The sequence below is a fragment of the Callorhinus ursinus genome, unplaced genomic scaffold (genome assembly GCF_003265705.2).
Source record: "Callorhinus ursinus isolate GAN/ISIS: 27379988/994484 unplaced genomic scaffold, GSC_fseal_2.0 scaffold22, whole genome shotgun sequence".
Taxonomy (NCBI): Eukaryota; Metazoa; Chordata; class Mammalia; order Carnivora; family Otariidae; genus Callorhinus; species Callorhinus ursinus.
Window position 1 is genome coordinate 1,855,278 of NW_027397084.1, and position 65,092 is coordinate 1,920,369.

At 53.7% G+C, this 65,092-nt stretch overlaps 6 protein-coding genes across 19 annotated transcripts in view; 3 read left to right on the plus strand and 3 right to left on the minus strand.

Moving 5' to 3' along the window:
• The first annotated feature begins 350 nt into the window (after positions 1-350).
• Positions 351-22,370, plus strand: PPP2R5D (protein phosphatase 2 regulatory subunit B'delta). Of its 3 annotated transcripts, none has more exons than XM_025890369.2 (16): positions 351-509; positions 5,174-5,251; positions 16,811-17,015; positions 17,269-17,468; positions 17,557-17,667; positions 17,797-17,889; positions 18,321-18,451; positions 18,586-18,645; positions 18,752-18,860; positions 19,075-19,128; positions 19,442-19,612; positions 19,719-19,846; positions 20,502-20,603; positions 20,701-20,773; positions 20,913-21,029; positions 21,173-22,370. In XM_025890369.2, the coding sequence occupies exons 1-16, from the start codon at positions 483-485 to the stop codon at positions 21,308-21,310; spliced, it is 1,797 nt and encodes a 598-aa protein (XP_025746154.2). In that variant the 5' UTR covers positions 351-482; the 3' UTR covers positions 21,311-22,370. The 3 variants fall into 3 exon arrangements, with proteins under 3 accessions (XP_025746154.2, XP_073761094.1, XP_073761095.1); XM_073904993.1 differs by having other exon boundaries at positions 16,817-17,015; XM_073904994.1 differs by lacking the exon at positions 5,174-5,251 and having other exon boundaries at positions 352-521.
• On the minus strand, positions 22,252-24,026 carry MEA1 (male-enhanced antigen 1). 4 transcript variants are annotated; one of them, XM_025890374.2, is made up of 4 exons: positions 23,889-24,026; positions 23,141-23,421; positions 22,956-23,055; positions 22,252-22,649 (listed from the first exon to the last, which is right to left on the minus strand). In XM_025890374.2, exons 2-4 carry the CDS (start codon positions 23,408-23,410, stop codon positions 22,498-22,500), a joined length of 522 nt encoding a protein of 173 aa, XP_025746159.1. In that variant the 5' UTR covers positions 23,411-23,421; positions 23,889-24,026; the 3' UTR covers positions 22,252-22,497. The 4 variants fall into 4 exon arrangements, with proteins under 4 accessions (XP_025746159.1, XP_073761096.1, XP_025746158.1 ...); XM_073904995.1 differs by having other exon boundaries at positions 23,918-23,941; XM_025890373.2 differs by having other exon boundaries at positions 23,855-23,918.
• Positions 24,027-24,195: 169 nt separating this feature from the next.
• LOC112837771 (kelch domain-containing protein 3) lies at positions 24,196-35,578 on the plus strand. 2 transcript variants are annotated; one of them, XM_025890372.2, is made up of 15 exons: positions 24,196-24,351; positions 26,690-26,902; positions 27,080-27,256; positions 27,416-27,531; positions 27,714-27,785; positions 27,915-28,128; positions 28,206-28,292; positions 28,425-28,533; positions 28,660-28,733; positions 32,929-33,076; positions 33,698-33,764; positions 33,839-33,943; positions 34,300-34,374; positions 34,486-34,603; positions 35,047-35,578. In XM_025890372.2, the coding sequence occupies exons 2-15, from the start codon at positions 26,749-26,751 to the stop codon at positions 35,181-35,183; spliced, it is 1,653 nt and encodes a 550-aa protein (XP_025746157.1). In that variant the 5' UTR covers positions 24,196-24,351; positions 26,690-26,748; the 3' UTR covers positions 35,184-35,578. The 2 variants fall into 2 exon arrangements, with proteins under 2 accessions (XP_025746157.1, XP_025746155.1); XM_025890370.2 differs by lacking the exons at positions 32,929-33,076; positions 33,698-33,764; positions 33,839-33,943; ... (1 more) ...; positions 34,486-34,603; positions 35,047-35,578 and adding exons at positions 28,856-28,934; positions 30,222-30,853 and having other exon boundaries at positions 24,197-24,351.
• A 4,958-nt stretch (positions 35,579-40,536) lies between these two features.
• CUL7 (cullin 7) lies at positions 40,537-55,005 on the minus strand. 2 transcript variants are annotated; one of them, XM_025890554.2, is made up of 26 exons: positions 54,594-55,002; positions 53,475-54,062; positions 52,778-52,929; positions 52,134-52,634; positions 51,482-51,620; positions 51,186-51,382; positions 50,663-50,891; positions 49,705-49,942; positions 49,509-49,614; positions 48,319-48,546; positions 47,942-48,032; positions 47,669-47,840; positions 47,395-47,500; positions 47,005-47,100; positions 46,640-46,815; positions 46,203-46,336; positions 45,699-45,881; positions 45,326-45,432; positions 45,059-45,241; positions 43,370-43,530; positions 42,984-43,200; positions 42,605-42,881; positions 41,713-41,858; positions 41,439-41,565; positions 41,157-41,362; positions 40,537-40,914 (listed from the first exon to the last, which is right to left on the minus strand). In XM_025890554.2, exons 2-26 carry the CDS (start codon positions 54,052-54,054, stop codon positions 40,591-40,593), a joined length of 5,076 nt encoding a protein of 1,691 aa, XP_025746339.1. In that variant the 5' UTR covers positions 54,055-54,062; positions 54,594-55,002; the 3' UTR covers positions 40,537-40,590. The 2 variants fall into 2 exon arrangements, 1 of the variants encoding a protein (XP_025746339.1); XR_012381913.1 differs by having other exon boundaries at positions 40,777-40,914; positions 41,157-41,288; positions 54,594-55,005.
• A 304-nt stretch (positions 55,006-55,309) lies between these two features.
• On the minus strand, positions 55,310-60,549 carry MRPL2 (mitochondrial ribosomal protein L2). 3 transcript variants are annotated; one of them, XM_073904999.1, is made up of 7 exons: positions 60,428-60,549; positions 57,411-57,579; positions 56,708-56,849; positions 56,480-56,595; positions 56,293-56,403; positions 55,916-55,989; positions 55,310-55,559 (listed from the first exon to the last, which is right to left on the minus strand). In XM_073904999.1, exons 2-7 carry the CDS (start codon positions 57,505-57,507, stop codon positions 55,347-55,349), a joined length of 753 nt encoding a protein of 250 aa, XP_073761100.1. In that variant the 5' UTR covers positions 57,508-57,579; positions 60,428-60,549; the 3' UTR covers positions 55,310-55,346. The 3 variants fall into 3 exon arrangements, with proteins under 3 accessions (XP_073761100.1, XP_025746576.1, XP_073761101.1); XM_025890791.2 differs by lacking the exon at positions 60,428-60,549 and adding an exon at positions 59,446-59,692; XM_073905000.1 differs by lacking the exon at positions 60,428-60,549 and adding an exon at positions 59,446-59,693 and having other exon boundaries at positions 55,423-55,559; positions 55,916-56,018.
• The window catches only part of KLC4 (kinesin light chain 4), a 12,228-nt gene continuing 6,859 nt past the window's right edge, over positions 59,724-65,092 (plus strand). Inside the window, exons 1-5 of one of the 5 annotated variants that reach the window (XM_073904996.1) lie at positions 60,439-60,566; positions 60,707-60,767; positions 61,464-61,746; positions 62,958-63,188; positions 64,580-64,661. In XM_073904996.1, coding sequence (XP_073761097.1) covers positions 60,742-60,767; positions 61,464-61,746; positions 62,958-63,188; positions 64,580-64,661 — 622 coding nt within the window. In that variant the 5' untranslated portion in view covers positions 60,439-60,566; positions 60,707-60,741. The other 4 variants (XM_025890511.2, XM_073904998.1, XM_073904997.1 and 1 more) reach the window with 4 other exon arrangements.

Sequence of the window (65,092 nt, forward strand, 5' to 3'; positions counted from 1 at the left end):
TTCTTTCCTTCCATTCGGGCTGGGCCAAGGAGCAGAGCAGGGAAAAGTGTGAGCGCCACTTTAGGAGGGAACGGGTCTGCGAAGAATGGCCGAGGCCGACGCACACCAGACGCCGGAGTGCGGCAGTGGGTGCTAAACTGGGGCTTCCCCTTATCCCCGCCTCCTTTGTTAAGCTCGACCCACTTTAGGGCGGGACCTCCCACTTCAACCAATTCTGGGAGACGAACCCTGGCGGTTTGTACTCTTCCTTTCCAATGAGAAAAAAAGGAAGCGGCTTGGCTCCAATAACCAATCCGAGGAGGCGGCGCCTGGTTGTCAGGCAGGTTTGTAAGAGTTCGGGCCAATTGGAGGCGCAATCACCGCTCGACCCGGGCGCAGCGCGCAGGCGGTGGCGAGGAGACGCCGAGCGGGCCGAGTGCGGCCGAGCAAAGCCGGAGCCGGAGCGGGGCCGCAGGAGCCGGGCTGGGTCCGGACGGGCCGAGATGCCCTATAAACTGAAGAAGGAGAAGGTGAGTGTGGCCGTTTCCTCGCGCCTCCGCCTTGGGGCCTGCGCGGAGCTCTGGGAGAGGCCGAGCCAGGCCCGGGACAGCCCCAGACTGACCCTCCCGTCCGGCCCCCGCAGGACTCCCAGGGCCGGCCCTCCGCCCCCGCTGCTGGCCGCACCCCCAATCTGTGCCGCAGCTGGGAAGGCTTCCTCACCTTGCCCGGGATGGAGTCCCCCGCGTACACCTCCATCCTTTCCTCCCTTCATCTACCCCCGGCCCTGGGTAACCACCTCCGTCCAGATCTGCCCCACTCCCAGGTCATTCCCCTGCTTTTTCTCCACACCCCCCCCCTCCCCACCCGTTTACCCGTTTGGGACAGCGCCTCATCTGAGACTGCACCTCCCTCCAGCCCACATCCCCCCCCGCCCCCCATTGCGCGCAGCCCCTTCTCTTCTTACACGCCTGGGCCTGGGCCTGGGCCGGCCTTCTCCACCGTCCCCTACAGCCCCTTCTACCTCCCCGCCAAGCTCCTTGACCTAGAACTGCTCTGCTTTCTCTCTCCTCCACCGAATCTGGCCTAGGCCCCTCCCTCTAGTTCTTCCTACACACACAAACTTGTAAGCCAGGACTGAGCCCTTCCTTCTGTTGATGGAACCTCAGAACGTCAATGCTGGAAGGGACCTTTGAGCGCATTCAGTGCAATCCTTAGTGATACAGATGAGGAGACTGAGGTCCCGATAGGGGAAGGGACTTGGCCAAGGTCACACAGCCTGTTTGGAGGCCCAGCTGAAATATCAGGTCTCTTGATTTAAAGGCCTCCTTTGTACCAAAGCCTCCCTAATAGGCATCAACCGACTTGCAGGTTCATCCTAAATCAGTTACCTTTCCTAATCTGAGCAAGCTCCTCCCCTTATTCCAAATCTTAGGATAACCTTTGCATTTTTCCAATTTTGCACCAGTGCTGGATTTCTGCCTTTCTGGGCTACACTACCCTCAAATCGGGAATCTGCCCTTACTATCAGATTAGTTTTCCTTCTTACCCCAAAGGCCAGCCAGCCACCCCTGGACACCCTTGACTTTGTCATGGTATCCTGATACAGACTGTTTCTTGATGTTGCCTTCTTTACCTTCCTCTTCTACCTTCATACTGCCTTCCCCTGTTCTTCATCCCTGCTTTTCTCTACCTTCTATTTCCTGCTTTTGCTGAGGTCTGACTCAGAGGTGTGGTTCCTTTGAGGTACAGACTCACATAGAGGATGCTAGGATACCAGTTCCAGCCTCCCCCAGCTTCTCCCCTCCTGGGGTTGGCCCCTCGTGGTGGGTGCTGGTTCTGGCCTGGCGTTCTGCTCAGACACTTTATGACCCCAGAGGAGTCTTGCTTTCATTTGTCCGCTGATGGGCTGGGTTGCCGGGTTGCCGTCTCTGACCTTAGCGGTTCAACTCTTTACCTTGGGGCTTTCAGAGATCTGGCAGGCAGCTCTGATTCTGGGTTGTCCCCAAAAGCTCCCAGGGACAGAGGTTCTGAGTGGAGGGTTGGTGATGGTGTACTAGGCACTGAAGCTCCTGGGGTCCTGGGCTGGGCAGGTTGGTGTGCTCCATCCAGGTCCTGTGTCCTTGGGGAGTGGGCCTGCTGAGGTGGTTTGGGCAGCGTAGCTGTGAATGATGCACACACAAGTCAGCCACACCTGAGGCTAAGGGGTTCCTCCAAGGAGTGTGGAGGGGTGTGGAATTCAGGGGAAACTCATGAGGTCCCCGCCCATCTGTAGTTTTTAGTCTTGATGGAATAGATACTGTCCCATCTACAAAACACCTTCTTCTACTAGATGATTGAGAAGAAAAATTCTTAGACTTACCAGGACCATAGGTATTTGACCATAGTATTTGGCTGGGAAAGAGTATTGGAGGAATTGGGGTGCCCGGAGCCAGGCATCTTTGATTCCCTTTAAGGTTTAACTTGCTGCTTTTGATTTCCAGTTGCATTTGGCCTCCTTCAATGGTTAACGAGTTCTGAGGGGGAGGGGGGTGACAATGTGACTGAGGTTTGCCTGGATGGGGTGGGAGCGGAGAGGAGGGGTGGGTGGAGCATCTTTATTTTGCATCCATCACCTCTCCCTGTTCTTCATCTCTGTTGCTCCCAGTCTTGGCCATCCTTCACAGCCTTCTCCCCGAAGCCTCTCCTGAACCCTCAGCTAGGAGGGAGCTCTCTCTCCTCCCCTGGATTTGCAGAACACTTGATAGGTCACTTAAGGTCTTTTTGTGTTCCCTTGGACTAGAATTTATTGTGAACAAATCTTTTCTTCCCCCTTGAGATAATAACCAAGCTCCATTTTGGTTTGGCATCTTCCTTGCACACAGTAGGCACTCAGTAGAGGGGTACTGAATCAATCCCTTGGGGCAATTTGCTTCCCTCCTCCTCCCTCATGTTCTGATCTGGGACATATCTCTTAGGTTCCCAGGCGGTGTGCCCCTGCTCCTTTCCACCTTCTTGTTTTTAATAATAGTAATAATATTGGCTAATATTGGGATATTCACGTGCCGGACACTGAGCTAAAGGGAATTAGGTAATATGACTCTTGTCACTTAAAAGAAGTCTGAGGCTCAGAGAGCCTAGTTCACCTGCTTATGATTATAGAGCTAGTAAGAGTTGGGCCCGAAACAGAGTATGGGCTCCAAACCACTGTGCGGGCGGCACTTGACTGTGGGGCCGTGCTGGGGTGCGCTTTGGTGTGTGCACCCCACCTGTTCTGCCGGAGCCGGGGAGCTAGGGTGGTGGGCGTGGTTTCCCCATGCCCCCACACACGCCCATGCACGAAGGCAGCTGGGATCTCTCATAGGAGCACTCCCTGATAGAGAGGTTTGAGCAGTCGGGCTGGTGGAGGGGTGCTAAAAAGAGAAGGAGCTTGCGGTCGAGCAGAGGGATGAAACACGTACAAAGATGGGTCAGCTTTGTCCAAGAGGCCCACGTATGGGGAATGTGCGGTCGCCTCAGTGACTCCCTGCCTGCACCCCTCGTCCTGTTCCTCTACACCCCACACTCTTAAGCCATGCTCCTTGGCCCTTTGGTGAGGGGTCAGTGTGCCCAGCCTGGTCCGTGGGCAGTGGAGAGGGTGCTCAGCCCAAAAGAGGAGCGCCTTGTGGCATCTAGAGCCGCTCCACACCTGGGAAGGGCTCTCTTCCTCCCTGCCCCCTCCTCCAGCCCACACAGAGCTCTGTTCTTGCAGAAATCCCTGTGCCCCCATAGTCACTATGACTTAACATTTGTCACTGAAGGGGCTCAGGTGCCTTCGAGCGGCAGAATTTCCGAGCTGGAAGTGACTTCAAAGGTCCTCCGATCGAGGCTTCATTTAGGGCTGGAATCCCTTCTGTCCATGCTTTAGAGGAGTCAGGAATGCTCCTTTGCTTGAAGGCTCTCGGGATTGGGGAGCTTACAGCCCCATGAGGCAGCCAGTTTCTGTGCCGCTGCTCTAGGAGAAAATTCTTCCTCCTTTGGAGCCTCAGCCTGTCTTCCTGCTACTTTAGCCCATGGCTCTTGGGCCTCTGGATCCACACAGAACAAATTGCATCTTTAGTCCGCATGCAGCTCTTCATTTATTCGTACAACCCCTCTTGCTCACCCACCCCCGGGACTCCTCCCTTCCACTGTTAGCCATCCCAGCCTTGCAGCTGTCGCTCTCAGGACAGGCTTTTGAATCCACTCCCAGGATGGGTTGTATTTCGCCAGAAGAAAACCTAGGATTTGTCTTTGTCCCTCCCAAAGTCTGGTGCTCACGACTGAACCAGATCTTCCCAAATAGCCCCGTGAAGTGCCAAGGTCAGGGGCACTTCCCCTCCTCCCCGTGCCAAGCACTCTACACTTCGGCTGTTAATTGGATGGGAGGTCATGGGGTGCTGTGGCAGCCCCGGCACTTGGATGATTTGTGTTGAGCTTGCAGTCAGATCTAAATTCCCAAGTCTTTTTCACATTTTCCCTGTCCTGTCCCTGTGCAGTTGCTTTTTTTGGCCCGAAGCATAGGAAGAGACGCAGGGCTAGCCAGAGCTCTGAGCCAGTGGCCTGGTTCCCGAGGGAGACTTCAGACTAGTGCTTGTCTTCGTAGCAGTTCAGGGTTTTTTACCCCCATCCCTGTCTCTGTGCTTGTCCACTGGGGCGTTCTTGGGATGGTTCCTATACCTGATTAGGCCAGTAGCACCCTCTAGTCTGGGGGTGATTTGTAATTTCCCAGAAAGGCTTCCAGGTCTTGGCAGATGGCCGTGGGGGAGAGTGGCGACTCCCTCCCCTCCAGCGTGACAGCCTGGGCACCTCCTTGCCCACTCTAGCCAGAAGCCAGTCTGAGTAGCTTGTTCCATGGCGCTTCCCCTTAAAGCTCCTCACCCTGGTTCTTCCTGGACGGAGGCCCTCCCAGGCCCCAACTCATACACCGGCCATGTAAAGTGACAGAGCACTATCTTACCTAGTTGTCCTATCTTCATGATGTCTTCCTGACCAGATTCCAGACTGTGTGGAGGGACTGACTCTCCCTTTGTGTACCCCAAGCCCTCCTCCCCTGGGCTGCGTACAAGGTAGAATCTCAGTGATTCTGATTGATTGATTCGATTGGACAGAGGATAAGTACAACACAGACTTAAGGGGTCCAGATGAGGCCTCTCCCTCCCCTTGGCATCTGCTAACTACCTCCATCTTCCCCCTTCAGGAGCCCCCCAAGCTTGCCAAAGGCACAGCCAAGCCCAGCAGCTCGGGCAAGGATGGTGGAGGCGAGAGCGCCGACGAGGTAATGACCATGGGCACAGCCTTCGTTATGGTGCAGGCACCAGCTCCAAGTACTTGATGGCTGGTGGGTGAGGGATCCCAGGAGCCAGAATTACCCCGGCAGAAGGGACGGGGGTTTCCACAGCCTGGGAGAGGGGCTTGGTCAGCCCAGCCAGGTAGCTGCCCTCGGGCAGCCTTCCCCTTTGGCTGGTGTAGAGCAAAGAGACTCTGCAGGTCTTTAGACTCCCCAGTAATTCCTGTGAAAGTCATTTCTCTGTCTACCAACTTTGAGGGATGGGAATTCCTTTCTCCTTAGGGCAAAAACCTAGGGCTGTCAGCTGCTGGGGAGAAGGGAAAAAGTACACGGGTGCTCAGTGGGCCATGAGTAGCGTCAGCATGGCTTGGGGTAGGGCATAGGATGGGGAGCGGCTGGTGTCCCTGAGTCCGGGAGGCAGGGCTGTGCCACTGCCCTTGGTTCTGATCATAGGGGAGCTGCTAAAGGATAGTCATGAGCAGAGGTCAGCACAGCTTGGCAAGCTAGGGCTGTAAAGCAATAAATGGCAAGCCGAGAGAGCACTGGAGGGTGGAGAGACTTAAATCCAGAGTATGGCCAGGAAAGTTTGGGAGTGCGCTCAGTGGGATGCTCAAGATGGTGGCCAGTCCTGTGGACACCTTGAGCAAGCGCCTGTGTCACTCAGAAATTAATCCTTGGTTTCTCTGCTTCTTCGCTCCTGTTCTAAACTGTTCAGAGGGATGGAGGACAATAGGAAATAGCTCTCCAATTATGGGCAGAGCTTGTGGGTTTTTTGGGAAGAGGAGATCGATTAACAAGTGTTTGGGGTTAACCCTGGATTTAGATTTTTTCGAGGTGCTTCTGGTCTCTGTTACCTCTAAAGAGATCCAAGCACTTTTCACACCTCTGACCATCGTTTTAGGCCTCACTTGAGTAATCAGAAGAAGCAGGGTAGGTTTTCCCCATTTTACAAACACAGGAGGTGAGGACCACAAAAGATGAATTCTTCCTTCCTCTGCACTTATAGAGTAATCTGAATATGTCTCTAGGATAGACCTTATCACTTGGTGTTGTAACTATTTGTCCAACATGTGTTTCTCTCCCCCAGACTATGGACTCTGCAGGGAGGAGCTGGGTGTGCTGGAGCTGGTGCATTGCTTTTCCCCCACACCTGTATGCTCATGCACTTGGTTCTTTTTTGGAGGTGGGGGGGTATTTTTACTTATATTTATTAATTTTTTAAAAGTAATGTTTAGGGATGCCTGGGTGGCTCAGTCGGTTAAGTGTTTGCCTTCAGCTCAGGTCATGGTCCCAGGGTCTTGGGTTCGAGTCCCACGTCGGGCTCCTTGCTCAGCGGGAAGCCTGCTTCTCCCTCTGCCTTCCGCGCCCCCTGCTTGTACTCTCTCTCTTTCTCTCTGACAAATAAATAAAATCTTTAGGAAAAAAAAAGTGATCTCTACACCCAACATGGGGCTTGAACTCACGACCCCGAGATCAGGAGTCACATGCTTCTTTTTTTTTTTTAAGGATTTTATTTATTTATTTGACAGAGAGAGACATAGTGAGGGAGGGAACCCAAGCAGGGGGAGTGGGAGAGGGAGAAGCAGGCTTCCCTGCGGAGCAGGGAGCCCAATGTGGGGCTTGATCCCAGGACCCTGGGATCACGACCTGAGCTGAGGGCAGATGCTTAACGACTGAGCCACCCAGGCATCAGTCATTACTGATTACTTAGACATTACTTTTTTTTTTTTTTTAAGATTTTATTTTCCACCCAGGCGCCCCAGGAGTCACATGCTTCTACTGACTGACCCAGCCAGGTGCCCCTCATGCACTTGGTTCTTAATCATCAGTGAGTGCTCCTGGGAAACACTGCCTCTGGGCTCAGTCTCCCCTTTAGGAATGGTGACATCTGTGGGACCCACAAGGAAGGTGGCTGGGAACTGGCAACTCAGCATTCAAAGCAGCAAGAGGGACTTAGAAATAGGATTTAAAGGGACAGAAAGGAATAGTTAGGGGGCTGTTCTCATCTCTTGCCTAACTAACTCCTACTTGTTCAGTTACTAGATAGATTGGATGTCCTGTCCTAAAAGCAGTCTTCCTTGACCACCTCCCCTTCCCTCCCCGCCAGAACATGGTCAGGGCTCCTGCTGTTTGCCCTCCTGACACCCAGTACCACGCCACGGCAGCATTGAACCACAGCTGTAGTTAAACAGTTTGATGTGAATTTGTTGTTCGTCAGTTTTAACTCTTGTGTTAGCACGTGAGCTCTCTCAGGCTTCCCTTCCACGCTGAAGGGCCTGGCACACCAGAGGTACCAGTATTTGAATGCATTAGTGACCAATAAGCAAACCCATCAACTTCAAAAAAAGTGCTGGAGATAACTTTAGAGTCTAACCCTCTCCTTTCATGGGTAGGAAAATGAAAGCTCAAACAGGCTAAGAAAGATGCTGAGACCAGCTGCGGGGATTTCTCCATCGCCTTTCTGGACACGGGTTAAAGGCAGTGGGCTGATAATAAGGCCTTTTGAAAAAGGAGAGTGCCGAGTTCACCTTGGGCTCTGTTCTATGAAATGTTGCCCAAGGCTCACCTATATGAGGCAGTGGCAGGAATTGTGCATGATTTTCCAGGCATGTCCCCATGGGGCCCCAGGCAGAGGGATGGTGGAAAAGTTAGGGACCAGGCTCAGGTCATCCAAAGCCGTTTGGCACAGTCCTTCCCTTGCTTTTTCTAGTCCAGAATTTGGGGCTTTTTGAGCCAGATTTACCCTCTGCCGTGCATCGGCCAGAGCCTTTTCAACTGATCCTAGTGATGATCGTGGCCACCATTTATTTTATTGAGCAGTTACTTGTGTGTTAGGTTCCTAGGGCAGCCGTAACAAATGACCACAAACTAGGTGGCTTAAAATAACAGAGATTTGGGGCGCCTGGGTGGCTCAGTTGGTTAAGCGACTGCCTTTGGCTCAGGTCATGAGTCCCGGGATCGAGTCCCGCATCGGGCTCCCTGCTCAGCGGGGAGTCTGCCTCTCCCTCTGACCTCCTTTCCTCTCATGCTCTCTCTCTACCATTCTCTCTCAATAAATAAATAAATAAATAAATAAATAAATAAATAAATAAAATAAAAAAAATAACAGAGATTTATTCGCTCACAGTTCTGGAGGCCTGAAATCTGAAATCGACATGTCAGCAGGCCATGTCCCTCTGAGGTTCTAGGGAAGAAGAATCTCTCCCATGCCTCTCTCTCTCCCGCTAGCTTCTGATGGTTTTCAACAATTCTTGGTGTTCCTTGGCTTATGGATACATCATTCCAGTCTCCTCCTTCGTTCTTCATATGGGGTTCTCCCCTGTGTGTCTCCATGTCTGTGTTCACATTTCCTTCTTTTTTTTAAAAGATTTATTTATTCAGGGGCGCCTGGGTGGCTCGGATGGTTAAGCATCTGCCTTCGGCTCTGGTCATGATCTCCAGGTCCTGCGATCGAGCCCCTTGTCAGGCTCCCGGCTCAGCTGGGAGTCTGCTTCTCCCTTTCCCTCTGCTTGTGCTCTCTCTCTCTCTCTCTCAAAATGAATAAATAAAATCTTTAAAAGAAAGGTGTATTTATTCATTTGAGAGAGAGAGAGTGCGAGCAGGGGGAGGGGCGGAGGGAGGGGGAGATAAGCAGACTCCCTGTAGTCCAATTCGGGGCTCAGTCCCAGGACCCTGAGATCATGACCTGAACTGAAATCAAGAGTTGGACGCTCAACCGATTGAGCTGCGCAGGCGCCCCTGCATTTTCCTCTTCTTATGAGGACACTAGCTATATGGGAAGCAACTCCCAACTTGATTATGTCTGCAAAGACCCTGTTTCCAAATAAGGTCAGGTTCACAGGTGTTGGGTTGACTTGAATTTGAGGACAGACACTGTTCAATTTACCAGGCTCTGTCCTAAGACCTTTGCTTGCATTTAATCTTTTAATCTCATTTAATCTAGACAGCACTACCCTGAGGTCATTCCATTATCGTCATCATCCCATTTCACAGATGAAACTGAGGCTTAGTGACGTTAAATAGCTTTTACTTAGCCAGTAAACAGTTGAGCTGGAATGCAACCCAGTGCGGTGTGGCTCAGGAGCCAATTCTCCCCTGTTCTTAATGACATGATACACTGGCTCTAAGATTCTTGAAGAGTCTTAGAACGGAGAGGAGCCTTGAGAGATTAGGTCAGACTCACTGTTGACCCACTGCTGCAGGCAACGGTCCTTCCTGGTCTGGCTCAGGAGAAAGCAGCTCACTGCCCTGGACCCTTCTAGGTCCTGTGCCCTGTCCTGAGTTCTGGGAGTGGGGACAGAGGGAAGAAGACAGTATCCCAGTCACCCACTTTAGCCTGTCCTCCCAGTAGCCAGAGTTGTTACCCCAAAAACATTTTTTTGTTGTTGTTTTATCAGTCCTCTACTTCAAAAGCTCTGTTGGGGCGCCTGGGTGGCTCAGTCACTTAAGCGTCTGCCTTCGGCTCTGGTCATGATCCCAGGGTCCTGGGATCAAGTCCCTCATCAGGCTCCCTGCTCAGGGGGGGCCTGCTTTTCCCTCTGCCTGCCTCTCCCTCTGCTTGTGCGCTCTCTCTCTCTCTCTCTGTCAAATAAATAAATAATTAAAAAAAAAGCTCTCTTGGCATCTCATTGCTTACAGGCTACAATTCAAACTCACATCTGGACTCCTGTGAGCTGACCCTACCCCATTCTTCCAGCACCCCTCCTGGTTTCTCGCCCACCGGACTTCCCATCCTCCTCCGACACAAGCCCTTCATGACTCTGGGCCCTCACCGATGAGATTCTGGTGGTGTGGACTACTTTACTTTTCTGCTCTGTTTCTTTGCCTGCTGAACTCATGTTTGTCCTTTGAGAGCCACGTCAGAAGTCACCCCTTCAGGAGCGCCTTCACTAATAGTTCAGCCAGAGTTTGTGTTCCCAGATCCGCGGTGGCACGCTCTGCTTTGTCATTTCCCCGCTACCGAGAGCTGCCTGTGCCTTGGTCTCACCCACTGGACTGTGAGCTCTCGGAGGACAGGGGCCACCTTTTGATCTCTAAGGCTTAGCATGACGTTTAATCAATAAATGAAGGCAGCAAATAATGAAGCTCAGCTAGATAGAGCTCTGGATATCAGGATAGGACAGAATGCCTCTGTGGATCTTGGGGGTTTTAAACTAAAATCTTAATTTGACTAGTTAACTCATTAAGCAAAAGTGATGATGTTAATCTTTGCGTTTTTCTGTTTTTTCTTAAAAGTTTTTTTTAAGTAGTCTCTACACCCAACGTGGGGCTCGAACTCATGACCCTGAGATCAAGAGCCACATGCTCTTCAGATTGAGCCAGCCAGGTGCCCCAATCTTTGTGTGTTTCACTGTTAGTTTTACTTTTCATCTTTTTCTTACAATACTTTTTTTTTATATAGATTTTATTTATTTATTTGACAGAGAGAGAGACAGCGAGAGAGGGCACACAAGTAGGGGGAGTGGGAGAGGGAGAAGCAGGCTTCCCTCTGAGCAGGGAGCCCAATGTGGGGCTGAGCTACCCAGGCGTCCCCCCCCCCTTTTTTTTAAGTACACTCCATGCCTACCATGGGACTTGAACTCAGGACCTCAAGATCAAGAGTCACATGCTGTACCAACTGAGCCAGCCAAGCATCCCCTTAAAATATTTTTCTTTTAAGATTTTATTTTTTGAGAGAGAGAGAATGAGCAGGGGGATGGGCAAGGGAGAAGGAGAAGCAGACTCCCTGCTGAGCAGGAAGCCCGCCGTGGGGTTCGATCTCGGGAACCTGAGACCATGACCTGGACCAGAGGCAGGCACTTAACTGACTGAATCACCCAGGTGCCTCTTTAAAGATTTTGTTTTAAAGTAATCTTTACGCCCAGTGTGGGGCTCGAACTCACAACCCTGAGATCAAGAGTCACATGCTGCTGTACCTACTGAGCCAACCAGGCACCCCATAATCCTTTCTATAGTACTTAATTTCTTTTTTTTTTAAGACTTTATTTATTTATTTGAGAGAGAGAAAGAGAGAGCACATGAGAGGGGGGAGGGTCAGAGGGAGAAGCAGACTCCCCGCTGAGCAGGGAGCCTGATGCGGGCCTCGATCCCGGGACTCCAGGATCATGACCTGAGCCGAAGGCAGTCGCTTAACTAACTGAGCCACCCAGGCGCCCAAGTACTTAATTTCTATTTATGTGTCCTGCTTTAGGTTTAAATATTTGGGTTTGATTATTAATGGTGGCTGTGTTAGGATTGGTTTGGACTAGGATTGGTTCAGAGTGTGCAGGTTTAGTTGCAGTCTCTTGAATGTGAGCTTGGTGCATAAATTTGAAGTCCCACTTGATTGCTGGAGGCCTGAATCTGGGAAGGCTTCTTGGAGGTGGGAAGAGAAGGACCTCAGGCAGAGGAGATGGCCACTACAGAGTCTCAGCGGTGAGACGAGGCAGAACGTAGTAGGGGGTGGAGAGCAGGTTGGCTGGCTTGCCTTTGGTCAGTGTCCACTCATGCTGGGAGGGTTGCAGAATGTTCCCCAGGGGACTCACCTGCTTCCCGCCTCCAGCCCAGGTCAGTAGAGAAGTTAAAAGCTGAAGCTTTGGGGCACCCAGGCGGCTCAGTCAGTCAGACTCTTGATTTTGGCTCGGGTCGTGATCTTGGGGTCGTGGGATCAGACCCCACCTCAGGCTCTGCGCTCAGCACAGAGTCTGCTTGTCCCTTTCCCTCTGCGCCTCCCCCTCTAGTGTACTCTCTCTCTCTCTCTCTCTTTCTCTCTCTCTCAGACAAATAAACAAAACCTTAAGAAAAATTAAACTGAAGCTTTTACAGGGCGCCTGGCTGGTTCAGTCAGCAGAGCATGCAGCTCTTGATCTTGGGGTTGTAAGTTCAAGCTCCATGTTGGGTATAGAGATTACTAAAAAATAAAGTCTTTAAAAAAAAATGTTAAAAAAAAAAAGCTGAAGCTTTAGGAGAAACAGTTGAACATGAAGTGAGTCGCTGGCATAGCCCCATACCTCCCTTCTGACAAGCATGTTTCCCAGTGAAGAGTGAATAGACCAGGGAATGCCTCATTGAGGCTTGGCAGGCAGGCGCTTTGCTGGCTGGACCAGCTGTCTCTCAGATGCTTCTTGTGTCTGGGGCCTGGGAGCCAATGGTCCTTTTAATACCAGGGTGGCCCGGTGGGGTGGGGTAGGGCAGGCTGAACTCAGCTGCTCTCAGGCCACCCCCGCCTTCAGTGACGCAATTCTAGTGGGGAAGAGACCTTAGGCATCAACCTATTGTTTTGTTTTAAAGATTTTATTTATTTGACACAGAGAGACACAGTGAGACACAGCGAGAGAGGGAACACAAGCAGGGGGAGTGGGAGAGGGAGAAGCAGGCTTCCTGCGGAGCAGGGAGCTCGACGCGGGGCTCGATCCCAGGACCCTGGGACCATGACCTGAGCCAAAGGCAGACGCTTAACGACTGAGCCACCCAGGCGCCCCAACCTATTGGTTTTTAAACTTTGATTTTTAGCCATGCAACCCTCTATTCTCTTAACCTTACTTGGAGATTTGTCCATTTCTCTGTTAGCAGAGAAAATTGAGGCCTTGGTTCTCCCTTTCTGGGGTGAATGCCTTCTTTCCCTGGACCTCTCCTCAGTGTGAGGTTTGTGGAGGTGCTGGGCCTCTGTCTTATCTGGGAGGACAGAGAGAGATATGCTCTTAGGGTTTTGTTCCTCAGCCGCCTCTGAGCTCCTTGCCCTGGTATCACTAATGTTCCTCTCTCCGACTCTGCTCCTGACACTGCACAGTGCTGTGTTCTCATGGGTCCCAACTTGGGACAGGAAAGGCCTGGGCTTGGCCCCCTGTCAGTCAACCATCCAGACCTTCACTGAATGACTGTTAGGTGCCATTGCTGTGTGGGGACCCAGAGGGGTGCAAACCAGGGTCGTGGCTTTCATGGGACTTACCTAGTTGGACATGTGACTACTCCAAGCAAGAGACATCACTGGGGATGATCACAGAACCAGTAAAACAGACAAGTAGTGTCGAGAGGTCAGGGGCAGGGACTGGACACTGCAGGGTTGGAGTTGAGAAGGCTTTTTGGAAGAGGGTGGGGCTTAAATGGATCTTGAAAGATGAAATGCTTTCTTGGGTGCCCCCATTGTATTTATTTATTTATTTATTTTTTAGAGAGGGAGAGAGAAGGCAGGGAGGGGCAGAGAGAGAGAGAGAGAAACTTCAGCAGGCTCCAAGCCCAGCATGGAGCCCAACGCAGGGCTCCATTTCATAACCCTGAGATCATGACCTGAGCCAAAATCAAGAGTCAGGCACGTAATTGACTGAACCACCCAGGCGCCCCTTGGGTTCCCCCATTTTAGAACAAGGAAGATAATGAACCCATAGGTACATTGAGGTGTGCTAGTTTCAGGAATTTCCAGGTTGCATTCCTAAAATCCAGGGATGGGAAATAATCATGATTATAGTAGAAGACACTTATAAAGCACTCCTGTGAGCCATATAATGTTCTCCTAAATCCTTATTACAACCTTTTGAGGTCGATACTATTGTCACCCCACTTTACTGATAAGGAAACTGAGGCAGACAGACTCTATGACTTTCTGGAGGTTACTTGGCTAATAAATGACAGAGCATGAGTCAAACCCAGGCAGTCTAGCATGAGTCTGTGCTCTTGACCCCTAAGCTCCACAGTGGATTTGGTTGTTCCTGTAACAGGAAATGAAGGCCCAAAGCAGGGGTGGGTCTGATGCACAGCAAGCTCTGGTGTCCTGCCCTTCTGCCTCTCTCCCCTATCCCTCACCGAGGTATGACCCATTTGCCATATGCAGGAAGAGAGACCCGGGACTCCAGGGTGCCTTGCACAGTCTACCCGAAATCACGCTGGCTGAGTGCTGGTCATGGCAGGAGAGGAGTGTGGTGGCCACTCTTGCCCCATTTCCTTGCACTCCCCGAGACAGATTAGTGTCTGGAGCAGTCATTTTAGGTGGAGGAGAGGACGAGATGACCAAAAAGGTAATGAGCTACCCTGGACCCACAGGCCTGCCCCGGGCTGGGCCCAGTGCATCTCTCCTCTCCTCTGATCCCCAGATAGGTCACAAGCTTGACATAATTGTTTCTGTAAAAAATTCAGAGCCTACAAAGCATAGCATTTCTCTCCTCCTCCCTTCCCCCTATCCCAGAGGATCTCACATTATCGCATGGTTGTGGCAGGAAGTCGGAGTTTGGGGAGGAGGCCAGAGGGGCGGTGGGGGTGGCAGGTATGAGGACGGAAGGTCAGCCTCTCCTGTGGCGTGGGCAGCCAGCTGGACTTGGCCTTAGTCCTCTGGTCCTGCTGCAGTCTCTGGGGGCAAGGGTTGTCCTGTGGCTCCGCCTCTGCCCTCTCCCTGCAGGTGGTTACCTGACAGGACCTGGGGGTAGACAGCCCTGCACACACCTGGGTGTAGCCTTCTGAAAATGGGCTTTGTGGGGCTCCGACACCCGTGTCTGGGAGGAAGTAAAGAGATAGCTTTAAAAAATCAGCGGTTTTTCTCCAATTATATAAAAGGGTCAGCTGGTAGAACATTTAGAGACATAGAAAAAAGCCATACATCATTGTGCTACAACGGGAGATAGTCATGAACACAGTGGTGGACTTGCTCTTGTTTTTCCTTCTTCACTGGGTTTTGGTTTCCGTGCATGTGTTATAATGTGGGTGAGCTCATTCTGCACGTATAGTTTTGCATTATCCTTATTTAACTTAGCATGGGAAGCAATTTTCTGTCATTACATAGTTTTAGGCTTCATTTTGTTTTATTTTAAATTTTTATCAACATGACAACATGTACGTTTTTGGGAAGGTCACGTAGTACCCTTGGCCTTGTAACGAAAAGAGCAGCGCCTGCCTAGCCCCCTGCTCTCCTGTTGCTCTGTGGCAACCACTCTCAACTCCCCTTTCCTTGGAAATTGACTTCTATTTTTTTTTTTTAAGATTTTATTTATTTATTTGACAGAGAGAGACAGTGAAAGAGAGTACACAGGCAGGAGGTAGCTGGAGAGGGAGAAGTAGGCTTCCCGCTGAGCAGGGAGCCCGATGCGGGGCTTGATCCCAGGACCCCGGGACCACGACCCGAGCCAAAGGCAGACACTCAATGACTGAGCCACCCAGGAGCCCCGGAAATTGACTTCTATACTTCCAAGGAGATTCTTTTACTGCTTTTTGTTCTTTAATTTTCGAGTGTTAGGTATTATCTATTGACTTTCTACTGTGGAAAATTAAGGCCTCAGCGTCTTTTATCTCCAACACAGACATTTCCCATGCTCCCAAAATACTTATCACCAGTTTTGGGCAAATTACTATGGCTATGTGAATGTTTTCCACAGTTGAACCATGTATGATTACATTTAGTACCTAGTTTTTATAAACATAATTTTAACTCCATGATTTTCCATCCATCCATTTATTTATTTGCTATTACAAATAGGGCTGTAAAAAAAAGTACACACAAAGCCTTCTTTTATAAAAAAGAAAAAAAAGAAAAAAAGCCTTTTATGTGTAGGATTTTTCTTTTTTTTTCAAAGATTTTATGTATTTATTTGTCAGAGAGAGAGAGAGAGAGAGCGCATAAGGAGGGGGAGCGGCAGGCAGGGAGAGAAGCAGACTTCCTGCTGAGCAGGGAACCCGATGAGGGACTCGATCCCAGTATCCTGGGATCCTGACCTGAGCCGAAGGAAGACACTTTAACCGACTGAGCCACCCAGGAGTCCCTCTTTTTTTTTTTTTTTTTTTAAGATTTATTTATTTATTAGAGAGCACACGTGTGCTTGTGGGATGGGGAGGGGCAGAGGGGAGGGAGAGAATCTCAAGCAGACTCCCCGCTGAGTGCTCAATCCCAGGACCCTGAGATCACAACCTGAGCCGAAACCAACAGTCGGACACTCAACCAGCTGACCACCCAGGTGCCCCTGTAGGGTTTGTCTTAAGCTATATTTTTCCTAGTTAAAACTACTGAGACACAAGAATGAATTTCTTTCTTTGAACTTTTTTATGGGGGGGGTGTTTCTTTTAACTTTTAACCAAAGAATGTGACACATTCAATGAAGCAGTAAAGTACACTAATCTCAAGTATGCTGCTTAATGAATTGAATTTTCACATATTTCTGCTAGGAACCACCTCCCAGATCCAGTGAAGATATAGAATATTTCCATTACTCAGAAGGTTCCTCAGGTCCCTTCTCAGTTAAGCCCATACCCTTACCAGCCCTACTCTGGCAAGACAGCCACTTTTCTGACTTCTGTTACCATTAATCCATCAATTAGATTTGCTGTTCGTGAACTAGAACAAACATTCTGAAGGCTCTTGATGCACAGGCAGTGGGCACCATTTTGGAAGACACGGCTTCTTGACCACTCTCTTCTAGGGAGAGTAGACCTTAGTAATCGCCGACGCTGACCAGAGCTGCTCCAGGGTGGGAGACAGCGGCTTGATGGCCCAGGCCTGGCCAGGCATAAGCGGACTGGGGGATGGGCGGCGGCCCAGGGTGGGAGGTGTACCTTGGGGAGCCGACTCCAACCAACCATTTGTTTGACTAGGCCCAGCCCCAGCCCCAGCCCCAGCCGCAGCCGCAGCCCCCGTCATCCAACAAGCGTCCCAGCAACAGCACGCCACCCCCGACGCAGCTCAGCAAGATCAAGTACTCCGGAGGGCCCCAGATTGTCAAGAAGGAGCGACGGCAAAGCTCATCCCGCTTCAACCTCAGCAAGAACCGGGAGCTGCAAAAGCTTCCTGCCCTGAAAGGTACTTGGAAAAGGTCAAGGGGGCCGGTGCACCAGGCCTAGGGGTCACGGGGCATTGGTGGAATGGAGGTCTGGGGTATTTTGGAGGGATGGAAGTTCTAGAGAATGTGAGAGGGAGTTCCACTGGGGCTGGGGAAGCCAGGGGAGCAGGCTGGCGGCAGTTCGGGGTAGGGGAAGGCCCCGGAAGGCAAAAGCACATGGCAGGAAAGGGCTGGGGAAGAGAGTGTGACTGTTACCTCGTCCCCCTGCTCCAGATTCGCCCACCCAGGAGCGGGAGGAGCTCTTTATCCAGAAGCTGCGCCAGTGCTGCGTCCTCTTTGACTTTGTCTCAGATCCGCTCAGTGACCTCAAATTCAAGGAGGTGAAGCGAGCAGGACTCAACGAAATGGTGGAGTACATCACTCATAGCCGTGATGTCGTCACTGAGGCCATTTACCCCGAGGCAGTCACCATGGTGGGCACTGCGCAAAGGGGAGAGTGGGCAGGGACAGCGGCTGTGGAGAAGCCTGGACGGGAGCTCTCACCTGAGTCCTACCCCTCAGTTTTCAGTGAACCTCTTCCGGACGCTGCCACCTTCATCGAACCCCACCGGGGCCGAGTTTGACCCAGAAGAGGATGAGCCCACCCTGGAAGCTGCCTGGCCGCATCTGCAGGTATCGGGTGAGGGGGCAGGCTGGCTCTGGCTGCAGAGAATGGGGTGCTCGGAGGCCTGCAGCCAGAGTGGGGGGGTCTCCCAGTCCTTGGGGAACACCCCCTAAGCGGATGCTCATTGCCCCCAACAGCTTGTGTATGAGTTCTTCTTACGTTTCCTTGAGTCTCCTGATTTCCAGCCAAACATAGCCAAGAAGTATATCGACCAGAAGTTTGTCCTTGCTGTGAGTCCTTGAAGTTCCCATCCTGCCCTCCTTCCAGTCCATGAACTCTAGCCCCATGGCCCCTCGCTGCAGGCCCTGCTCTTTCTCCATCTGCTGAATATGTGGGCTTTCAACTGGGTCTGGTACAAAGGGACTGGTGGTGGTGTGAGGGATAAACAAACCTCTCTGCTCTCAAGAAGCTTCTGGCGTAATTGAAGGAAATAAGCAACAGTTACCTGTTCCCCAGCAGTGGGGCATGTAAACATGCGTACCCAGATATCACCCTGGGGAGAGCCGTGTGAGAACAGCACTCTGCTCTCCAGAGACTTGTCCCCACACACCCCCATCCAGAGAATCTCTGGGTGTCCCGTGGCTAGGACCCTGTGTCACCCCAGCCCTGGCCCTCCCTGGCTCCTGCCTCACTCACCAGCTTTCCCCTTGCCGGCTCCCAGCTCTTGGACCTGTTTGACAGTGAGGATCCTCGAGAGCGGGACTTCCTCAAGACCATCTTGCATCGCATCTATGGCAAGTTTTTGGGGCTCCGGGCTTATATCCGTAGGCAGATCAACCACATCTTCTACAGGTGAGGCCCGGAGCCAGGCTTAGGAGCAAAGCAAGCCCTGCTAAGTTGGGGTGGGAGCAGGGGGGTAGGGGGACTCTGCAGAGTGCTGCAGGGACATCAGGGATTGTCAGGAGAGCTTTTCTTTCTTCCCGCAGATTCATCTATGAGACAGAACATCACAACGGGATTGCCGAGCTCCTAGAGATCCTTGGCAGGTGAGAGGTGGGGTGGGGGCACGCGTGCCTGCAGAAGGCTGAAAGGATTGGAGCACTGAACTTGGACGCGGCCCTTTGGTCCTAACAAACCTCCTGTAACTCCTAGCATCATCAACGGCTTTGCCTTGCCCCTTAAGGAAGAGCACAAGATGTTCCTCATCCGTGTCCTGCTTCCCCTTCACAAGGTCAAGTCCCTGAGTGTCTACCACCCTCAGGTGAGCTGCCTTCCTCCTGATGATCCCTGACTCTGGCAGCAGAGAAAAGAGAGGGAGGGGAAGGTATTCCAGCAGGGATGGGGGTGGCAGAAGGAGTGGGTGGGATAGTTCCTCTTTACACCTCTTCTTCCATTCTGGGCTCTTGCTTCTGTCCCTGACCCCTCTGAGACCTGGGCCCTGCACCTCACCTCCTTTCTCTCTCAACCTTTTGCAGCTGGCTTACTGTGTGGTACAGTTCCTGGAGAAGGAGAGCAGCCTCACAGAGCCGGTAATTCCCCTCTCCAGCCCCAGGACACCTCTTCTTGTCAGTTAGACTCGCCAGTCTGCCTCTCGAGGAATGCCATAAGCAGGGGCTCAGGAGGGGTGTGGCCCAACAGGTGACATGCTTTCCTCTCTGAAGGAGGAGTACAACCTATATATACACCTAGAAAACAGATCCAGGTCAGAGAAACGTGGGCAGTTGTGGGCGGGGGCCGCCCAAGGTGTGCCCACCAGGGTGGGGAGAGAGGGCAGGAAGACTTCGGCAGAAGCAGGCAGGTGTTAAGGGAGAATTTTATCCTCATGTCCTCCTCTTCTCACAGGTGATTGTAGGACTTCTCAAGTTCTGGCCCAAGACCCACAGCCCCAAGGAAGTCATGTTCCTGAATGAGCTAGAGGAGATTCTGGATGTCATTGAACCTTCAGAGTTCAGCAAAGTGATGGAACCACTCTTCCGCCAGCTTGCCAAGTGTGTCTCCAGCCCCCATTTCCAGGTGAGACTCAGACCAGCACATCCCCTTCCCTTGCCTTCCAGAAGCCAAGGGAGGGTTTTCAGCAGAGAGAACCGGATCCCTGCTGAGTCCCATCTGTCCCCACCAGGTGGCAGAGCGTGCCCTCTATTACTGGAACAATGAGTACATCATGAGCCTGATAAGTGACAATGCTGCCCGAGTCCTCCCCATCATGTTCCCTGCCCTCTACAGGAACTCCAAGAGCCACTGGAACAAGTACGGGGCTGGGGCAGGGCTGGGCAGTGGGGCTCTGGTTTTGGAGCCTGTGTGGGTGGGGAAAAACTGAAGAGCCAGTGGCCTCATCTGGTCACTGAGCAGGGGGGCTTGTGCCCACTGCATACTGATAGGCCCTTGAGGACCCGCCCAGGGAGAAGACAGCTATGTGAGAGAGGCTGCGACACCATACAGCAGAGCGGGGCTTGTATCCTCTCTCCTTACGGTCAGATAGTCTGCGGCTTTGTGGAGACCTAATTCCATGCTCTGGAGAGGCTGATGTGATCTTTTTAGTGTGTGCTGAACGCCAGTGTTGTAGAGGCTTTCCTGCTGAATGCAAGTGCACTGTGCTGCAGACGCCTTCCATCCTGCTGCTGGGAGGCCGTTAGCATAGGCCAGAGAGCAGGAAGTGGTGGGAAGAAGGTAGGTCTTAGAGCATGGGGTGAGGCGAAGGACGGACAGGCAGACTAATAGCTATAAAGACCCTGAAACGCCGATCTCCAGTCACACGATTTGGCTAGAGAGAGAAGCTTACACTGCAGAGGTCTGTGAAAACTCTTAGCAGAGACCCCCTCCTAGGAAAGAGCAAACTGGGGTCCTGGCACTGCCCTCGGTGTCGGTAAGGCCTCCTACACCCGATCCTTCTTCTTGGCGGCAGGACAATCCATGGACTGATCTACAACGCCCTGAAGCTCTTTATGGAGATGAATCAGAAGCTATTTGATGACTGCACACAACAGTACAAGGCAGAGAAACAGAAGTGAGTGTCTCTCTACCTGGGGGCTTCCATCTTCATCCCCGGGCCCTTTTGCTTCTCTCCCAAGCCCCCCCCCCCCATCCCATCCTTGCTCTCTCAGGGGCCGGTTCCGAATGAAGGAAAGAGAAGAGATGTGGCAAAAGATCGAGGAGCTGGCCCGACTTAATCCCCAGGTGAGGTTTTGCTGCCACCACCCTGAACCAGGGGCCCAATTTGGCCGAGGGAGGGTTTGTTTGAGGAGGAACATGAAGCAGACAGGCCTGCCAACTTCTGAAGTGGCTCTCACCGCCTGCCCATGCCTCTCCTTATCAGTACCCCATGTTTCGAGCTCCTCCACCACTGCCTCCTGTATACTCGATGGAGACAGAGACCCCCACGGCAGAGGACATCCAGCTTCTGAAGAGGACGGTGGAGACAGAGGCCGTGCAGGTGGGAAGGCACCGAGGGAGTAGGGAGCAGAAATAAAAGCTCTGGAAGGGGGAGGAGACAGGAGCCCAGGAACAAGGGGAGGAAACCATAGAATCTGTTGGGAATTGGTCGGCATCCCTCACCTTCTCTGTACCCACACGCAGATGCTAAAGGACATCAAGAAGGAGAAGGTGCTGCTCCGGCGGAAGTCAGAGCTGCCCCAGGACGTATACACCATCAAGGCGCTGGAGGCACACAAGCGGGCTGAAGAATTCCTAACTGCCAGCCAGGAGGCTCTCTGACCCCCTCACCGTCCTACCACAGGGCCATGGCCCACTCAGCCCTGGGACGCTGCCCTAGCCCCCCACCCTCTGCTCCCCACTGGCTGACTTGGGGCAAGGCAGTGCCTCTCTAGCTACTCTAGGGAGGGGAAGCGGCACTTGAAGCGGGGACCCTCACATAGTGGTCCCTCTTCTCCCCCAAATGTGTTCATGCCTCCCCGTGGCTAGTACAGACAGGCTGCGCACCGAGCTTCTCAGTGCTCAGACAACTTGGGGGTGCCTGGCCTCCTCCTGCTCCTAACCCCACAGCTACCTGAGGCTGCTCTGAGAAATACACACGGGAATACATATGCTCCTCTCCCCTTCCCTTCCCCCTCCTTTGAACTTCAGGTGTCTCTCCTTCTCTCCCTCCCCTGCAGAAGCATATAGGGAGCAGTAGGAGGTTACTCTCACCAAAGTTATGTCAAGCCCCATTGGCCCCTGGAGTAGCTGGAGGGGAGCCAACCCCCAACAGGCACAAATAGGCCCCCAGCCCCAGCAGTGTGCCGGCTGATGGGGTTGAATTACTTTCTTTTACCCCCTGCCTGACCAAGACAACGTGGGAGGTCAAAAGGAGAAAAGCATAGGCTATGGACCACAGGTGATGAATATAGGGCCCAGATGGACCAAGAGAAGGGGGTGAACAAACACCCTACCCTGTGCCCCCTCTATGGTGAGCAGCAGCCCTGGGATTACAGACATGCAAGGGACCACCCTGGGGTTGACTGCTTTCCTGTGCTGTTGGTTCCCAAAGCTAGGAGGAAGGAGGGAGCAGTGCCCCAAGCATGGCTCCCCGAACACCTATTTATTTCCTTGTTTATGCTGGTGATGGGCAGGCCCCCACTTGTCCCTTTTGGACACGTTGGAGGGGTGAGGGGCTGAGCAGGGCCAGACCCAGGTCCCAGGGGCCCAGGCGGTACAGCTTTTGGCTGTGTACATAGGGTGCTTTATTCTCCACAGAGTGATACATGCTAAGATGGGTTGGGCTTGGGCCGATGTCCCCGTATGTACAGAACTGAATAAAGTGGGTCTCTGAGAAGAAGTCTGATTTGCCTTGATGTGGAAAGGGAGATGGGAAAAATGGAGATGGACGTTACAACCAGGGATGTGTTCAGTCCTGTGCTGGTTCTGGCCTGGAACGCAGGGAGATAAGGCAGCTCTCAGGCTAGTCACTTCCAGGCTGGGGTCCCCTGCCGGGCTTGAAGTGCCTTCTGTACCACATCTTCCCACTGGGCATCTGATATCTCCCGAGCCCAGGCAGGAACCCCTGGCGCAGGCAGGCTTACTCCAGCCATCGTCCTTTTCACCAGCTCCACATGTTCTGAAATCACAGACAGAGAACAGTCAGGGGATAGAAACTATGGGACCAGCTCTGCTCCCCATTCCTTGAATTAACCCATAACCCCTGGGCTAGGAGGGTGACCAAATCCATCTTGTTATTTCCAGGCAAGCCTGCCCATCACCCAAGTCTCGCACAATAGCATTTCACCTGGATTCTGAAGTGTGTAAAATCTTAGAATACAAACTTGTTTTAGGAACAGGGTGTTCCTCCGTGACTCCCCTTCCTAGGTCTGACCAGTCCCTTTCCTCCATCATTATTCCAGAATGAAAAAAATGCTCTCTTTACCTGGGTCCATGGGAATGGAGCTGTGATTGCTCAATCCTGTAGCTCCCTCCTCTTCATCCTCGCTCTCTAATGGTGGGTCTGGCAAATGAAGCCCCAGGGCCTGCAGAGCCAGAGAAGACAGTTCAGGGCCAGCCCTTCCGGGATCCCAGCTTCACCTGGCCAGAACAGTGCCTCCTCCACCATACCTGGATCCGATCCTGAATATCAGCAACTACATCTTCTCCATCCCCCACCGGTGCTAGCTCCACCTCCTCTTGTTCAGGATCTTGGTTCAGGGGCTGATAGGAGTAGCCAGCTGGGCCTGCCCCCGTTTCCTCCTGCTCTTCCTCAGGCTCCTCGCTGCTCCAGTCCCCAGTGCCTTCCGTAGGGCCCTGGTGCGGCCCTAGTTCCTCAGTCTGATTGGGGAAGATACGCTCGGGGCCCATGGTGTCTCCCCCTAGAACTACTGCTGCCATCCGGGCAGGGGCTGCAAGGACAGGGATCGGATGAAATTAGGTCCACCTTCAGCCCCTCATCCAGTTCCTTGTGGTCTCCTGGGTCCGTAAAATATTCAAACGCTCCCAAGCTTCCTGCACCGCACCCTCTCCTGGGCCCTCCACCTTTTAAATCGACTCATATCTTGAACAGAGGCCCACCCGACTTGCTCTGCCAATTCTTAAATAACAGCCCGAACGGAGTCCACGCCACCTCCCAAAAGACACTCCGTCCAGAACCCCGCCCTCCCCTACCCCCCGACTTGGGAAATCCGGGTCGTCAAACAAGCTCCCCCAGACAGGGCGCACCCGCCCCCTTCTCCCCTCTCCAACGGGTTCCCTTCTGTACCGCCTGACAAACGCCCTTCAAGCCCCAGGGGCTCCCCTCAAATGACCCCAGCTGCGGCGTCCGCCACCCGCCCCCACCGATTGTCGGCGCCGGTGTTTCCGCGCGCCTCACCCGCTCGGAGCCCGCGGCTGAACCCACACCTTCACTTCCGGCGGGGCAGGACGTACTCGGGCGTCTGGTCCTCCCGCCCCGCCCCGTGCTCATGATTGACGAGAACGAGGACGAGCAGTATGCCCCTTGTCCCGCCTCCGCCATCCCCTGCCCAAACAACAAAGGACTACATTACCCAGTGACCCCCACGGGTTTTGACACATATATGCACATGCGCAAAATCTCCTTCGGCTTCTGTCCACTCCTTGGCCCCTCACGACTCTCCGGAAACCCGTGGACTACAAGTCCCGGTAGGCCTCGGGTACGTAGCTCTGACTGCACGTGCGCACACGGCTGCCCGCCGGAAGGACCGAGCCTGGCTGTGTTTATCTCGTTGGGGACCGAGGTGTCGGTTGGCGCGCAACGGGTTCTAGACTGCAGGCAGCGCGAGGACCCGCGGCCCCGCCCCGGCCCGGCCTGGCAGGTAGCCCGGGATGGGTTAAGGGACAAGGAAAATAGGAGAGGCTGGGGTCGCCCATACCTGGCTCTGGAGTCGTGGGGGAGGGGCCTGAGTGATGAGGTGGGGGTGGGGAGGGAACTAGGGGGATGATGGGAAAGGAGAGTGTTAATGGGGAAAGAAGGGCTGGGGGAGGATGGTGAGGAAACGGGTGGTGGAGACCTGGTGCCTGGCGGAGGCACTGAAGGGAATTGGAAGGAAGACTGGGCTATGAGGAGAAGGGGAAGCTGAGGATGATGGAAGAGGGGGGGGGGGGGGGGGAGGGAAGGGGGGGGGGGGGGGTCTAGTTTGGGGGGGGAGGGGAGGTTGGGATGACTGGAAGAAGACTGGGATAGCGTCATGTAGAGTGAGGACTATCCCTGGCCGAAAGGGGTCAGTGAATATTAGCTTTTTCTCCCTTAGTGGAAGAGGGAGAATGGAGGGCTGTTGGGGTGGAGCTTGGTGCGGTGGGAGAAGGAAAAAGGAGAAAACTGCAAAGCTCTCAGGAGATCAAGAAGGGCCAGAAATGGGGAGTGAACATTGCAAGAGACCAGGGAGGGGGGTATGTACATGAAGGGGATGGAAGAAGCTTGAGAATGCAGCAATGATGAAGGATCCAGGAGACCCAGAGATAAGCAGGGACCCTGAGACGGTGGGGGCTTTTCTCCATGAGTTTGAGTTGTCCTTGTGAAAAAGCTACGATTCTGTCCACCTTTGGATGGAATTGCTTCTCTCTTCCCCTGTGAATTCTTTACTTTACCTTGACATAGTTGAAGGGGGGGAGTAGAAGCTATGAGGGAAAATGAAAGACTCGAATTCCTAAACCCTTCAACCTCCTATCTCCCCGCAAGCCCAGATCCAAGATCTGTTGGATTGAGGACAGGAATAATGAAGTGAGAGTGGCTTCCTGCTGGGGCTATTTCAGGTTTGGCAGGCTGGCTATTTAAAGCATGGGATGGGGAGTTGAGGGAGGTTGAAGGGGGAGGGGGGTGGCGAGCCAGCTGAAAGCCACGTCTCTCTCTTTCGAGGGGCCTCCCTTACTTGCTTTTTCTGTGTCTGAGGCTCTGTCAGACTCTTCCCTCTGCGAGGGCTTCTTGAACAGGGAGCAGATGATCCACTCAAACCCAGCAGGTGCCTGCCAGCGAAGGCAATACCAGTTGTCTGACAGAGCCTTCGAATGTACCCATTATCTCTAGGTTGGCAGGTCATGCCTGGGTCTATTTATTATCCTGCCCAAGGGTGTTTTTTGTTTGTTTGTTGCCTTTTTTTTTTTTTTTTTAAGATTTATGAGAGAGAGAGTGTGAGCATGAGTGGAGGGGCAGAGGGAGAGGGAGAAACAGACCCCCGATGAGTGGAGAGCCCGCTCTCTATCCCAGGACCCCGAGATCATGACCTGAGCCAAAGGCAGATGCTTAACTGACTGAGCCACCCAGGCGCCCCTCCTTTCTCTTTTCTAATGCACCCCTACCCCATCCCCATTTCAGGGATCCAAGTGGGAAAAGAGCTGCTAAAATAGCTTGTTTATTTTTACAATAGCAGGGTTGGGGAAGTAGTAGGAGGGGAAAACCCCTCCTCTTCACTCCCACCCCCTCAGTCCCCGGCAGACACATACCTTTTTGGCTTGAGTTCCTAGTCTTGGCAGGATACCAGGCACAGCTGTCAAAGGAACTCTGAGTGCCTGTGAGGGGCCCTGGATGACCCTGATGACAACAGCTCAGCTTGACAGGAGCTGCCTATGAGGGGCTAACCATCCATGGATGTCCCTGCTGTGAATCAGTCCCACCCTGTCCTGGATAGGGGGACTGTTTCACTCTAAAGGTCTAAAAGCTTTTCTGCTTTGCCAGCTTTCAGTGGACCGATTGGGGTTGGCTGGGCTATTAATAGTCCTGAGTATTTTGAGATCCCTTTCCCCACCTTAAAGAGCAGAGATTCTTAGAGAGGTGGCAGTAAGCGGAGCAGAGCCCGAGAGACAAGAGAATGCACTGCCTTAGGAAGGAGGATGGGGGATGGGGGAGCGGGGGAGCACTTGGAGCTTGTGCCAGGCCAGGGACACGATGGGGCCTCCATGAGTAAATGAGGATGACCGTGCCGAGCACTTGATCAGCAAATTCAGAGCTGTCAGTCAGGTCGGAGCGGCCCCACCCTTCACTGTTGGAGAACACGGGGCCAGGGCAAGCTCCCTGACCTCTGCCTCTCCCCTGGGCCACGGCCAGCCACCTGAACTTTGGAGGGGTGGTGTGGGAGGGCCACCAGGGTGACACTTGGAGTCACGGTGAGCCAGACAAAGGCCTTGCCTGAGGAGCCTGTGGCCCTAACTTGTGTGCAGGTAGCAGAGGCAGCAGGCCGTGCCGGGGGGGCATGTTGCTGTAACCAGTGACCCAGGGGATGTTACGGTGGACAGTGCACCTGGAGGGCGGGCCCCGCAGGGTGAACCATGCTGCAGTGGCTGTTGGGCACCGGGTATACTCCTTCGGGGGTTACTGCTCTGGTGAAGACTATGAAACACTGCGTCAGATTGATGTGCACATTTTCAATGCAGGTAAGCTAATGCTGGGACCATCCCTGGGTACCCACATCAGGGAGGGGAACGGGTAGCTGGATGAGGTTTGGCGGTGGTCCTCGTGGCCAGAGGGGATGGGGGAATGAATATCTGGTTTGGGAAAAGGTGAACAGCCTGGAGGGAGCTTTCCAGGGCTGAGCAGATCTGTGCCCACAGTGTCCTTGCGTTGGACAAAGCTGCCCCCAGTGAGGCCTTCCATCCGTGGTCAGGCTCCTGTGGTACCCTACATGCGGTATGGACACTCAACCGTGCTCATCGACGACATGGTCTTCCTTTGGGGCGGGCGGAATGACACCGAAGGAGCCTGCAATGTGCTTTATGCCTTTGATGTCAGTGAGTATGGGTCTCAGAGAGGCTGTATTCTGCCAAATGATGCCTCAGGGAAGTGGGTGGGGAAAGGTGTGGGCTGAGGCGTCTGGGAATAGGGCACCCCAGAGTCGAGGAGGGGGTGTCAGAGGTTGCTTACCTGGCCCATCTGCTTCTCTCTTTCAGATACTCATAAGTGGTCCACACCCCGAGTGTCAGGAACAGTTCCTGGAGCCCGGGACGGACATTCAGCTTGTGTCCTGGGCAAGACCATGTACATTTTCGGGGGCTATGAGCAGCTGGTATGTCTGGGAGGAAAGTAGAGGTTTAGGGTGGGCATGAGAAAGAGAAAGGGAAATTGAGGGTCGTGGAATGGGAGGCTTTGACTTGTTTGTAGGTTTTGAGGGGACAGGTGGAGGGTCAGAGAGTGACCACTGATCCCATCTTTTATTCCTTTCTTCACTTCTTTTTTCTTTCCACTCAGGCGGACTGCTTTTCCAATGACATTCACAAGCTGGATACCAGCACCATGACATGGACCCTTATCTGTACAAAGGTCTGCTCTTTATAATTTCTCCCAGATCCTTACCCTCAGTTGAAAAAATCATAGGAAGCTCAGTGAGAGCAGATCCCCTCCTAGCCACCGTGTTGACCCCCTCCCTCTCATCTCTCTGCTCCTGCCCAGGGCAACCCTGCACGCTGGAGGGACTTCCACTCGGCCACAATGCTGGGCAGTCACATGTATGTCTTTGGGGGCCGTGCCGACCGCTTTGGGCCATTCCATTCCAACAACGAGATTTACTGCAACCGCATCCGTGTCTTTGACACCAGGACTGAGGCCTGGCTGGACTGTCCACCCACTCCGGTGCTCCCGGAGGGCCGCCGGAGCCACTCAGCCTGTGAGTGTCTGTTTGTCCCTGTGGGGCTCCCCTTTCTGCACGTTGTCCTCCCACTCCACGTTCCTCTCTCCTTCCAGTTGGCTACAATGGGGAGCTGTACGTCTTCGGTGGCTATAATGCAAGGCTGAACCGGCACTTCCATGACCTCTGGAAGTTTAACCCTGGTACAGAGCACTGCCTTTAGGGGGAAAACAAGGAGCGATTGATGGGGGAGGGAAAAAAATGCTAAGAGGGTGGGGGTGGAGAGGATATCTGGACTGGGCAGATATTAAATCTCCATATACACTTCTCTTCAGTGTCCTTTACCTGGAAGAAGATTGAACCGAAGGGGAAGGGGCCATGTCCCCGCCGGCGCCAGTGCTGCTGTATTGTTGGTGACAAGATTGTTCTCTTTGGGGGTACCAGGTTAGGAGGAGAGCGGGGAGGGCTCAAGGAAGGGCCCAAGTCTGTAACTGCATGGGAGGCATTTGAGCAAGAGGGTCTCATGGGTAGTCTTTCCTCTTTCCTTCATCTTGTTTTTGATTTCTACAGTCCATCTCCTGAGGAAGGTCTGGGAGATGAATTTGACCTCATAGATCATTCTGACTTACACATTTTGGACTTTAGTAAGTACACGTATTCCCAGAGTGCTGCTGCCACAGGGTCCCTGGCTTTGGGTGGTGACATTCAGGACTGGACCCTTTCCTTGCCTCTGACCATCTCCCTCTCCGTGACTTCTCCTTTAAAGGCCCTAGTCTGAAGACTCTTTGTAAACTGGCCGTGATTCAGTATAACCTGGACCAGTCCTGTTTGCCCCATGACATCAGGTACAGTGAGTGGTTGGAGAGCAGGGCTTGGTTGAGGGTGAGTGGGCAGCACAGGCATGATCTGATGAGCTTGGTCTCAGTATAGAGGGGACAGAGGTTTTTGTTCTGCTGGAGATGTAGTGTACTTGTGGAAAGTGAGAGGGAAGGAGATTCAATTCTGCCCCAGTTATCAGTGGGTAAATTATATGGGGGGAAGAAAAATCTGGTGTTTCAAACCAAGCTCAGAAGCATCTTTTTTTTTTTTTAAATAAGAGACTTTTTTAAAAAGAATATTTTATTTATTTATTTATTTGAGAGAGAGAATGAGATGGAGCATGAGAGGGGGGAGGGTCCGAGGGAGAAGCAGACTCCCTGCTCAGCAGGGAGCCCGATGGGGGACTCAGTCCTGGGACTCCAGGATCATGACCTGAGCTGAAGGCAGTCGCTTAACCAACTGAGCTACCCAGGCGCCCTAGAAGCATCACTTCTTGAGTCCTGAGCCTATTCGGTTGTTTTTAGCATGCTGAGAAAGTTTGATTAAATTTTCAAAGAAAGTTAGCTGCGAAGTACCAACAAGTTTAGGAATCTTTGGATTATATTAGTTCCAGAATTAAGGGAGGTTCTTCCTAGCTACTTCCTTTGAATTCCATTCTTAGGTCCAAATCAAGCACCAAAAGTTATTTGGTGTACAATTGTGTTTTCCTGGGTCATTCTGGACACTTCCCTCTCCTTGTATCAGTTCAGTTTAACTCTTACTTGCTGAGAGGGTGTGTGTTCAGCATCTGGTGACAGTGTACAAGGCATAAGGAGGTACTTGGTAAATCTTTGTAGAATGATAGAATTGTCAAAAAGAGAGGGGAAAAGGATTTAATTTTTATGTGGTGGGAGGGGCAAGGAAGGCTTCTGGAAGCCTAGGAGAGCTGAGTCAGGCCCTTTAAAGGGATAGGAGTGGAGAGCAAAAACAGGCATTCCTGGTTGGATCTGAGCAGAGGATGAAAGGTAGGTTGGGAAGTTTACTGAGCTGTGTACACAGATGATTTTTTCCAGGTGTTGGGCACAAGCACACATAAACATAGACAGGAAGTCTACATGAGCTTGCAGGTGGAGGAGTGGGTGATACTGGATTTGGTGGTGGGTGGGGCCTGATTGTAGGGCCCTAAGGAAGGAGGTGGCTGTGGGTGGTTGAGCTCTCAGATGTTGAAGGGACTGGTGTGTTCGTAGCTTTGAGCAATTCTGGCCTTGGGGGTGGAGGCTACCCCCCCATCTCATGCGTTGAGTCCTTTCTGCCTGTCATTGTTGGCCTTCCAGGTGGGAGCTGAATGCCATGACCACCAACAGCAATATCAGTCGCCCCATTGTCTCCTCCCATGGGTAGGAGAAAGTTGCTGCCGCCTCCCTTTCCTGAGCCTGCTATTCTCTTCACTGCCCCTTCCCATCCCTCACCTGCCTGCCCCTTTGGACCCTGGACTCGGTATACCTCTGCGTGGAGTTGTTGGACTAGAGGTGTTTCCTGTGCTGTGAACTCAGTGGGGAGCTGTAGGGGGGAGGGCGAGATCCCTCCCCCCCCCCTCGGGCCGAGGGCCCCTTCCCCTTGGTGCTCTGTCCCATACACCTCCTTCCAACTGCTCCTGGGCCTCTGCTCTGCCCCAGGCCAGCCAGGCTCTGCTGGGAAGCGAAGGAAATGGGGAGAAGGGAGAAGCAAGCAGTGTCTGAGCCTCAGGAGCTTCCCCCTCAACCCTTGTTTCCACCCCCTCCGCTGCTTGAGCCATGAGCATCCATTGGGAGCTGAGAGGAGTTGCAGCTGTTGCCATGAAACCTCCTTCTCCCTGACCTGGGGAGGCGAGGACCAGCAGATAATCCCACCCTTCCCTGAGCTGTTGCTGTTCCCTGGCACTCCCAGCCAGCTCAGATTTTATAAAAATGAATTAAAAAGCTCCAAACGTGTGATCTGTTTTTGTGGAATACAATGGGGGTGGATGGCAGAAGCTGTGCAGAGGGGCAGGATGCTGAGGTTCTGGCCTCTCCGCTGGGAGCAAAAGGAAACCAAAACCCACCAAGGCCCGGCCCTAGTTTCTCTTGAGCGCGGAGTCCAGCGCCATGCGACAAAAAGGTGGCGACATTACCTCGAGTGGGTGCCCGCCAGCGCGCGGGCCCGGCCTTTTCAACGACCGAGTTGCGCAGACGCGGCCTCCGGGTGAGGCCGGAAGAGGCGGGGCGGGAACCGCTAGGGCGGAAGTAGTGACTTTCGGTCCCGCGGCGTCCCACGAGCCGATGCCGAGAGAGAGTTCCCGCGCCGCGGCGGCCGCCGGGTCTCCCCGCGGGACCCGGAGCGGCGGAGAGGACGCCGGGGGCCTGCGGGAGGGTGAGGGCCCGGTGCCGGGCAGAGGCGCGTGGGGGGCGGGGAGAAGGGCAGGTGGCGGCGCAGTCACCGTGAGACTGCCAAGTTCTCTGAAAAGGCCGCCGACGCATTGGACAGTGAGGGGGCGCTTCCAGGGTTAGGAGATCCTGGGCAGTTTCTGAAAAGGAGGATGAGGGTTTTCCGCAGGGAGAAAACGCGTGTGTAAAAGTACAGTCAATCAGGAGAGGCATGGGTTGCTGGGAAAGGGTTAGTAGGTCAGGGTTCACCAATTTCAGAAACATTTGTTGAACATCTACCGTGTGCAGGCTGTTCCAAATGCCGTTCTAAGCTGCTCTAGTTACAGCGGTGAATAAAGCAATCAAAAACTCCTGTTTTCGGGGCGCCTGGCTGGCTCATTGGCCAGAGCATGATCTCGGAGTTGTCAGTTCAAGCTCCGCACTGGGGGTAGAGATTACTTAAAATCTTAAAAGAAATCCTGTTCACATACCTTTCAGAAAGGGTGAGCAAAAAAAAAAAGTAAAAAAAGGCAACAGAGCACGGGATTGTGTGTTTTTTAAGGGTGAATTCTATGACATGTGAATTATATCTCAGTTTTTCAAAAAGTTTATAAGGGCTATGGAGAGAAAGCAAGGGAGGGGTTGCAATTTTAAGTAGTCAGAGAAGACCTCACAGAGAAGGTGACATTTGAGCAACAGTTTGAAGGAGCTGAGGGAGCAAGCACTAAATATATCTGGAGAAAGTTTCCAAGCAGAGGCAATATCAAATACAAAGGAACCGAGGCAGGAACATAGACCTTTTTGCTCAGGAACTGCTGGGAGACCAGTTGACTGGAGGGGACTGGGAAGGACATGAGATTGGAGATCACATGGGGTCTTTCAAAGCATTGTAGGGCCTGTAGCTTTTACTCTGATCAAGAGGAAGCCATTGAGGAGTTTTGAGTTCTGGAGTGATGTGATCTGAAGCATATATATGTGGAAAAGAGATGGGAGTGATGAGATCAGCTTTGCATTTTATTTTCTTAATGATTTTATTTATTTATTTGACAGAGACACAGTGAGAGAGGGAACACAAGCAGGCGGAGTGGGAGAGGGAGAAGCAGGCCTCCCTGCCGAGCAGGGAGCCCGATGCGGGGCTTGATCCCAGGATCCTGGGATCATGACCTGAGCCGAAGGCAGACGCTCAATGACTGAGCCACCCAGGTGCCCCTCAGCTTTGCATTTTAGATGCCTCTGTCAAACCTGAAGTGGGAAGCCTAGCTTTGGGAGGAGACGGAGATTGGGAGACCAGGTAGCAGGCTAGAGCACTGGGTACGGTGAGAGGTGCTGAGAGTGTGAAGCAGAGCACTGACAGTGGTCATTGAGCAAGGGAACCTGTGGGGAAGCCTGTGGAGACATGATTCAAAAGAGAAGATGACTGTGGCTTGGCCCACCTCCAGCCTTGCAGTCCTTCGCCAGGTGAGGCCCCAGGTGGCTGGAGTGGTTGGGAAGTTAGGTGTCAGTGTAGCACCATTATGACCTGTGCTGCCTGGGGCCTGTAGTGATTGGTCTGATGCGGGTATTGGAAAGGGTCAGTTACCTAAGGAATGAGGGTGGGATGAGGTCTTTAAAGCACTGGGAGATGCTTTGCTGAGTTGTGTCCCCACCCCTCTCTCCACAGACACATCTAACATGTCATTTGAAGAGCTGTTGGAATTGCAGAGCCAAGTGGAGACTAAGACATACAAACAGTTGGCAGCTGGAAACAGTTCTAAGAAGCAAGGTTCTAGACCACGTGTCCAAAATGCATGTGCTGCAGATAAGCACAGGTGAGGAGCAGGGCCTGCTCCAGGAACTGGAGAATACCTGGGACCTTGGGTAGGTGTCTGAATTCTTAGGTGGGAGGCCTTTGATCATGTTTGGAGACCCTGGGGCGCCTCTGTGGCTTGGTAGAGCATGTGACTCTTGAGCTCAGCGTTGTGAATTCGAGCCCCACATTGGGTGTAGAGATTACTTAAAAATAAAATCTAAGGGGGTGTCTGGGTGGCTCAGTTGGTTAAGCATCTGCCTTCGGCTCAGGTCATGATTCCAGTTCCCTGGGATCGAGTCCCACACTGGGCTCTCTGCTTGGCGGGGAGCCTGCTTCTCCCTCTCCCCCACTTGGGCTCTCTCTCTCACTCTCTCAAATACATAAATAAAATCTAGGGCACCTGGGTGGTTCAGTCAGTTAAACTCTTGATTTTGGCCCAGGTCATGATCTCTGGGACGTAAGATCGAGCTCTGCATCAGGCTCTCACACTGGGTGTAGAGCCTGATTAAGATCTTCTCCCTCTCCCTCTAGCTCTCCCCCCTGCTCATGCACATTCTCTCTCTGTCTCTCTCAAAAATTAAAAAAATAAAATCTTAAAAAAGACTGGAGACCCTAGACATGTTTTTTAATTTCTCCGTAGGCCTCTGGAAATGTCAGCCAAGGTCCGGGTGCCATTTTTGCGTCAAGTTGTCCCCATCAGTAAGAAGGTGAGGAGGAGGCAGGAAGAAGTGTCTCAGGGGATCCGGAACAGTCCTTTTATACTCTCTCATTCTCTCCAAAGGTAGCCCGGGACCCCCGCTTTGATGATCTGTCAGGGGAATACAATCCTGAGGTGTTTGACAAAACGTATGAGTTCCTGAATGACATCCGAGCCAAAGAGAAAGAGGTTTGGAACATGAGACTGGCTCATGGGGATTCCGAGGGGTGGGAAACTAGGGTACAGGTTAGTCAGAGGGGGACAGGGAGTATGGTGGGGGGCAGATTTATTTCTCCTTGACTGATTTAACTCTCCCTAATTTGCTTCCTGTGTTCAAATCCTGGCTCATTAGTTGACTAGCTGTGTGACCATTGGCAGGTTCCTTAACTTCGCTGTTTTCTAATCACAAAAAGAGGTAATAATAATGCATATCTCAGAGTGTTATTTGCATTAACATGTGTGAACCTCTTAGAATAATGCCTGGCACAGAATTACAGTTAACATGTACAGACCGCTAACCATCATACTCATTTTGCACTGTGGAGCTGGTGAAAAAGCAGTTGAAGAAGCACCGTTCGGGGCAGGAGCATGAGAAACTGCACCAGCTGCTTCAGAGGATGGTGAGTGGGTCAGAACTGCAGGTGGGTGGTGGGAACAGTTCAAGGCAGTCAGGAGGTGATTCCCAGTCCCTCCTGCCCACCCATCTCACCCACCTCCTCTTGGCTTCTCAGGAGCAGCAAGAAATGGCACAGCAGGAACGCAGGCGGCAACAGGAGCTGCGCCTGGCCCTGAAGCAGGAGCAGAGGGCTCGGGCCCAGCAGGGCCATCGGCCATACTTCCTGAAGAAATGTGAGTGGGGCACAGCTGTCTCAGGCTGCTTACAGGGACGGGCTTGGGTGGCCATGGAGGCAGCATGCTGTGTTGGGGGTCCGTGAGCTCCCTGAGGGAGGCAAGAAGGCTGGATGCCATGGGAAGTTGGAGGAAAGTAGAAATGGTAGGGAGGAGTTATTTGTAACTATTCTCCTATCCCTAAGTATAGATTACGAGCAAGGAGTGTTGCTTTTATCTCTCTCCTGCCTCCCCTCCATATGCTGCGCTGGGCACATAGAAGGAGCTCACACTTGGTGTAATAGAGAAAGCAGGGGATCATAGAAAAAGTCCACGTGCTGCACTTGCCAGTGAACTCCAACCAAGTCATGTATCCCAGCGTAGCGGTTGAGAGGTACAGACCTGGGGAAAGGGAAGTGTGCCTCCTCCTTTGCTTACCAGCCTTCTTTCTCCCTGTCCTCTAGCTGAGCAGCGCCAGTTGGTCCTAGCTGAGAAGTTCAAGGAGCTAAAACGCAGCAAGAAGCTAGAGAGCTTTTTGAGTCGAAAGAGGCGCCGAAATGCAGGCAAGGACCGGAGACATCTCCCCTTGAGCAAAGAGTAAGGAACTGTCCTGAGCTCTGCCACTGCCCCAGTGAGAAATGGATCTGTGGGGACAGACCTGGGCTTGGCCTGTTCGGGTTCTTCTCCATTCAAAGGCAAGGATCATAGCTGCCCTTGAGCTAGATTGGCTCAAAGACGACTGGAGGGCTCTTGGACTGCCCCAGCATTGGAGAAGAAGAGCAGCTCAACCTTGTGCTATGCGACACTTCTTCCGCTTGGGTCTGGTTCATCATGTCCTCATGGCCTCCCATCCTTGCTTTAGACCAGTGATTGTGGTATAGAAGAGAAAGGGCCAGTGAGTGGTCTTAAGGCTGGTGAAGGCCATGAAGTCCATGCATGGCTCCTCGGGCTGGGACTTTATGTGTAAGAGCCAATTTATAAACATTCCTGTCATTCTTTTTTTTCTGCTTTTTTGGTGGGCTTTGTGAGTGGCCTAGAACTACTGTTTCAGTGGGGCCACTTGTGGGGGCTGGCAGCAAACATAAGGCTCCCACAAAGAAGGAAGTCAGATCAGAGACTCCTCCTACTTCAACCTCAAAGAAGACACAGTCATTGAAAGAATGAACCACTCCCACAACTCACCTACTTAGCTTTGGTTTTGGATACAGGGGGAGGTAGGGGGTGAGGACAAAAAGTTTCCCCCGAGGGGCGCCTGGGTGGCTCAGTCGGTTAAGTGTCTGCCTTCGGCTCAGGTCATGATCCCAGGGTCCTGGGATCGAGCCCCACATCGGGCTCCCTGCTCAGCGGGAGGCCTGCTTCTCCTTCTCCCACTCCCCCTGCTTGTGTTCCCTCTCTCGCTGTGTCTCTCTCTCTCAAATAAACAGATAAAATCTTAAAAAAAAAAAAAGCCCCCCCCCCCGTAATGTGTCAACACAGCTGGCTCTATTTAATACTATTTGGGTCTAGAGTTTGGATTACCTGTGTAGACTGGAAAATCCTCAAGCTAATAATTCAGTTTGAAGTGGTCTCAGGTTGGTAGTGCTCCCAGGCACCTGGCAGAAGCAAATGTAATCTTCTCTTGAGGTTTGTACTTTAAACCCAAGCCTCAGGGCGCCTGGGTGGCTCACAGTTGGTTGAGCGACTGCCTTCGGCTCGGGTTGTGAGCTGGAGTCCCGGGATCGAGTCCCGCATCGGGCTGCCTGCTCAGCGAGGAACCTGCTTCTCCCTCTGGCCCTCCCCCCTCTCATGTGCACTCTCTCTCTCATTCTCACTCTCTCAAAATAAATAAATCTTTAAAGAAAAATAAATAAACCCAAGCCTCAGGGAATTCCTTCAGATAAAATTTGAAGGAATGTGTGCTTTTGGTGAAAATACAAAGCACACAATGAAAGAAATCACCATGAGTAAGAGTCATTAGGGACAATAGACAACAGAATCAGACCAGCAAAGACATGTTAGAAATATAAGATACAAAATGGGTGCTTGGGTGACTCAGTAGGTTAAACGTCGGACTCTTGATTTTGGCTCAGGTCATGATCTCAGGGTCGTGGGATCGAGCCCTGTGTCTTGGTCCTCATTCAGCAGGGAGTCTGCTGGAGAATCTCTGCCTCTCCCTCTGCCCCTTCCTCTCTCTCTTTCTCTATAAAATAAGTAAATTTAAAAAAATTACAAAATATAAAATACCTTATATTTAAAGAAAAAGTATGAAGAAAATATCTAAAAGGACCAAATTGGTTTGATAAAAAAGTAAAGCTTTTAGACATTAACAATACACTATGCTAAGGAAGAGGTTCAAAAACATGGAGAAGACAAAACATGGAAGATAGATTGACGTGATACATAGAATCAAAGTTCCAGAGGAGAGAATATTTTAAAGAGGCTGGGTATTTTGTAAGATGGAAATTTATAAACCCTAAGCCTCAGAAAGCCCAGTTAATTCTAACTGGGCTTGATGGCTGGCTTAGTTGGTAGAGTGTGCTACTCAATCTCAGGGTCATGAGTTCTAGCCCCACATTGGGCATAGAGATTTTTCTTTAACTGATAAATCATAAGAAATTGCAGAATATCTGTAAGACATCTAAAAAGCAGCTATCAGAAAAAAGGAAGAAGCGTTTGATGTTTTTGTGTCTGGGTTGGGGGAAAAGATGTAACTGTGATGACTGAAATGTGAGATGAGCATAAAATATTTGTTTCCCAGTGACTGTAAGCCAAGGAGTGAAGCTACCAGGATAGTTTGCCTTGCCCAGAGGGATCCAGTGCTGTGGGGTCCCTGATGTCACACGTGTCAATCCTACTTTAGAGCCAAAGAACAGATTCTGGCTGATAAAAGAAAAAGACGAATTCTTAAGGCTCACAGAAAAACGAAGGCTTGAGAAAAGTTTTTTTTTTTAAAGATTTTATTTATTTATTTGACAGAGACACAGTGAGAGAGGGAACACAGCAGACAGAGGGAGAGGGAGAAGCAGGCTTCCGTAGGGAGCCCGATGCGGGGCTCAATCCAGGACCCTGGGATCATGACCTGAGCCAAAGGCCGACGTCTAACCGACTGAGCCACCCAGGAACCCCAAGGCTTGAGAAAAGTTTAAAAAAAAAAAAGGAATGGTGGTTGGCAGATAAATCTGAGCCTTAAAAGCACCCTAAATCCTACGTGGGAACCAGAGTGTGGTGAAGATCTCCTGGCTGCCACCAGAGGTATTTCGCTTTTCCTTCCTGCTTTGCTCTAGATTGAGAAAGTCCTGGCAGGGGCATTTTCTTGGCTAAGCCGTGGTTATATGGCTGCAGGGGTATAGCTGGGAAAGCCAAGTATCTAATCTTGTATGTGGTGGGAGGTGGGCTCTGTTTCCTTTCGTGATTTGTGTGGGGTTCCCAAGTATGAGAAGGGGCTTCAGATGAACGGTAGTCAAAACACGATGCACATCCACCACCGGGTTGTATGCTGCCCTCACCCCCAGGCCTTCAGACGGCCACTTTTCCCCTTCACCAAGGACCCACGGGAGACATTGGAGAGCTCGGAGCTTTAGCTACGGGTTAGTTGGTCTGCTTGTTTCTGGTTTTTATTGGCAACATACTGAGATATAATTCAGTTTACCCATTTGTACAATTTGGGGGCGCCTGAGTGGCTCAGTCGTTAAGCGTCTGCCTTCGGCTCAGGTCATGATCCCAGGGTCCTGGGATCGAGCTTCGCATTGGGCTCCGTGCTCCGCGGGAGGCCTGCTTCTCCCTCTCCCACTCCCCCTGCTTGTGTTCCCTTTCTCGCTGTGTCTCTCTCTGTCAAATAAATACATAAAATCTTTAAAAAAAATTTTTTTGAAGAAACATTGTACAATTCAATGGTTTTTAGTCTATTCAGAGTTGTGCAAACATCACAAACATTTTCGAGTGTCTAGCAGACACTCCTCATTTCTTCCCAATCTCCCTAGCTTTAGGCAGCCACTAAACCACTTTGTCTCTAGATTTGTCTATTTTAGAACATTCCCTGTAAGTGGAATGAATATGCGATCCTTTGTGTACAGCCAGCTGTCTGGGATATAAGGAACCAAGGCTGTGAGGAGGGTCTCACAAGGGGGGCAGGGGAGCAAACTTCTGTCCGAGTCAGACAGGAAGCGTGTGCCCTGGATGGACGGCAAGTCCTGAGGGCAGGGGAGGAGGCTCATGTTTTCACTGGTGCTGGTGAGCCGGCAGTCGGGACTGCTCACCTGGGTGGCTGCGTTTGGACAAATCAGGCCAGAGTGGAGGTAGGGTTACATTGTGTGCTGAGGGCACAGGGGCTGGACTGCAGGCAGGAACATGCAGGGAACTGGGGCCAAGACTGGTGTGTTCTTCCCCTAAGAATTTGCAAGAGACTCATCCATTACAGATAAGCAGGTAGGCACCCTGTGGGAGGCTGAGGGGCAGGGAGACGAGCAGGACGAATGAGGGGTTGAGCCTACAGCCCCGCGGCCCATGCGGGAGCCTGTGCGCACAGCAGCAGTGCAGGGGGGCAGCAGGGGAGCAAAGTCCCCTCCTGTCCCCTGCATGTGCTGCATTCTGATCTGGCTACTAGAGCCTGGAGACTCTCTGGGTCTCTGATGGAGAAGGATAGGCTCAGAAAGAGCATGAGAACCCAGAAAAGGGCAAAAAGTTCTGGCTCCTAAGACCTAGCTCAATAAGGGCATGGCCTGGGCCCATAAAGGAGCTAGGCCATGATCTCTGGCACAAAGGCGGAGAGGTACCCAAGTGACAAACTTCAACAACCCCGTGTGCCCTGGGGCCCAGTGCTGCCCTGGCCTGCTGCCAGTCTCTGTGTTGTGGACTAGCGTGGACCAACCAGATGTTCTGCTCTGAGAACCACCCACAGCACCATGGGGGCACCATACTGCAAAGCAAAGCAGGCACGGGCCCTCCGTGGCTACCCTGTTTGCCCTCTGTTTTGCTGTCTTGTCCTGGGCGTCCTGACTCTCCCAAGCCCTGGCCTTCTTCCCTTACAGATTCTATTCCAAATCTCTGTCTTGGGTAGCACCCAGTTCCCTCTGTCTGGCCTCTGTGCCCTCTCTCACCACGTGACTCCCTCACTCCTCCCCCACCTTTCTTCTGTAGCCTTCTCCTAGTCATCTCTTGGCTGCAAGAACCTTGGACTCAGGATGCCTGTGTCACTCCTTCCTGACCCCTGGAATAGCGCGTGCCAAGATGCAGTGCTCCTCCCCTGGCACTGGGTCCCCTAGCACGCCCTGCCCTGCCTCGGTGTGGGCGGGGCTAGGGGAGTCAATCAGCAGCACAGAGCAAGCCTCCCCAACAGTGGCCCGCCTATGGTGCTAGTGAGGGTCTGGCTATGGCAAGAGCAGCTCTACAGGACCCAAAGAGGGCAGTGAGGAGGGGCTCAAGGAAGCTGCAGTTCCTTCTTGGTCTGCTTCCAACCCAGATCCTAAAGCTTTCGGATGGAACGCATATTCAGGCTCCTGGGTGCCTGCAGTGGCCACAAGGGTCCTTTATCTTATCGTGCATTACACTCATTGCTGGGTGTGGTGGCCAAAAGAGGGATTCACTGGCACGTCAAATGCTCCCATACCTGGTGCTCGTCAGAACCCACAGGGACTCTGGTCCAATTCCACAAATGAAAACGATGGAGCCCTGCTTAACAATCTGCCCAAGTTATAAGCCACTGAGCGTGTGGCAAGGGGAACTTGGGTCTCCAGCCTGCCAGGTGAAAGCACTTCTGACCACATACTCTCTGAGAAGGGCTGGAGATCCATCCCTGTCTACTTACCCCCCACCCACACCTGACTCCCTCCACCGCTCTCCCCGGGGGCTGCCAACTTCACCCTAGCCAGTGACTCCCGGCATGGGATGACGTGGCCTCAGAGCCAGAGGGCTCCTCTCTCCAGCCAGAAAGTCTCCACTGCCCCGTCAGAGCCTTAGCACTCACCACACAGGCCACGTAATCAAACTCCTGCATTTTATTTCCGTAGAAAGCACTGGTCCCATCTCCAGGGCTACCGGAAGGTAGAGAAGCTCTGGGTGCCGCTGCAGGAGGCGTAGGGCACGCCCCGAGAGCGGATCTGCAGGGTATGGAAGGTGAGGGGTGGGTTGGGGCCTGAAGAGCCTGGGTTCAGGGACTCGGTGTGAGGCTCCATCACCGTCACGGGGACCGCATAGGACAGTGTGTGGGGCCGGTCATCATGGCGCCTCACGGTGCCCTGGCCCAGGAGGTGCAGGATACAGGAGAGGACGTCGGTACTGCTGCAGGCAGACCCCCTACCGAGGCTGCTGACCAAACCCCTGGGAGGACATGGGCCCTTCTGCCAAGCGTCCAGGACCTGGGAAGGAGAGGGAAGGGAACACAGCAGGTGGGAGATGCCCAGCTGACTCCACCTTGAGCTCCCACTCCGGGCACAGGCTCCCAGCCAGTGAGCTCTAAGGCCTTTAGGCGTGCCCCAGCCTCCCCCCTCATCCACCTACAGGCTCCACGGTGAACCAGATGCTTCCAAGGTGGACAGGCCTCCTCCTGTGGGCTGCCTCCGACCCTGAAGCGCCCTCCCCCCCACCCACCCCCACCTACCCGACAGACAAGTTGGTCGATGTGCAGCCCCTCGTCCCCGTGTGCCTTGAGCATGCGGACAATGAGGCAGTTCAGAAGGTTCCGTCTCTTCTCCAGGTTCCGACCCTCTTCATCCTCAGCCTTCAGGTACGTCTGAGGTGGGATAAGCCACACGTTGCCCCTCCTTGGTCTGGGCTCCTCGCTGGCATCTCGAATCTTGAGCACCCCTGAAATAAGCGCTAGTCACCAGTGGGGGGCCCACGAGGAGGCTGAGAGCAGAGGCCCCTCTCCCCAAGTACATACCTCCTGGGATACCCTTTTGCTCCTGAAGGTCCAGGGGGCCTCTCGAAGAGGTAAGAGGCCCAATCGCCTGATCGAGCATGTCTGGAGAGAGCCCGGAGAGCGCCAGCAGGCTCTCCACGGAGACAGCCTTAGAGAAGACGAAGGAAATACTCAGGGCTTCCCCAAAGAGTGGAGCAGAAAAGGGAGAAGGAGGGAAGATAGGGAGTTGAGGTTTAGGGAAGAGGGGTGGGGGACAAGGTACAGAGAGCAGGGCTGCCTAGCTGGGCTGGGCCACCTTCAGCTCGTTGAGATACAGCAGCAACCACATCTGCACGGTGGACACATGCAGGGTCTGGTCCCCAAACTGCAGCTCAGCCCGGCCCAGCCACGTCCACTGCAGCCGCCGATGGGGTCCCATGTCCAGGGCCGGGTAGCTCTGACCTGAGATGGGTCAGGGAGAGAAAGGGGTCAGGGCTGGTGAGGGAGGACTGTTGGTTGAGCCCTGCCCCTGCTAATCTCTGCTGAGCGTGCACCCCAGTGTTTATGGATCCTGTGCTTCCTGGTCTGAACTTCCAGAGCTCAGCCTTCGCCGTGCCTGCCTCTTGGGTAAGCCTCAGGTGTCTGGCAGCCCACCCTGTGCCTCGCCTTGTGCCAGGGGGCTCTGATCAGTGCCTTCCAGAAGTCCCCCCCCCCTTTTTTTTCCTAGGGAGACAAAACCATCAAGTGAGGAAGGCCTGGGGCTCTCACCAAACTGGACTATTCACGATGAAAGAGGGAATGAGGTCTCCCTGGTTAGTGTCGGAGCCCCCCAACCACCCCCCCGAGGGCAGGGTCTGAGTCTCTTCCCCCTATGTTGCTTCCCAGCCCAGGATCAGCCCCCAGTGGGAAGCTCAGGGGACGACGACTGACCAGGAGCCAGACCCCTGCCACTGTGGGCAAGTCCTTCCTGGTGGCCTCAGGTGCCCCTGCCTCCATCCTCTCCACCTCCCACTCCCTAAAGAGAGTCCTGTGTTTGTTTTCAGGACAGAAAAGGCAACAGTCTGGGGACCTGGTGCTTGATAGCCCCAGCCCTCACCCCAAACATAAGCTCTTTTCTTCTCAAATCCACTCCACTGAGGCTCTCACCCCAGGGCCCACCCCCACCCGCAGGCTCCCTCCCCGAATGCCTCCTCTTCCGGGCTCCTCACTCTTGCTGTAGAAGTTGGAGTAGCGGTTCAAGGTGCCCCTGAGGTAGGAGGGCAGGCAGGTTCGGGGGTTCAGCGTGTGGCGGATGGAGGCAGTGGGCCAGCAGCGTGGGGACAGGACGAGCACGGCCACTTCGGGCATGGCCCCCTCGTAGTAGAGATCCTCATCTTCCTCCTCCTCGTCCTCCCCCGCCACGTCTGCGGCCACTGCTGCCCCAGCTCCCTCTGCTTCCTCTGCCTTCTCCTCCTCGTGCTCCTTGTCACTGGCCTCGGGGCCCCCCTGAGGAAGAAACACGGGGTGCCCGCCAGCCGCTGGGCCTCCTCCGGTCTACTCCTTGCCTCCCTCCCTTCCCACCCTCCCTTGGCTGGCGCCCACGCCCACCTGCATCTTCTTCTCGGTGTCGTCCAGCTTCAGGAGTTCCTGATCGAGCTGCTGGAGCTGGTAGACGTGAAACTGGCGTTGCAGCTCCTCGGAGGTGCTCAGGCTGCGCAGCATCTGCTGGGGGAGGCGGTTGGGGAAGCAGGGCCCGATCTGCTCCAGCACAGCCCCCTCCAGCCAGCTCGAGCCCACGCCCAGGAGACGGTCTGCCATGTAGTGCCTGCAGCACACGCAGAACAGGGCCGAGCCTCAGTGTGGCGGCAGCTCGGCCCGGCCCCCCGCCGCCCCCCCACACTGCCCAAAGTCTGGACTCCCTGGGCCTGCGAGCTGGTGCCAGCCCTGCCCCAGCCCCTGCCATCCGTGCCACCCCCCCCCAGATCCGCACTCACTGGTAGTAATGCTCAAAGGTGGTGGCTATCTCCAGGCCGGAGAAGATGAGGACTGTCTCCAGGCACCGCTGCAGCTGCACCAGCATCTCCATCCCCCGGGCTCCACCGATCCGGCTGCCCTGGATCCGCTGGTCGATGTGCCGGGCAAACTGCTCACTCACCTGCACACGGAGAAGGGCACAGGGAAACCATGCACAGGCGGCTGGAGGAGGCGGGCGGGGGCAGAGAGGAAGGTCTGCGCAAGTGGACAGAACAGCCGAGCTGCTTCCCAAGGTGGGCGACACTTTTACAAAACACTTTTATAAAAAAGAAAAAGAAGATAGCAGGAGGGGAAGAATGAAGGGGAGTAAGTCAGAGGGGGAGACGACCCATGAGAGACGATGGACTCTGAGAAACAAACTGAGGGTTCTAGAGGAGGGTGGGGGGATGGGTTAGCCCGGTGATGGGTATTAAGGAGGGCACGTTCTGTGTGGAGCACTGGGTGTTGTGCACAATGAATCATGGAACACTACATCAAAAACTAATGATGTAATGTATGGTGATTAACATAACAATAAAAATAAAAAACTTTTATAAACCTGTCAACAGTTGTGCAAGTTAACAATTAGGAGGTGGGTTTTTTTAGAGATTTTATTTACTTATTTGACAGAGAGAGACACAGCGAGAGCAGGAACACAAGCAGGGGCAGTGGGAGAGGGAGAAGCAGGCTTCCTGTGGAGCAGGGAGCCCAATGCGGGGCTTGATCCCAGGACCCTGGGACGATGACCTGAGCCGAAGGCAAACGCTTAACGACTGAGCCTCCCAGGAGCCCCAGGAGGTGTTTTTTTCACACTGAACGTTTCTAAAAATTAATCACAATAATTTAATATGAGGAAATGATTTATGCGCACAGAGATGGTCCCACTGCAGTGTCACTGATCAGACAGAAGGACCGGAAGCAACTCGAGCAGCCGCTGTTCAGCCCCCTGCCGCGCTTAGCCTGGCTCACTTTATCACCTGCCCAACCGTGCGCCTTCCCAGGAAGACTGCAAACTTTGAGGAGAGGGACTTTGTCTATCTTCAGCTCTTATCACAGTGCCGGACACATTTGAAGTGCTTATTACACATCTACGGAATGCTGGGAATGGTGGAGTAAATTCTAGTACACCCATTAGATGGAATTCATACAAAAATAAAAAATACGGACAAAGCAACACTGAAAAAGGCTTTTAACGTAACAGTCAAGGGCGCCTGGGTGGCTCAGTCGTTAAGCATCTGCCTTCAGCTCAGGTCATGATCCCGGGGTCCTGGGATCGAGCCCCGCATCGGGCTCCCTGCTCGGTGGGAAGCCTGCTTCTCCCTCTCCCTCTGCCCGCCCCCCACTCATGCACTATCTCTATCTCAAATAAACAAAATCTTAAAAATATGTATATATAACGGTCCAAAGACAGGAGCATAAAGCGTTTTGGCTACTTGTGGGTAAAATGTTAAACCGTGCACACAAATAGAAACAGCAAGCATGTCAAGATAATATTAGAAGAGCACGTTGCAGGCCACTATCTGTGTCTTTGGTGTTTGAGTTTTCAAACACATGGTTCTATGCAAACCCCGGTCCTTGCTGAATGGGCACAGAGGGAGGCCGTTGTGAGGAGGGGGGCACAGAGTGATTTCAGGGAGGGGCCCGGGGCAGAGGCAAGGCGGGAGGCTCACATGGGCAGCTTTGAGGAATGGGAGCTTCAGCAGGCCGCCAGCACAGCCGTTGTGCAGCGCCAGCAAGAAGGCTGCCCTGGGCCCGAATAGCTCGGAGCTCGACTTCTGCAGGCTGTGAAAGTGTTCGCAGTAGCGGGGCACGAAGTCGTCATCCCGCCAGCGTGAGGTCAGGAAGCTGTTCACCTGGAGGGAGGTGGCTGCGGCGTGAGGGCACGGCCCAGCAGGCCGCCGTCCGCCCTCCCCTCCCCGGCACCTGCTCCTGCCCACCTGCTCCTCCACCACCGCCCGCCAACAGCGGGTCAGGTTTCTCACGATGCTGCTGGGAAGCCCCCGGGTGGCCAGGGAGCTCCAGTCGTGGCTGCGGTTTCTGCCCTCTGTGGAGACAGGGGAAGGGGCGGAGGCAGGGGCAGCCCCTTAGCTTGGGGGTCCCCAGACCAGGGTGAGCCCTGGGGCCTTTCCTGACGTGCTGCCCGCCCCCTCCCCGCCGTGATGCTCCTGGGTGGGGGTGACACAAACCGGGAAGATGAACAGCTGGGTGGGGAGGGAAAGTGTGAGGAGGGACAGAAGGCAGTAGGGTGCGAGTGGGGGTCCACAGAGAAACGCTTCTCACCGACCTCCCACCGGAACTGCAGGTACTCACTGGGCCGGGGAGCGGCCATTGCTGAAGGGGGCGCCTCGCAGGGCTCCACGTGCACTAGCAGGTGGGTGAGGCGGCGCACCCGGGAAGAGAAAGCAGCCGCGCGGCTCTGGGGGTTGTGGGCCGCCTCCCGACACTCCAGGTACTGGTCCAACAGCCAGCCCAGGGGGCTGATGCCATCCTCATCTGGAGGTGGGGAAAAACAAGCCAAGGCAGGGCGTGTCTCCAGGGCAGTAGGAGAGGCTGGACTGGACAGAAGCACCGAGAATGAGGGCTCGGACAGAAGGTACTGGGTGGTGGGGGTGGGGGCAGCTAGCAAGGCCCCCTTTATGGTGTCATCTGGCACCTGGGAGACATGGGAAAGGAGATGGCCCCTGGGCTGGGAGAAGAGGGGCACTGGGGTACCAAACCACTGCAGGTACCAAATGGGCCAAGAACATAATGCAGATGGCTCTACGGCAGAGCAAGAAGGGGCTCGTTAGTGGGGCCAAGGGTCAGGACCGTTACCGGGGGAGGTGATGTTCTGCACCAGGGGGCTGACCAGGGCCTCCCAGCAGGTCTTGCCCAGTGCTTGGGCGGCCTCGTCATCAGGGAGGAAGCGATCAGCAAAATTCTGCTCCTGGCGCAGAGCCCCGTTGAGTCTGGGGGAGGCAGGTATCAGGGGCTCGAATTACCCCAGCATCTGCCCAGCCTAAGACGGCCTGGCTAGCCCCTACCAACCAGACCCAATCTCTACCCAGTACTTCGAAGCTCCCCTGCGTTAACTGGCACCTCCCACCCCCAGCCCACCAGAGAAATCTCTTCTCTCCATTCTTTCTTTCCTTCCCCAAACTGTAGAACACCCAGCCGCCTCTCCAAGCATGTTAACCCTCCATCGAACCCTACCGAGGGTACTACTCTTCCCTTTCACACACACAGAGCCACACGCACATGCTTGCACACACCTGGAACTCAGGTGCAGGAGGCTCCGGCGGTCCTCCGCTATGTCCTGGCTCCAGGCCTGTGCCCGCACCATGTAGAAGAGGCGTGTGTGACGGCACAGCTGCTCCCGAAACACCGGCCAGAAGGTGGGCTTGGGGCCCAGGACCTCCAACCCCCGGATGCGTGTGTCGATGCCACCCTGCAAGGGATGCAGGCCTGTCTTCACCTGCTCCATGTTCCCCTCAGGGTGCGCTGGGGTCAGGCACACCTTTGTGTCTTACTCCTGGAGTTGCCCTTGCCCCGGGCTAGAGCCCTGACTCAAGATCTGCAACAGTTACAGAACCCAGAGCTCCATACCCCCAGACCACACCCCAGGCCCCCGGCAAACCTGCTGGCAGCGCTTTATGCGGATCTGGATGATGGGCCAGAAGCGGTTCAGGTTCTCCAGGAGGATCACCCGGCTGGCGGAGGGCATCACATTGACCTGGTGCGGGGCAGAGGGGGCTGTTGTCAGCTCCCTGTGTGTGGATGGCAGTGCTGGCAGCACCCACACCTGCTCCTGTTCCCTCCTTCCCTCAGCCCAGGCGGGTGTGGGGTCCTGAACAAGGAGTCCCAATGCCACCCTCACTCTTGGGGCCTGATGCCGTCACAACGGCACAGGGAGAAAGGACTCTACTTTCTAGGGGGCTCCAGACGGGGAAGAACTTAGGTGTGTTCAGGAGTCTGGGCAGGAGGGCGGGCCCTGTGAAGGCTGATCTAATGGCATGCAGATCCCTACCGAGTTGAGTTGTGTGTTAAGAGAGCTGGCACTGTCGCCCCCAAACACCACCACCCTGGCCGGCATGTAGCTCGAGTCTTCACCAGCCACCAGCAGAGTTAGCTGCCTGGGAGCAGGGATGAGGAAACCATCAGGACCGGAACGAGTTGTGTCCTTGTAGACACAGCCAAGGGGACTCTGGTCACGTGTGGGCTTGAGGGGGGCCCCGTGGTGCTTCCCCCAAGACAAACACAAGGAAGTCACGACAAAGTGCGTATGTTGTGGGGCACGTTACCTGATGAGGACGCCCTGGCGCATGTGCAAGGTGATGTAGTGGGAGCCGGTGCTGCCGCTGGACTCCCAGTAGGTCTTGGGGTTGCGGTCCGTCAGCTTGCTGGCCCGGTGCGGGTTGGAGGACACCTCCACCTTCTCCCAGCACTTGTCCTCCTTCACTTCCACACTGGAGCCTGGGGGCAGGGGGGAGGGGCGGCCGTCACAGCCCGGTAGGTGTGGAGGGAAAACGGACACAGGTGTAGGGGTGTGGCATAAGGCGGGGACAGGCACAGACCCTGGCACAGATATCTGAGGAACACGTCAAAGAAGGGGATGTTGATGGGTCGGTGGGTCCGTCTGTGGTCTTCGATCTGGCCCAGCACCATCTGCAGTCGGAACATCAGAGAGAAGGGCGCGGGGAGGAGGGAGGAGGGAGGAGCACACGTGGAGAGCACATGCAAACACGTATGGAAGAAAGACCCAGCAGCAACGGGACTTCCTCCAGAACCCTGGCGCGGCAGGACCCGGTGGGGAAAGAGGTGCAGAGAACAAATGCCCTTGGGTTCACTGGACTCTCCTGCCTTTCCCAGCTGCAGGGATACAGCCTCTTCCCCCACCACTGCTCAGGGCTCATGGTCTTACCCAGAGGCGAACCCTGCCCTCCCTCCTGACCTGGATACAGCCTCCCAGGATGTTGGTGGTGAGTTTCCGGTAGAGGTGGGCATGCTTCTCACACTTGAACACCATGTCCCGCAGCTCCTGAGCCAGCTCCAGTTTTCCCAGGTGCTTTTCCAGGGCCTTGGAGATGGCATCTCGGGCTCCGAGCTGATTCAGCACCACGGCATAGTCCCTGCTCACGGAGGCTAGACGGTGCAGGAAAAAAATCAGCTCCTGGAGCACCTGAAGTGGGGACAGCGCTGGTCAATACAGGGGATGAGGCCCGGGCCACAGGGAATCTTCTGGAGTATTTACTATGCACCCACTGTGGTATATAGGTGCTGGGGCTACCACAGGAAATGGACAAGAGGAACAAGGGCTGGGTGGAGTTGGAGAACCCAAGGCAAACAGACACGGAAAAGCTAAGAGATGCTCTGCCATCCTGGGGTGCTTGACGACTGATTATGTTGGCAATAGGTGCAGAGAGCTTCCCAGGTGGTTCCTTCTTAGGCCATGTCCCAAGAACCAGCTGTGGGGCTGCATTTTGAGATGCTCAGGCCCCAAGCACAGACACCTGGTGGCGGGGGGGGGGGCGGAGAGGGACGCTCAGTGAGTCTACCTGTGAAATGAAAATCTGGGTAACCGCCAAAGGTGTGCACTGCAGACACACCCTACCAGGCCTTCCAAGCCCAGGACCTCTCTGTGGCGGGGGACCCTGAGATATGATGTCCCCTCTGCCTCTTGCATCCCCCCCGTCCCCCAACAGGCCCAGCCAAACAGGAGCTACTGAAGCTTCTCATGTAATATAGCCATAACCTTTTGTGTAAGAAAGGAAATGGCAAATAAGATCATATGCTTGGGCTTATTTATATTTGCATAAGGCCCACAGGAAGGACACATTAATTAATACGAGTGGTAACCAATAAGGGACTTGGGGAGAGGCACTGGGAAAATTAGATGGAAGTGAGAACAGTGGAAGTGAGAATTCTCAGTGTAGACCTTGTTCTACCATTTTGATTTGTAACTGTATGAATGTGTTACCTATTTGAAAAAAAAAAAAATTCGATTTTAAAAACAAATCCCAAACCAGGAGCACAGAGGCTCCATTGTGCCCTCCAGAGCCTCGCCCAGGGGGCCTGCCTCATCAGAGGCTGCCTTGCGGCCTCTCCCTCCAGCAGCATCTCCGCAGAGCAGGGTGGGGGTACCTCTCGGTCAGTGTCTGGTGACCGCAGGCAGGCCATGCAGGCGTCCATGGCCTCGTGCCAGGGGAGAAGCAGTGCCTCGGGGAAGTCCACCAGCTGCATCAGGATTCTGGGGAGTGGGGGTGGGGAGGCAGGAGGAGAGAGATGTGCAGCTAGCCTCAGAGACCCCTTGGCCCCATGCCCCGCCCCACCCCCTCACCTCAGAACGGTCAGGTGCAGGGGTTTGTTGGCCGCCGGGCTGGCCAGGCTCCGCATCAGGGTAAGGAAGGGCTGGGGCTGCCGCTGCAGCTGGAGCAGGAACGGCCTGATCTCTGTCTCCTGGGGCCGCCCTGAGCTGAGGGCTCGCTCCAGGTCCAGGAAGGTTCTCCCAGGCGGACCGCAGCCCTCCATCAGTCGCCGCAGAGGAGTGTCGGGATACTGAGTTGGGGGTTCTTTTCCTACAGGAAGGTGGACGTCACAAGAGTTGGCCGTGGTCGGTGAGGTTAAGATCAGAAAAAGATAGACACAATTATAGCTCCTAATTTCTCCTAAAAATGTTTTTTTTGGGGGGGAGGTCCCCCTAAAAATTAGCTTGGGGATCTTAGGGCATCTCTTAATGTATTTATAAGACTGCTCTGTGACAAATCTTGTGTTTTATATTCTTAAAATAGCAAAGGAGCCTCCCGTCTTCAAATAACAGAGCATTTCCCTGTATCTAAAAGCACGCAGGGCACCTGGGTGGCTCAGTTGGTTAAGCGACTGCCTTCGGCTCAGGTCACGATCCTGGAGTCCCGGGATCAAGTCCCGCGTCGGGCTCCCTGCTCGGCAGGGAGTCGGCTTCTCCCTCTGACCCTCCCCCCTCTCAAGTACTCTCTCTCTCATTCTTTCTCTCAAATAAATAAAATCTTAAAAAAAAAAAGCATGCAATACTTTGGCTTTCTCTACAACAGAAAAAGTTCAACGTGGAGGCTTTATGAGGCTTCAGATCTCTTTCAATGTTCTGACTTTCCATCCTCTCCTGCTCACTGGAGGGAGCCGCTCTACGCTTCATTTTCCTCCTTGGGTGCCAACTCTTCCAGACAGGAGGGCACCAAAATTGGCACAGACACCTCTCCTGGGCTGAAGCCCTCCTGGAGGCCAGCCTACAGAGCTGCTGCAAAGTCTGTCTAGCGCCCCACCTTCCACTCTGGTTGCACCTGCTGATTCCTGAGGCTGGGCCTGGGCTTCCAGCAGGGTTGGGTAAGCTCGCTGCCTCGCCAGGGCCTCGGGCCCATATTTCCTGTAGACACGGCAGTTGAGCAGGTCCCTGAGAGCGCTGTCATCGAGTCGCTGTGGCAGAGCCAGCAGCAGGTCCTGGGCCAACTCTATGGGCACGGCCAGCTCAGCTAGGATCTCGTCATCCAGAACCTGTCGTTGGGGAGAAGGTCTCACTGTGGGTAGCCCTGCCAGCACAGAAGGCTCCAGGGGCCACTTGGTAGTGGTGCGGATCTCCGCACAGGCCTTCTCCATCCTGAAGCTCTCCTGGCTGGCAGCTGCCTCCTCCCACACAGCTTGCCAATGCCTCTGAACATTCTAGATCCCTCCCCTGCAGCCCCTTACACTGTGGACCTCCACTCCCCATCCTAAGCCTCCCAAATGCTGTATCAGTCCAGCCCTTGCCGTGAGCCCTCCGACTTCTGGGTGTCTCCAGGCTGGCTCTACCTCCCCATCCAGGTTCTCCTGGAGGATCTGGAGAACCTCCTGATGGTCGGGGCCATCGAGCTTCTTGATGAAGAAGAGGAGCTCCCACCACTCCGCCTGGGACAGGTGTTCACTCTCTTCAGCATCCTCATCCTCAGGCAGAACATAGGGCACTGCATAGAGCTCTGTCATGGGCTTCCACCGCCAGGTGGGCAGAGCTGTGGAAACAGGTCAGAGGGCCCGAAGATGTCATTGCCTGCCGGGCCAGACCACTGCTCCTGTACTCAGCGCGGACCCTGCTTCCTCTCCGGGCTCACCTACACCCAGGGCTCCACTGACCGCTGCCCCGTGGTACTCATCAGCCTCAACCACATCCTCAATGTCTTCCTCAAAGCCCAGAATTTCCAGCATGTGCCAGTGTACCCAGTAGGTGCGGCCTGTCGACTCCCACAACACCTGGAGGATATGGGGAAAAAAGAGAGGGAAAGGAAAGCGATGGCTCACTTAACGGCTGGTGGTGGCCCAATGATGAGAACATACAGCTCTCTGGCTGACCACCCGGCCAGGTTTGGAACAACCTCCAAACAATACAATGCTGGCCTATGGAGAACACGAACATACCCACAAAGGCTGCCTTCTCCTATGGGAATAGGCTCTGCTTCTCCTCCCCCCATCCTTGATGGCTTATGCCGCCGCCCCCCCCCACTTCCTCCTGACCTCAGCTACTCTCTCCCTGACCCCGACCTTTGGGACAGTCTTGCTGTATCTGTTTCTTCCTGAACTCATGGCCTCCCCAGCCCTGATTTTCTCGGCCCTCCAAATGGACCCCTCTTACCTGCTGACCCCCTTTAACCATTCCAATCCCCAGGTTTTCTCCTGGGGTGGCCTGCCAGAGCCCCCTGCACAGCAGCCCCAGTTATGCTCCCCCAGCTAGATCCCCACCAGCGTCCCCCACACGCCCTCGCTCACCTGCACGGGGGGCACGCCACTGTTGCTCTGACGGAACTCGCCCTCGTCCCCAGCACTGACCTCCTCGTAGTCCTCCAGCATGCGCACTCGCATCCCGGCCTGCAGCGTCTCTCGCACGTACAAGGCATAAGTGTTGCCACTTGCAAACTCAGAGCGAGGGCGGAACCTCCTTGACCTCCTAATGGAGGGCTGGGCCCGGGTGGGAGGCAGCCCCGGGTTGGCCTCTGCCAGCTGGGGCTGGAAGATGGAGCAGGAGGACCGTGCCGAGGGCCCCTGTCTGCTTGAGGCCCAGTCCCAGCGCATGGCTTGCACCAGCTCTGAGATCAGGGTGCCCATGGCCATGCTGAACTCCAGCTCCAGTCGATCCCTTTCCCCACTCAACTCCTCAGGAGCAGAGTTGTTCTGGGCTCCTGGTTCTGCAGCGCTGTCATTCAGCTGGTCCAGAAGGGAAGTGACATGCAAATAGCGCTTCACCAGGGAGAAGAGCAGCCTTCCTGGGACCTGTGGGATGCAACCTTGGGCCTATATCCACCTTGTTCCAGCTTTAGCTCATCTTTCCACTCCACCCTTTAAGGACGGGTACAAAGTCCTGGTCCCTAGATCTTGTTTAGAGCCCCCGCCCCCCATACCCCCCCACAGAATACCTGTGGCAGCTGAATGCCCTCGAAAGACATGGGGTGTTCAGAGAGTGTGGCCTGTGCAAACAGGGCTAGCAGAGCACAGCGGCTGTCAAAATCCAGGTGTTTCTCAATGGCCTCTTGCTGGCTCAGCGAGAGAAGGATCTGGGTCCGTGTCCCTAAAACCCACACCCCAGTCAGTAATGGCTCCCTCACATGCCCTTCCCAGGCATCCCTCCTAGACCCTCTACCCTCTCAGTCCAATCCCTTTGTCACCACGCATTAGGGATGACATGATTTGCTGATTTGCTTCAAAAGCAACAACTTACTATCTTTTCTATATATGTATTTCGTATACATATATATCCTGCAATAGTCTAATATCTTAACTCTTCCTTTGCATAGAGATCCAATTAACATGAGGTTCTTGAGGATTCAGCCCTTCCTCTCTCTCTTATTATTTTTTAAGTAAACTCTATGCCCAACATGGGGCTTGAACTCACGACCCCTGGGATGAAGAGTTGCATGCTCTCCTGACTGAGCCAGCCTTCCTCTTCCTACAGAGATGTCCCCACCTACCTTCCTACCTCCTTTTCTTCCACCTCAAAGAGAAGGGCAACAGAATCATTCAGGCACTGATGAGGCAGAGGCTCCTGCCACAGTGTCCTGTGAGGCCCCGGGCTGACCTAGCTTCCCCTTCCTTTGGCCCCACACCGTTCCTCACCAGCATCATGGGAGGCCAGGGCTTGGATCATCCGGCCCGCGCTCCAGCGGATCTGATAATCAGGACTACTCAACATGTGCATGAGCAGGTCCAGGACCCTTGGGTCTTTGAACACCCCAGTCAGGGGCTCGATGCTGGCGTAGGCGCTGAGTACGTGGACCGTGTGAAGCAGAGGGGCAGGAGGGATGGTGCCCGCACACTCCTCCAGCTGCCGGAGGGCCCTCTGAATCAAAGACTTCACATCGGTTTCCATTTCCCCCAGCACGGATTTGTCCAGGGCCCCAGCGTCCCCTGCAATCTCCTGCGAGGGCCCGATGACCTGTCCGTCCTCGTCCAGCATCTTGTGGCAGTTGGCGTAGATCTCGTCGTTGGACATCCACAGCAGGATGTGCTCAGCCTTGCAGTCCACTTGGCTAGAGCCCCCTTCCCCGTCTTCCCCGCGCCGGAGGACGAGCCAGCGGATCTGGTACTCAGGATGCCCATCGTGGCCCACCCGCTGGCGGATCAGCTCATCTGGATAGGCGTGCAAGCCCGGCCCCAGGGGCACTCTGAATTCCCTGTAGCGGAGCTCCCCTACCATGCCGGCACCTGAGACACACAAGCAGAAGAGAACAGGCAAGCTAAAATGAAAATCAAGGACATCCAGGAGTTGGGGAAGCAAATGTGGTAACAGCTGTCCCGTTGACTGGGGTAAAGCAGGGCCCAGGAGTTGCCTGCTGCAGCCTGGGTGGGGCCAGGCCTCAGCAGGGGAACACTGGGGTGTTTGTTCTAAGAACACAAAGTTTGGTTGAAAGGAGGGTCCGAGGCCCGGCAGCCTGGAGTGGGTTGGTTTGGAGCAACGGGAAGGGGACAGTGGGGGCAGGGCAGCCTTGGAGTTACAAGTGAATCCCAAGGCCCTGGGACAGGCAGCAGCCCTGAGAAGGAGATACAGGACACCAGGAGGGGTGTGTGTGGGGTGCGGGGGGGGGGGGGGGGGGGGGGGGGGAGGGGCGCGGGGGACAGGGAAGGGAAGCCCAGGGCACTGGGGAACGGGGGGGGGGGGGGGTGTCGCGGCCGGTGGGCGAGTGTGTGGAGGAAAACCCAGGGTAGGGGCAGGGGCCGCGGCGGGGCTCTGGCCACCTCAGAAGTCGATGGGGGTCCCGGCGCGAGGCCTGTCCTTCGCTGAGCTAGGGACGCGGCGCAGACGATGGCGGCGATGCTGGCGGAGATTTGGGCCCCGCCTGGGCCCCTGAGGGGGTCGAAGCGGAGAGGCGGGAGGGGGCGTGCCTCCGAAGGACAGGCGGGCGGGCAGGGGGCGTGGCACGCAGGGACCGAACACCTCGGGGCGGCCACTGTCACCGCCCGCGCGCACAAGGCCGCCGGGGCGGGCCGGGGCGGGGTGGGACCGGGCCCAGCCAGCGGCGCCGCCCGCCCAGCTCCGGGAGCTCCGTCACCGGCCCGGAGCGGCGGCTCGTTTCCGCCGGGCCCAGCGGAAAGCTGGGGACCCTGGGAGAGCGCCGGGGCGGAGTCGCCGGTGCCACCTCGGCGACGCGCGGCACCTCCTCCTCCGCGCCGCCTTTTCCTCTTCCTTTTCGCCCTCCCTCCTCCCACCGGAAGTGCTCTCCCCAATTCCCGAAGTCAGAATTGAAGAAGACCTTGGAGGTCATTCATTTCCGCCCCCTCAGTTGCAGAGAAAAGAAATGAGACGAGGGCGGCTGGAAATGAGGGGGGAGCAGCTCCGGCCCTTGCCGCATATTGTCCTTTCCTTTCTCCTCTCCCATCCTTGTTTGTGCCTGTGTTCCCCCCCGCCCCCGTCTAGTATGTACCACCCTCCCTCCCAAAAAGACAGTAACAGATAAAAATGGGGGGCGATTTTATTAGAATCCAGGGATATCAGCCCTGAGCAACTACCGAGGGCAGCTTCACATAACTCTTCATGGGGGGCAGTGGCCGAATCTTGCGGCCAGCCCAGCCCCCCTTGCGGTGCCATAGCCCGCTGGAAGGCCTCTTGCCCAGCCAGCGGTTCCGCCCAGCCTTGCCGATGACGCGTTTGTTGTGATCGACGTTGGACACCCGGCCTACTGTTGCCACGCACGTTTCCAGAACCTGACCGAAAAAGCAGATGGAAGAGAATGCACCGCGGGGAAAGAACCTGACATTGTTGCCTGCGTGACTCTGGGGAGGCTTCTTCCCCTCACCGAGAGAAGGGAGAGGACAGGAGAAAACCACAGCATAATTGAACCTGAGTGCAGGTCCTGTGGTAGTTGAAAACAAAAGGCACTGTTCCCTCACCCATTATAGTGCCAGCCTGACAGGGCATGCCTAGTCACATGGCAGAAAAGGACACACCTAGCTCACGGTGGTTCCTAACATAAAACACCTGTGAACTATCCCAGCCAAGAAAGGTACATTCCAAAAATTCCTCCTTTGCTGATCCCTCCCACGTGTACCCACACACACACCTGCATCTGTCTTTTGGAGGGCAGCTGGATGATGGCCGTCCCATTCACTTTCCGTAGCAGCACACCACACGTCCCTGGAGAAGGGAGAAGCAGCTTTGCCACCCTTCACAAGGGAGGAGTTGGGGGCAAATTTATAGGGGGGCATACCCCATACCGTGCCCTTGCTTTGCCCTTTGGGAGCAGACACACTGAAGCAGGATGCATGCAATGTTTTAGGTCAAAACACAAGCACCTCTCCACCCTTGTTTTCCATGTTTTTTCCTTCTTTTTCTCTGCCAGTGGACCACACCTGGCCCCAGAGGTTCAGAGCATTGTGACTTCAGGTACCCTTTGGCTTCCCAAATTGTAAGACCCTCAAGTAGCTCCTTTCCTCATACCTGCAGCTCGGATATACTGGGCCCCCCGGCCTGGCTCACTCTCCACGTTGTTGATGAGGGTCCCCACAGGCAAGGCCCCAAGAGGATGTGCATCCCCTTCCCGAGCAGCAACTAAAAGACAGAATTTCATCAGCCCTAGACCCCTTGCAGCCTCCAAGCCCATACATATCTGGCAGCCATCTCTTACCTGCCATTCGGCCTATGTGGTCAGAATTCAGGATGATATCTCCAGCCTGCATGTTTTCTGTGGCAATGATCCAGCGTTTCCGGCTGCCCCCCGCAACCAGAGCTATGTCTGCTGATCTGTTCAGGGTGAGGGACATATGAACAGACCATCTAGGCAGCCCTACATCTTCTGAAAAGCCATAGAACAGTCATGCAGCCACACCATCATTATCTCACATCCCAAACTTGCCTACAGGGATCATAGCGGACCACGATGACCTTCTCCTCAAACGGTCCTGGCTTCGTTTCCAGCTCAGGCCGGAACCGCAGAAAGTCAATCATGCGATAACGCTGCTTATGGCCCCCACCAATACCATGCACTTGGATTCGGCCTGTGGTCAGGAGAGTGCAGAGACATGACCCAAGTCAGATGAATCAGTTCCCAGCAGTGGGAACAGGCCCATCCTGGGCAGAAAGCAATACTTCCTAACATTATGACACAAGCAGAAAATAATAAAAAATTTGTACAGCACAGTGGGGTAAATGGGGGTGGGGAAAGACCTACATGGAGCTTGGTAAAAACATAATTATAGGACACTGAAATTATATGAAACCTCCAGACAAAATCTCTACAAATTACTGAATTCAGTAAGTTTACCGAGAGTGATGTAAATAGTGCTCAACTCTTGTAAATTTCTGAAGGACATGAAGAAGAATGTCATGAACCTCATGTGTATGTTTGGTTTTCTTCAACTACCTAGATCATCTTTAGGAGCACAGACCACCTTTCTGTTGCATTGTATTCTACTCTCTCGTTCTTACACACATACTATATACCGAAGGAGTCCAATAAATGCTTTTTATTTACATTCCTCTCCCTGTCAAGAAATAGACCTAGAATCCTAACATGAGTTTCCCCTTTAATGCTTAAATCCTCTTGCTCTTGCTCTCACCTGTGTGGTTTCGGCCCCCAGACTTCCTCATCTTCACTGGTGTAATGGTGTACTTGGTACGACTCTTCCAGGACACAAAATTGGCACTAAGGGCCATGGAGGTAAGCAGTGGGCGGCAGGGGAGCAACACTGAGGAAGAGGGCAGCTGGAGAAGGGTAATATTTGTCACCTAGAGATAAAAACAGAAATCTCTTTGACTTGAAAGGTAACTGAAGGAGAAGCCCCAGAGAACCAAGGGTGAAGGCATAGACCAAGTAGCCTACTTCCTTCTAGGAATGTCCCAGATTAGCTGTCCAAAAACTCCACTCTTCACTGCTTGCATACATACCAGGGTGGAATGTTTATCTAGGTGTATGTGTGTTGATTATCTCTCCTTATTTGATCCTTTAACCTCTGAAGTATTTCTTCAATGGAATGGTCTCCCCTTGGTGCATCTCCTTCCAAATTTGGCTCAAAACTCTCCTTCTCTGGGAAACTCTTCCTTCTTTAAACAACTCCCTTTTCCAATGCTTGTAACTTTCACACATCCATATGCCACCACCAGCACCAATGCCTTTTGCCCCTCTGCATTATGTTTCTGGGAGTTTTCCCGGTGTGAATGGAGGGGAGGGATGATTTCTGTCTTGTTCCCTGCTGTAGTCCCAGCATTTTAAAGTAGGTTGCTTTGGTTTTGAATTTTAAGTATGCATCTGCTAAACTCCACCATCATCCAGAAAGGTCCAGAGGAACAAGATTTACACTTTTCTTTTCTGTGACTCACCAATCACCCACTAGGGACATTGAGGATAACTTCACTTTACGCTCCTAATCTTGTTACTTTGCCCTGTATTCTCTAACATCAGCAATAACTCATCTTCAGTGGTTAAGAACCCAGGCTTTTTTTTTTTAAGATTTTACTTATTTATTAGAGAGAGAGAGAGAGTGCGCGCGTGCGCGCACACAAGTAGGGAGAGGGGCAGACAGAGGGAGAGGGAGAAGCAGGCTCCCTGCTGAGCAGAGAACACAACATGGGGCTGGATCCCAGGATCCCGGGATCAAGAGCCCAGGTTTTGAAGCCAGACTGTCTAGCTTCCATACTTGGTGTATGGGGCGCCTTGGTGGTTCAGTTGGTTGACCGTCTGCCTTTGGCTCCAGTGGTGATCTCAGGGTCCTGGAATCGAGCCCAGCGTCAGGCTCCCTGCTCAGCGAGGAGTCTGCTTCTCCCTCTCCTTCTGATCCTCCTCCCCACTTGTGCTGTCTCGCTGTCTCAAATAAAAAAGAAAAAATCTTAAAAATTCCCGGGTGCCTGGTGGCTCAGTTGGTTAAGCAACTGCCTTCGGCTCAGGTCAGGATCCTGGAGCCCCTGGGAGTCCCGCATGGGCCTCCCTGCTCAGCGGGGAGTCTGCTTCTCCCTCTGACCCTCCCCACTCTCATGCTCTCTCTCAAATAAATAAATAAAAATTATTTAAAAAAATACTTGTGTATGACCTTGGACTGATCAGTCTTCTCATATGTAAAATGGCAATGATAACTACCTTATACAGGGGTTGAAAGGAGCTGATTTATTTAAAATGTCAATTACTTATGCTTGGCTTATGATTGGTGCTCAATGTCAGTTACTATTGAAACCTGTAAAATACTTTCACTTCCAATATCTCGTCTGAGGAATCCAGCGGCCCTGTGGGACAGTAACACTTAATAGAAGAGAAAGCTGAGGCTGAGAGTGATTTATCCAAAAACCCAGGCCATGGGCGCCTGGGTGGCTCAGATGGTTGAGCGTCTGCCTTCGGCTCAGGTCATGATCCCAGGGTCCTGGGATCGAGTCCCGCATCGGGCTCCCTGCTCCTTGGGAGCATGCTTCTCCCTCTGCCTCTCACTCTCTCTCTCTCTGTCTCTCATGAATAAATAAATAAAATCTTTAAAAAAAAAAAACAAAAAACAAAGACCCAGGCCGGCGTGATTCCTGACCAGACTCACATCCTCCGCCTCCCATCCCAGGGTGCCCTCTCCGGCGGCCCGAACAGAACCAGCCTCATTTCCAGATAGGGTGAATTACCTCGGCGGCCGGGAGCAGGCTGGGGCCGAGGGCGGGTGCTGGGGGCGTCAGGCTCAGGGAGCCCAGAGCGCGAGTCAGCACCCTCAGAGCCATGAGGGCACCCAAGCTCCGCCGGGGTCAGCACACCACCATTACTTTTAGCCAGGCCGCCCGTCGTCTCTAGATGACGCTGACAGATCTCGGTGCCGTCGCTCCCTCCTGACGTAAGGAGGAGGGCGGAGAACCCGAGACGAAGGTGGATATACACCTCCTTTCCTCCTTGCGCGTGGTCAAAGCCAATCCTCGGGCGGCACTTACGTCGCGTGACTGGGGAGCAGGCCCCGCCCCTCGAAGCCGTCAAAACAATTGCCTCGAGCGGCAGCCATGATGAATTTAAAGGGGCAGTACCGGCAAGGGAGGCAGCCAGACCGACAGACTGCGGGTGAGTCTTTGAGGGTACTTCAGGGGCTGAGGGTTGAGGTCCCGCTACCTCTTTTCTGCATTCCGGGACAGATGAACAAACCCCCACCAGCCGACCTCACACAACTCCAGACGAGCTGAAAAACTCCGCCCCTTGCGAGTCTTCCCGCCCCTCGGCGTCCAGACAGACAGACAGACGGCCTGCCCCGCCCCCTGCGCTACCGATCGTCTCATTGACCTCTAGTACCCCTAGGTACTCGCCCGTGACGCGGAGCTCGGCGGTCCACCCGCACCTCCCCCATCGCCCCCGCCCGTCTCACTCTGTCCCCACCCCGGGCCCCAGGGCAGGTCGACAGCCGGGGACATTTCTCGACCGCATGCCCAGGCTGGGAGACCAACTCCCAGCGCCGCGTTTCCTTGTGACCCTACAGCCGCTCAGAAGACCTGCCATTCTTTCCTGCATCATCAGGCGTCCAAGAGGCACCCTAGGGTGACTCCTCTCAGAGCCTGTTAGTACGTGGTCATCACAGAGACAAAGCCATGAGAGTGAATGGGTCAGGAGTGACCAGGTCTGCCTCCTCACCTTTTCCCAGCACGCCCCTTGCTGCAGGTCTCAGATCAAGTCTCATTCCCTTCTTAGGAGAAGATAGCTCTCGTGGACTGGGGTGGGAGGTTGCCTTCGGGTAGGAAGAGGGACATTGGTCGCCTATGAAAGCCTGTAGGTAGAGAGAGGGAGGGTGTTTGCCCTGAGTAGGGCTCTGTGCCAGGTCCTCTGGGTGGCTGTGAAGTGGTGAGAGAAGGGTTGGGAGGCTGGACTTCTGGACTTTGGGCAGGGCAGACCCTTGTGAGTACCTGGCTACAGAAAGAGTTTCTTCCGGGCTCTGGCCTGAGTGCCACATGCGAGAGCTGCGCTCTGTATACTGGTAAGAATACGGAAAGGTGAGAAACAAGGCTCTTTTGAGGAAGTAGGAAGAGAGCCTGACATCTGGGGGTTGAGAAGTATGGATTGAAGGCCTAGTGGGGAAAGAGGCAGAGTTTACTAGGTTTGGAGATGCTGGCCTTGGCTCTGAGGGTGACGCAGTCTGAAGACCTTGAGCTTTCTGGGGCCCTCCCATCTGGGTCCTGCAATGAAGGCGCCTTTCTGCTTCTTCTCTCCCTCTTCCCTGTAACTTTGAAACCTGTACCTTTTCTATTTTCTGAAACCTCTGCACCATTTTCTTTATATCCCCTGTCTGCTTTAACCCTGTTTCTTTTTTGCAATGTTTTCCAGATGTTCCCTACAGTGCTGTCTCTCATCTGATTGCTTTTCCTATTTCTGACCCAAGCTCTCTTTCCAACAACTTTTGTATTCTCTTCCTGAGTTCTAAATCCATCTGCTAGTTCTCAGAGCTTTTGTTCCTTCAATAGTCTTTCTTCATTCAAGTCAATTCCTCTCCCTCTCTTTCCCACAACCTTAGCTTTGTGCTTAGTCCCCACTGGTTACTCTCTCTCCAATTAAACCAGAAGGTCACCCATACTCTCTTTCGTCCCTTCCCTTGGATCCTCACCACCCTCTAACCAAGGTACTCAGCCTCTCTTTCTTATCTTTACCCCCGCTGAATTCTGTTGTTTCTCCTCAGCCCAGGCAAGGTCCCCCTGGCCAAGATGTCAGGCCTGGTGTTGGGGCAGCGGGATGAGCCTGCAGGGCACCGGCTCAGCCAGGAGGAGATCCTGGGAAGCACTCGGCTGGTGAGCCAAGGTCTGGAGGCCCTACACAGTGAACATCAGGCTGTCCTGCAAAGTCTGTCCCATACCATTGAGTGTCTGCAGCAGGGAGGCCATGAAGAAGGACTGGTACACGAGAAGGCCCGACAGCTGCGACGTTCCATGGAAAACATCGAGCTGGGGCTGAGCGAGGCCCAGGTGAGCGGAAGGAGGTGATGCCAAGTGGCCCTTGGAGGAGCATTTGTCTGATTGGAGTTTTGGGGTCATTTAGGATCGCCTTGTCCTAGATGCCTGTATTCATTCATGCAGTAAATATGTATTAAGCCTCTACTTTGTGCCAGGCACAAGTCCTCTGGGCACTGGAGGAACATCACTGAACATGACAGTCAAAAATCTTCACCGTCTCAGAGCTCACATTCTAGCTGCAGGAGGCAAACAATATGCAAATAAGTAAAGGATTCTGTATGTCAGAGTGACAATTGCTAAGGAAAAGGGATAAAAATAAAACAGAAGGGGACTAAGGGGTACAGAGAGATGATACAACTATAGATAGGGTGGTCAAAAAAAGTCTTAACTGAAAGGTGTCATTTGAGCAAAGATTTGAAGATGAGGGAGTGAGTCATACAATAAATGGGGGAAGAACATCTAGAGCAGAGTGAGTAGTACGTACAAAGGCCCTGAACTGGATGGAGCATATCCGGTGAGTCCAGTGAGGGACCAGTGTGGCTGCAGTAGAGTGGATGAGGTGAAGCAAAATAGGAAATGAAGTGCAGGGGCACTTGGAGGGCTCAGTTGTGGAGCGTGCGACTCTTGATCTTGGGGTTGTGAGTTCGAGTCCCACATTGGGTATAGAGATTACTTAAAAATTAAAAATCTGAAAGGAAGGAAGGAAGGAAGCAAGAAAAAGAAAAGAAAGAAGAAGGAAGGAAGGAAGGAAGGAAAGAAAAGAAAAAGAAAATGAGGTGTAAGAGGTAGAGGGGTTAGGAGCCAAGGGGACAGATCATGTGGAACTTGTAGGTCATCACAAGGATGTTGCTTTTACTTCGAATGAAATGAAAGTTATTGGAATATATAGAGCAGAGGAGTGATGTGGTCTAACTTAACATTTTAAAAGGATCATCTGGCTGCTGGGTTGAGAACAGACTCTAAGAAAAAAGGGTAGAAACAGGCCAGTGAGGAGGTGATGGTAGTCGCCGAGGTGGGAACTGATGGTGACCTGGCCCAGGGTGGTGGCTATGGAGGTGGTGAGAAATTGGATTCAGGATGTATTTTGAAGGTAGTACCATTGCTACCCAACCCCGCCTCCTGGCCTCTGCCGGTCTTGTTGCCTCCCGGTAGGCTTCCCTCCCACTTAATCCCAGAACACTCCCAATCCGGATTTCTGGCGCTCATGGGATGTGCCCACCTAGGTGATGCTGGCTTTGGCCAGCCACCTGAGCACAGTGGAGTCGGAGAAACAGAAGCTGCGGGCTCAGGTACGGAGGCTGTGTCAGGAGAACCAGTGGCTCCGGGACGAGCTGGCGGGCACCCAGCAGCGGCTCCAGCGCAGCGAACAGGCTGTGGCCCAGCTGGAGGAGGAAAAGAAGCACCTGGAGTTCCTGGGCCAGCTGCGGCAGTACGACGAGGATGGGCATGGTGTGGTAAGCGCACGCCACTGAGGCTGGCTACGGGGCAGACAGCTGGGAGTCACCAGGGACATGGGGGTAACTGCTCATCAGCTGCAGGGACCAGCAGTGCTGCACGACTTGCCTCCACCCAGCAGAATTCAGGTCCTGACACCAACTCCAAATAGCAACAAGGCGGAAACAGTCTTAACTCATTCAATCTACATTTAGTTACATGACAGCTGTGTATGCCGGGCACTGCGCACTCTGCTGGGGATGCCACAGTGAACGAGGCAGACAGAATTCCTGCTCTCCCAATTAGAGGTTTTAGGATTGGGGGGAGACACATAAGCACCCGGACAATTCCAGTCCAGAATCCTAAGCGCTACAGTGAGGGAAAGCATCGCACAGTCGAGCAAGACCCTCCTAAAATTTGCTCTCAAGATGTATGAAATATAACCCTCACTCAACAATCATGTACTTATCTCTCTGCCTTGGGCGGTACAAGAGGATGTATGTGGGGGAGATGTAAAGAACTATGAGAGAGTTCCTGCCCTCTCAAGCTTATAATGTAGCTGTAGGGCCAAGGCTTACACACGAGAACACGTATGTGACGACACTTCAAATGCTCAGTACTGGATGAGTGGTTCAGTCAGTAATGGGAGGAATTCCAAGATCGGTTCATGGGGACTAGAATGGCCTGAGAAGGATTCACAGATGAGGTGGGGTACAGGGATGGGTAAGATTTAGGTTGGATTTTTTCCTTGTACAGGTTAGGAGTTGGGCTGGATTTTGATGGATGATGAGGGGAAAGGAGGAGCTTTCTAGACTGGGAGTAGGTATGTGTCAATAGATAACTCCAGGGCTGGTGAGCTGATCTCTCCCAGGGAGAGTGGGGTGATTTGCAAGGGACACATTGACGAGGCTGGGTGGGAGGGTTGGAGGTGTTTACACAGGGCTGACGTGCCTGGTGGGGCAAAGCAACTTTCCCCATGTGGAAGTAGGTGAGACAGTGAGCGTTGGGCACTGAGTTGAGAGGGAGTGATGGCAGATGATGGGGACGAGGCTGAGTTAGACACTCTTGGTACGTGTCAATAAGATCAGACACACTCCCTGCCCTTAGGAAAGATAGGACAGACATGTAATCAGTGTAAACACACAGGGATCAGCACTGGGCTATAATTACAAGAACTGAGGGGGAGAGGGGTGGAGGCTAGAGAATGAGGGTGCTTAGGAGGCTCTCAATGTGAAAGAAGGAGACTTACAAACAAGAGCGGGGTGAGATTGGCGGGCAGATGCCGGCATTCCAAGCGGCGGGACATGAACAAGAGTCTTCTTCACCTGTCAGTGATTTCGTGGGTTGGAGGGGCCCTGAAGAGGCTCCTGGGGATATCTTGGCCTTAGACATTCTGCTTCTTCCCTTCCAGGAGGAGAAGGAGGGTGATGCCACCAAGGATTCCCTGGATGATCTCTTCCCCAATGAGGAGGAAGAAGATTCCAGCAATGGCTGTGAGTCTGCCTTTGGAGTTGGAGGGTAAAGAGGGGCAGCAGAGGGCTGGTCCCAGCTGTGGCCTGCCTTGCATACGGGATGCTTACCATCCAGAAATAGGTTCTTCGCTTCCCCTGGAGATAGGGCAGGGACTGGGCTACTGCCCCCATTTCCTCAGCCTCCCCATTATTCACCAATATTTATTACACAGTTAACGTGTCCTGGGCCCTACGGTAGGCACTAGGGATACCGAGTTGAGAATGACAGAGTTCTTGCCCATAAGGAGCTCAAAGTTGAATGGGATAATGACCCTGGAGTGAAAGAACATGAGCTCCTCGAGGGAAAGAACCAGGTCTTTCTTTCTTATTTTCGTATCCCTGACACAGCCCCTGGCTTATGCTTGCTGAGTAAATTTTGTTGAATGAATTGAGTGATTGGGTGAATGAGTGGG

What these genes read in the sequence shown, in the direction of transcription:
- PPP2R5D (XM_025890369.2), top strand. Translation starts at nt 483, where the DNA reads ATGCCCTATAAACTGAAGAAGGAGAAG. An exon ending in CTGCCTGGCCGCATCTGCAG is followed by an intron (nt 17,668 to 17,796) that starts GTATCGGGTGAG and finishes TGCCCCCAACAG; the next exon opens with CTTGTGTATGAGTTCTTCTT. An exon ending in TGAGTGTCTACCACCCTCAG is followed by an intron (nt 18,861 to 19,074) that starts GTGAGCTGCCTT and finishes AACCTTTTGCAG; the next exon opens with CTGGCTTACTGTGTGGTACA.
- MEA1 (XM_025890374.2), bottom strand. Translation starts at nt 23,410, where the DNA reads ATGGCAGCAGTAGTTCTAGGGGGAGACACCATGGGCCCCGAGCGTATC. An exon ending in ATATTCAGGATCGGATCCAG is followed by an intron (nt 23,056 to 23,140) that starts GTATGGTGGAGG and finishes CTGGCTCTGCAG; the next exon opens with GCCCTGGGGCTTCATTTGCC. An exon ending in CTCCATTCCCATGGACCCAG is followed by an intron (nt 22,650 to 22,955) that starts GTAAAGAGAGCA and finishes CTGTGATTTCAG; the next exon opens with AACATGTGGAGCTGGTGAAA.
- LOC112837771 (XM_025890372.2), top strand. Translation starts at nt 26,749, where the DNA reads ATGTTACGGTGGACAGTGCACCTGGAGGGCGGGCCCCGCAGGGTGAAC. An exon ending in GCTTTATGCCTTTGATGTCA is followed by an intron (nt 27,257 to 27,415) that starts GTGAGTATGGGT and finishes TCTCTCTTTCAG; the next exon opens with ATACTCATAAGTGGTCCACA. An exon ending in GCCATACTTCCTGAAGAAAT is followed by an intron (nt 34,604 to 35,046) that starts GTGAGTGGGGCA and finishes CCTGTCCTCTAG; the next exon opens with CTGAGCAGCGCCAGTTGGTC.
- CUL7 (XM_025890554.2), bottom strand. Translation starts at nt 54,054, where the DNA reads ATGGTAGGGGAGCTCCGCTACAGGGAATTCAGAGTGCCCCTGGGGCCG. An exon ending in GGGCGGTGGTGGAGGAGCAG is followed by an intron (nt 45,242 to 45,325) that starts GTGGGCAGGAGC and finishes ACCTCCCTCCAG; the next exon opens with GTGAACAGCTTCCTGACCTC. An exon ending in ACCTTTGAGCATTACTACCA is followed by an intron (nt 43,201 to 43,369) that starts GTGAGTGCGGAT and finishes CGTGTGCTGCAG; the next exon opens with GCACTACATGGCAGACCGTC.
- MRPL2 (XM_025890791.2), bottom strand. Translation starts at nt 59,538, where the DNA reads ATGGCTCTGAGGGTGCTGACTCGCGCTCTGGGCTCCCTGAGCCTGACG. An exon ending in GCCTGCTCCCGGCCGCCGAG is followed by an intron (nt 57,580 to 59,445) that starts GTAATTCACCCT and finishes TTTTATCTCTAG; the next exon opens with GTGACAAATATTACCCTTCT. An exon ending in CCACATAGGCCGAATGGCAG is followed by an intron (nt 56,404 to 56,479) that starts GTAAGAGATGGC and finishes TCTGTCTTTTAG; the next exon opens with TTGCTGCTCGGGAAGGGGAT.